We start from the raw sequence: 70,169 nt of genomic DNA, 5'->3' as shown, positions 1-70,169 counted from the left end.
CACTTGCCTGTAATGTTCTGTGCAAATTATGGACAGAGCACAACCCAAAATAACTCCAGACCATACCGAAGTTATTCTGAAAAAAACATAAAAAACTTTATCACTTCACTTAACTCTATTGACACTGAGAATATCATAGAAGAAACAAATCCAAATCTTGCTTATTCCAAACTTAGATCAATAATTCAAGATTCCTTCAATAATTGTTTTCCATTAATATCTCGTAAATGGAATGGTGGAAAAAATGAATGGTATGATAGAGAATTACATGAACTAAACAAAATGAAACAAAAGGCCTACAAAAAATTTATCTCCTCCAATAAAGATTTGAAAAAGAAGCGCTACCACCAATTAAGAAATCAATATTTTCATATGGTTAAAAGTAAAAAGAAAGCTTACTACCAAGGTCTCTTCGGTAAATACAGACATAACACCAAATCTACCTGGAAAACGATAAATCAACTGTTAGGCAAAAATAAAAACAAACCTGAAACATCAACTAACCTTAAAGTGAATGGTAAACTGATTTCGGATCCTCTACATATTGCAAATCATCTAAACGAGCATTTTTCAACTGTTGCAGAAGCCTTAGTGGAAAAAATGGAGAAACCACAAAAAACATTTCAAACCTATCTGGGGGCCCCAACCAAATCGTCAATTTTTCTGTTTCCAACCTGTCCTAGTGAAATAGACTCAATCATTAAACAAATGAAGAATAAACTTAGTTGTGGGCTTGATAATATACCTTCGCTTATAATTAAATACTGTACCCCTAATGTTTTATTTTGTCTATCTCATATATTTAACTTGTGTTTAAAAACAGGTAACTATATTGATGAATTTAAAATGTCCAAAATTATTCCAGTTCACAAAAAAGGTGACATGACTTTAGCAAACAACTACCGGCCGATAAGCCTCCTTCCAAATTTTTCCAAGATATTTGAAAGAATAATATATAATAGAGTGTATTCATTTCTAAACATTCAAAACTTTTTCTGCAAGAGTCAATTTGGTTTTAGAAAAGGACATGCAACTCATCATGCTGCATCCCTTTTAATATCACAGATAACTGATGCTTTTAATAACAAACAGAAGGCCTTAGGTATTTTTCTGGACTTATGTAAGGCATTTGATACCATAAATCACAAAATCCTGATTCAGAAGTTAGAACACTATGGTATTAGAGGTGTGGCTAATCACTTATTCAAAAACTATCTTTCTGGTCGTAAACAACTGGTAGATTTTACCAAACAACTTTCATTTAAACGTGCTGTAAATCATGGGGTACCACAAGGGAGTATTCTTGGTCCTTTGCTATTTATAATATACATAAATGATCTTCCAAATTGTCTAAATAGTGGTCAGGCTATTATGTTTGCGGATGACACAACCCTTTTGTTCTCTCACCCATGTACTAAATACCTCTACGATATGGCTAATCTCGAATTACTTGAAGTTAGCCACTGGTTATTAGCAAATAGGCTTTCGCTTAACACCTCAAAAACAAAAAGTATCCTTTTCAAGCCCACACATCAAATTCAAGATTTTATTTTTGAAGTAAAATTAAATAATACCCAAATAGAAAATGTCAGCTCTATTAAATTTCTGGGTCTGACCATAAACCAAAACCTGTCATGGAAAGACCACATGATTTCAATTTTGCAAAAGATTAGAAAAATATTTTACATATGTGTAAAGATAAAACCTTTTTTGTCCCAAGAAGCTTTACGAACAATTTATGAAACGTTAGTAAAAAGCCAGGTATTATACTGTATAACTTGCTGGTGCCATGGTCATAAAACTATATTGGCAAAAATCCAAAAAATTTGTGATAAATTTTTGTGTCTTACTTTTGGAGTTAGCCATATAGGACTACCTCAGGCAATGTTAAAACATCGTATACTATCTGTTGATCAACTTTTAAAACTGGAATGTGTTACTTTTGTTCACAACTGGGAAGCAGGTAAACTTCCTGAAGCTTTCAAAACATTTTTTCTTCCTACTAGTAATTTAACCAGTATAACAACCAGACAAAAACAGTTTGGTTATCTTAAACCTTTTTGTGGCAGTAGTGTTGCCCAGCAATCTATTAAGTTCTCAGGTCCATTACATTGGACAAACCTTAATATCAAGAAAGTACCACGGTCTAAAAGTGCTTTCACATGTTACATAAAGTCACTCTTAATAGAAAATCAGAATACTTGTTTTGATCTTTGTGGAACACCCCAATTAGACCTCAAATGGTTCTAATGCAGTTTGGCACAAACCTTCACCCAGTAATTTAGTGTTTCCAGTTCAATACTGGAAAAACAAACCCACTACATACATATTTACAAACATTGGACAACTATTTTTGGAGTGCGGATGATGCATCATGCGTCATCTCATACAATGATTGTAGGAAATACCTAAACCTTCATATGCTTTATGTGTCTAATCAACATTGGTTTATATCGATAAATAATAATATTAGTAATACATGGTCGCTAACCCCCCCTTGTGCGTTCTTTAGTTTCGTTCCTTTTTCAGTGTTTTTATTTCTAATTGTGCTCTTTTCGGCGCGCCCTTTTCTTTTTGAACCAACAACATGGGAAATTAATTGATTCAGTGTTTGACTTTAAAATTCATATTAAATATTTATTAACTACGCTTATTGGTATTGTCTTGATTTGTGCTGTTTTTGTTTTTTATGACCCAATCAATTTGGGTAGGTTTCTTTTTTGGTTGTCGTTGTTTAAGTACCTTTAATTATTCACCCGGCTGGAATCCACCCATGTTGTCAAACCAAGTCGCGTTGCTGTTAGCGCCCCTCGTTTCTTCAACGAGATTCCAACCTCTCAGGCCCGCTTTTTTACCAGGTACAGCTGCTGCGTTTTTTTACCGTTGCCCTCCACCTGTTAGTATCATTTTAGCGTATTTTCAACCGCTAGGTTTTCGCAGCTGTGTCCTGTGTTTGTCGTGCCATTGTATCGTCATAACTTACTATGCTTGTCGCGTTCAAGTGCACGTGAACAAAATAAAATACGATACGATACGATACGATACGATACTAAATAAGTTCAAATCAAAGTAGAATTGAGAATCGACTGTCTCCATTGCTAAACAATTGCCTTTATTGAATGAATTCTATCAAACAATGTAATTGTTCGCGCACAATCGTAATGTTTTTGTCCTGTTTGTGATGACACATGCTGTCTTAGGATAATTGTTATGCGCAATTTTGCATTACTAGCTGAAATCCTGCAATCAACTTTCGTTTGTGTGAAATACACATTTAGTCCTAAGGACCGCGAGCCCTCGAAATAATGGCGAAGGGACCGTTTTGAAAAAAATATGAAAAAGTTTGGGAACCACTGCTCTAGAAGCATTTTAATATCAAACAATTATGTTAACCAAACAGTGCCAATTATAATTTACATGATCTAAACATGTGAGCCAACTGAACATTTATTCTGCCCAAGGCTTTGTCTAGTATTAGTACGTTTATAATGTCTCTTCCTGATTCTCTTGCTATGATCTGCACTTACCCTATGTTATCTTGTATTAAAAAAGGGATGTGTATAGAACAAATCATCTATTGCGCCATACCATAGAACCTATTCGTTAATCATTTATTTATGCGCAAGAAATATCGGCATCGTTGAGGTTCTTTGTTTGAATTGCACCACCGCTTTGAAACAAAACATGTTATGGTAGGTCTTGGCCAGAAATGGAAGATACCAAGTTGCACAGATTAGTCCTTTTGCAATTTTATCAGTATTATTTTCAACACTATTTGAACCGGTGCGTGATAATGATTCAATGAAAGTTGACAATATTTTTTGCGGTAATGAATTTTTTCTCTACTTTTTTCTCATTTGGAAAGATAGTTAATAATTAAAGTCTGATTGTAATTTTAGCATTACACCCGTTTTTTAACGCCATTCAATTTACTTCCCCAAATATTATAAATTCGTCCGGTGGGCGGCGCCACAGCTGAAATATATGTGAAAATAGCGGTTCAATGAGTTACAGTCCAAAATCTGCCACAGGATTGCTGTGCACAAATGTATTGCTAGACTTAAAAGCAGCTCGGACGGTTGGAATTACTTGATTCCCATAAGAATAGGAATGGAAACCTTTATACCTCAAAAACTGTTTATTTCCATCTAGGCGTCGCATAACCTAATGTGCTATCAAGTCCCTTTCGACGTGGAGTTGCCATCAACCCAGAAAAGTTACTTTCGGGTAAATCCCAATCTAATATTTTGATCATCAAATCTTTTTTTTCTGGCGTTGCTCACTGTAAATTACCTGTTTAGGATTCATTTTCAGGTGTTTATACAAAATGGATTAGAAGAGAACAAATAAATTTGTTTAAGGGCCAAAGTCTCTTTTGTGTTGATTACTATTTTTGCATTTGTAACAAGTATGTGGCGAGTGGAAAACTGTTTTCAAAATTACTCATGTGCATTAAATTTAAAATATATTCTCTGGCAGTTTAAAAGGGTTGAAAAGCACAATATCGTAATCCAGACCAAGATATTAGAGTTTTTATTAAAATCCAACCCAAAGCACATTCTTTAGACGCATTTTAATGTCAAACAATTGGGTTAAACCAACAGTGCCAATTAAATTACATGATCTAAAACATGTGCGCCAACTGAACATTTATTCTGCCTAAGGCTTTGTCTAGTATCTAGCATAGTATATTACTTTTGTAATGTCTCTCCTCAATTCTCCTGCCATGGTGTGCTGCCCTTACCATATGTAAACTTGTATTAAAAAAGTATAGAACATGTCGGTTTTCTATTGCGCCCTACCATAAAAAAGAACTATTTTGTTAATCATTTATTTACGCGCAAGAAGTATCGGCATCATTGAGGTTCTTTGTTTGAATTGTACCACCGCTTTAAACCAAAAAATGTTGTGACTTGTCTTGCCCAGAAATGGAAGATACCAAGTTGCCCAGATAAGTCGTTTTTGTAATTTTATCAGTATTATTTTCAACACTATTTAAACTGGTGCGTGATAATAATTCAATGAAAGTTGACAATATTTTTTGCGGCAATGAAATGTTTTCTCTACTTGACAGCCTGTAGCTCTTTTACATCATCTGTACAGAGAGTTGATGACAAAAATCTGAATGTGCGTATTACTGAAGCTTTTCGTCGATTATAGCACTAAGTTACATCTGATTTTTAGCGCCATTAGATTTACCTCCCCAAATATTCGAAAAATTGTCCGGCGGGTGGCGCCACAGCTGAAATATATGTAAAAATAGCGATTTAATGACTTACATTCCAAATCTGCTACAGGATTGCTGCGCACGAATAAATTGTTAGTCTCAAAAGCAGTTTGGACGATTGGAATTACTTGAAATAGGAATGGATTTCCATCTAGGCCTCGCATAACCTCGTGCGCTATCAAGCCCCTTTCCGACGTGGAGTTGCCATCAACCTTGGAAAGTTACATTTTGGTAAATCCCAATCTAATATTTTGATCATCAAATCTAGTTTATTTTTGGCGTTGCGCACAGTAAATTACATGTTTAGGATTCATTTTTAGGTGTCTCTACAAAACGGATTGAAAAAAAAACACAAATAAATTTGTTTAAAGGCTAAAGTCTCTTTTGTGTTGCTTGTTAAGTCAGCTTTTTGTTTTTATTTTTTTCCAATCAATTTTTTAAAAAACCTCTGTCATATGTTTTTTTAAACGACTGTTAACACAAATGCCGACAGATAGCTGCTTGACAAAAAAAGATGTCGAGTAACTAAGGCAGGGGTGTGCAACCTGCGGCCACTCATTAAAGCTTGTACTGGCAAACGAGTCCAATTGTTACATATTTTTGAGTTGATTAATGCGCCTGATGCTAATTTTCTGCGATCTGGCAAAATGTGGCTAGAATCAAATACGAATTATACTTGTAGTTAAGCATATTTGGTAAGAAACAAAGCAAAATCACTTTGTGTGATGAACATGTGCGGCCCTCGATCCAATTTTGACATTTATAATTGGCCCTACAGTGACAAAGGCTGCCCACCTCTGAACTAAAGCTTTCCATTTTATTTATTTTTTGTTTTCACTCTTGCCACCTACAGGAAATGGGCGTTATTGTTTCTTTTTTCCAGTATTAGCACAAACATGTTTGCCAATACAAAAAAATACATTAGAACAAAAACTTTTGCCGGCCAGTATATGCAAGAGAAGTTTGCACGGTTGTTTTTTAATGTTACAGTAACGGCTGCTTAACAATATAAGTAAAGAAAGAAGTGCGAAAACACCAAACGTAGGATTTTTTGATATACAGTGTTGAAACTAATTATGCTTAAGAAAACCAACTTTTTTTCTTTTTTGGCGAGTAAAAATTGAACTCATAAAGTGATTTCTCGAACCCTTAGCCTTTAGTTTCGAAAAAACTACAACAAATATTTTAAACTACGACTTCTCCAGATAGAAAAATATCTTGATTCTAATTGGGCCTGATTCAGCAACCAAAAATACCTAAAAATACCTTCAGCAACCAAAAATACCTTAAAGTTTACATTGTTTCGTTTAAAACTGCCGAAGTTTTTTTATTCAAGGGAAATATTGTACTTCTACTTGTTCAGCAGCTGTTCGGTGCATTAACAACATTTTACGTTATCTGCAGATGCAAAGTACTGAACAATTCGTTCAAAAAGAATAGATCGTATTTACCACTGTTTATATCTTTAAACACTTTATGCTTTAATGCCGGGAAAAAAAAAACAATGCACATTTCCTTTACAGATTTTGCATCAGTGGAAACTTTATTTTCGAACGGAAATAAAAAAATAAAGGAAACATATCGAGAAAAAAGATTTGCATTTCTTTAATATATACAGAGCTCCATAAATTATGTGATACAAACCTTTAGAAAGGGTTGTGATCGATCTAATCCTAAAAAGGGATATCCGGGATTAAAGACTTACACTAAAATACCAAAATTCTCATAGTAAAATTAGTCGTACTGACTAAATGTCGTACTAAAATTTAATCTATGGCCATTTCTTGTTTATGATAACAAATCAAGCTGGCGAACATTTGGGTTAAAGTAAAGCTACTAAAGTTGTTAAAACTAAGAGAAAAAGAGCGCAAAGTGAAAATATAGATTATTCTAATAGACCAGGGCTAGAATGTTTCTATCACGCCGTCTATTAAAATAAGGACGAATCGTAGAAACAAGAATGGTTTAGTAGAGGAAATCTATAATTTGTAAAGATAACCAACAAAAGATTAAATTTAACAGGTCCGACACCTTTTCGAAAAATACGTACTTGTCAGATGGGAAAGGTTCTTCCTGTCATATGGAAGTATATGATCCTTAGCCCTCAAGTGGAGACCAGTGCTGTTGAAGCAACTTGAAGCAAATCGTCTCATGCAACTCAGCAACGACTTAGTCGGTTTATTTAAAGCAAGCCGACGTTAGTGTGGATATGTTAGTCGCCCTGCTTGACCTCAAACATGCGGCAGATGCACATTTTTTGCTAACGTGCCTTACACGTGCTCGAGAAATTTTGTTCAAAACCTATCTTTGCCGAATAACGGATTTCGTGTGACTTTTATGAAACAATACATTAGTGTTTCTTATCATGTAGCAAAAAAGTCTTCGTCGAAAATCGTTGGTTAAAATTTTTTGTGAACCGATTTTTCTTTTTCTTTTTGCTTTTTTTTTTGCTTTTTTTTTTGCTTTTTTGCTTTATCTGGATGTCAGACAGCAACTCCTCTGTACTGCAAAAAAATGTAAATAATGAATTTGGCAAGGTTGACCAATGGATGCGGGCGAATAAATTGTCATTAAACTACAAAAAAACAAAGTTTATGATATTTACCAAAACCAAACACATTCTTCATTCCGCTTTCAAAATAACATACGGACATGACTCCATTGCAGAGGTGCAAGCAGTGAAATACCTTGGTGTGTTTTTTGACAAGAATTTAAATTTCAAACCCCACATACAATATCTTCGCAAAAAAATTAGTCGCAGTGCTGGCATACTTGCAAAGCTACGACATCTCATGCAATTTCCAACCCTCCGAGCTATATACCATTCATTGGTACACCCATACCTCCTGCATGGATTAATAGCTTGGGGCTTTGCTAATCAAACTACTTTGCAGCCATTAATATCCCTTCAGAATAGGATTTTAAAAATCATTACTCATAGCCCATATCGGACATCACCAGCTCCCCTGTTCAAAAAAAACAAACATTGTAAAGCTGAAAGATATACACTTCACAGAGGTAGTTAAATTTGTGTTTCTTTTTAAAAGCATGGCATTACCTGAAACTTTTCACCAATTTTTAACACCAATCCAGCACATTCACCAACACAACACCAGACTGGCATCAAGAGGTCAATACTTTTTGCACCGCGTTTCGACCAAACGAGCACAAAATACCATATTCTTTGCCAGTTCTAAAATGTGGGACATTCTGCCAGAAAACATTAAACATGTGGGCTTACACACTTTTAAAAAGAAAGTAAAACAGTTTCTTGTTAGCAGATATGCTCCATTTTAAAAAAAAAATGGTTCCATCATTACATGCTGCCCCCGCCCACGTGCTGTTGTAAACATGCCTTACGTTGTTTTTGCATTGATTAACTGTGCCCAATCACACAATCAACCTACGCACTGCTGCTGGCCTTCTTTTCTTGTCGCTAATTTGCCCTCCAGCTAGTTGTTCGATCGTGCGCACACAACGATTCGTTCAAAAATATCCTTGCATTTTCGCTTATTGTATAATTGTGTTGTTACTGCGTTTCTGCTTCTTCTTCTTTTACGTACTGAATTACATTGCAAACATTGTATTGTATTATTACTGTTTGTTTTTTTACCGTCCTACTGCATTACCTTGTAATTTTGCCCCAGCAATCACTTTTCCAGGTGACTGCTAACTGCTAATTGCCGATCTTCGTTTTTTTATCGTTATTCCAAATAGACGATAATGGGTCAATGACTTGGCGGCCAATGATTGGCCTTTTGTTGACCTGTCACGTAGTTACTTGTTGTGCAATTTTCTTTGTTACTGTTACACGAAATCGTGACAAATAAACCATTGAATTGAATTGAATTGAATTTATTTTTTGCTTTTGTTTTTTGCTATTTTTTATTGTTTTTGCTTGGAATAAAATAAATTTATCTCCAATCTTTTACGAAGCTAAAAATTTGCGTCAAATAAATTACTTCGCTAAGTAGCTAGTTGTTGAACTTTACCTAATGCGAACAGTGCTTTTAAACCCCTGTTTAAGTCATTGTCTATTATTGTCCATTATGTATATGTTCCTTATATGTTCTCTATACCTGGCAATTTCGTAGACATTTTGTGTATTGGCCAGTCAATCAAACTTTCAAGCGCAAATGGGCTGTTCGAAAACGATTCGGGTTCGGGTCGGGCTTCAGGCTTATACTTTCTGGTTTGGGCTTAAAAACTTACAACTCTACATCAAATTTCAAAACTGTCTTGTAATTGATTTCTCTTTTCTAGATTTTGTATTTTTGTGCACTTTTTACATTTTATTTTATTTCGAGTACTACATTACATACGCTTTGTTTTTATGTTCACACAGCGCGCGAGATCGATGAATTTTACTTGTAAGATTTGTACAATATTCACGTGTTCGGTCAACTGTCCTAGCTTGGTCTTCGGGGTGATTGTGGTGCAATGTTGTTGCTGTCACAGTCGGTTTGTACCGTTGTGTCATTGCCGAAAGTAACTTGTGTGAAATTTGTGACATTCACCGAAAAGCAATCTGCACTTTTTTTGCGACAATATGCGTTGTATGTAAATAAAGTTTTATGTTAATTATGTAATTGTAAATGACTGTTTGGGATGAAAGCATTAGATACATATATGTATTATATATTCCTATAACAAAATGAGGATAAAATTTCCATCACACCTATTTAAATATGTCAATTGACAGATACTCAAAAAGCAGCGCAAGCAAGACACTTAAGAGTTATCGGAACATCTGAACAAAAAAGTAAAACAAAAACAGACATGTACACAAATGATAGAAACTAAATTGATATAAAAGTTCGATTCACACGGAGTAAACAAATAATGACGTCACGGGTTGCTGGCGTCATGGTCGTCATCTTTGTTCCCGCCAATATCAAAATGTGATATGATCGCTGACATCATACCTTCCATTGACCTTGAACGGTTGTCAAGGGCTACTATTTTTTCTTCTAAGGACTCGGTTTTTCCACCCAGGAATCCCACTTTCTCTTTAAGAAAGTCAACCTGATCTTCAAGTTTGTCGCGCTCGTTCTGGAAAAAATATAGAAAAATGAAAAAAAATGTGGAGTCCACAAAACTCGATAATACATTAAGAAGGAATTCCAAGATATAATAAAGCATTTGTATTTGACTTTGCTTTTCCAAACATTTTTTTCACCTTTTCGGGGTTAAGAGCTTCTTTGATGGTTACGTCATTCAAATTTTTCTCCGAATGCCACCAATGTATAAAAGCCGGCATTTTGCGGTAAAAATTGGGGTAATATAGTCGATATTCCTGTAAAACCAGGCGTCGAATAAACAGGGGCAATGAGTACTGGACATCCAGAGTTAGTTTTACCTACAAAACACATTTTCAAGGTAAATCTTTGTAGTAAATACATGTCACATTCGGGTAGATGCACATACTGATGTCATTCGGGTAGATGCACATACTGATGAAAATTAGAAGAAGAATCATACTTATATTTTTCTCTACCTTGCCTTTGCATCGGTGGAGTTAGCAGCAGTACTGACGAAGTATTACTAGCTTGTGGAAAGTGTAATCTTATGTTAACACATCACTTACCTGCATTGCCAAACCTTCAAGTTCTGCATTTTCTTGTACACCTTGGATGTCATCGACCGCAAGACCGACCTGTAAATATAAAAAGGTCAATGAATCGGTCCCAGAAATTGAATAATCGCATGTAAAGATCGTTCCCCTAGGAATTATATAATCAAAAGCACTAACTTAAAGAGGTGAGTTCTACATTATTGTGTATATGGCCGCCGGCAGAAAATGTTCCAAGGAAAATTTTTTGAAACATACATAGCTTCAAACGTAACGTGAACCGGTGTTCACTTAGTTTCGTTATTACCCGTAAAGTTTGCACCCTTGTTCTTCTAGTAACCTTATTTATCTATTAGTGTATGTGTTTTTATGTTTCATATTGCTTGTTTGTTTTTTTGAACAATTTGCTAAGATATATTTATTTTCACGGTTTTACTTTCACCTATTGTAGTTCCGCTTTAGTGTTACATTTTCACCCATTTTCACTTAATACTTCAAATGCCATTACGTGTCCGTTCCCATAATGGTGTATTTGTTGGAACTTGACCAGGAGTTTTATGCCAAAGCTTTTACCAGTAAGTTCATAAGAATGATGCTCATAATAATGACGAAGACCACGAAAAGGATGTAAGACACAGGTCGGTAGTTCACCTGTGAAATACAAATGTAAAGTTGTAAATGATGAAAGAAATAACCATAAGCTTGGGCCTGGCGTACTGTGATTTAAGCTTGACAAAGGACGACTTTTGCTAACTTACAGATGAAACACTTATTGTGTGACTGTCTGCTCCAGTCTCAATCGCCTCAGCTTCTGCCACAAAAATGTCTTCAAATCCAAGGTCACCGGTCATCATGAGTGAAGTTTTGATCAACGCGTTCCACCATTCTCGAAAAGCATACTATGTCACAACACAAACAAGCGCACAATAAAGAGACAGTAAACACTAAGCAGAGATTTATCTACTCAAGACACGGACCAGAAGAGTATCTCGACAAAATTACGAATGATGTTAAATAAAACGTTGACATTTCACTACTCTGGCATTTCGAAAAACAAACAATTATCATCATGAGTAAAATCGCGCATTTACGTACTGGAGAAAAGGCCAGTCAATTCCATGTTTTTCGGAATGTTGTGCAACAAAATGTCTAGGTTTCATTATACAGTACAACATGTTTTTTTTAGTCAATGTAATTTTGTTTTTAATTAAACTAAACTGGAACGATGTGCAAAATGGCATGCGATTCACCTGGTTTTGCAGCAAACAATGAAAACTGAACGCAAAGCCCAATATGAACAGAAGGAAGACGACAAAAAATTTCGTAAATGTTTGAAGAACTTCGGTAAACATTAGAACATAAATACCAAATGTGGGCAAGTTTCGTATGAACATGATCAAAACCATCCACGATAGTAAAATGCTGACTGCTCCAACCTGCCACTGCCAATCCTATCAGCAACAAAAGTTTAAAGAAAAACGTCTAATTTGCAGGGATAAGTTGCCCACCTCTCGTACACCTAAGTAGTTTGGTCCAGCTGAACTTGTGTCTGAATAAACAGTAAGAATCGCCAAAACGTAAAGTGAAACTTCGAGAAGGTTTGTGAAGTTTTGGAAATAAGTAATCCTTTGTGAGTAAACCTGATATAACTGGAAAACAAGTTTACATTTTGTTGTTGTTTTTTGAAAGAGGCAATCACCAGGGCATACGGATGAACTTGTCACCTCTTTTAATAAACTAATTGCTGAAAGGACAATGACAAAATATTTGGCAACAATTCCAAATGAGTTGTAGTCATAACAAGGTCCAAATGTCGGTTGCGCTTCAGTGATTATTGCGACGCAAGATGATGTCACGTTGCCCGAATCTGTGTGGAAATAATCTGTTTTTGATAATTTGGATCGCGTTTACTCAGAGTGTAAAAAACTATAGTGTTAAAATTCCCAGCAGCCCATCAACTGACCCAAGATATTACTAGTTCAAGTTTTTATAATTATCTGAATAAAGTTATGCGTCAACGCAACTTTGTGTGTGTCGGGACATGAACTTACCAATAGAATATGGAGGAGGCATCGTCAACATGTACATGTTAAAAAATATCATGAACATCAAGTAGAGCGACAAATTGAGACAATACACAAGCCTCACAAACTTTTTCCACTTGTGGTTCAACAAGCTAACAACCAGTGGGTGGCGTAAGAGATTCTTTCGTTTTGTTTCAACCTGTGTAGAGAAATTACCAGGCATGTCTTACTTATTATAAGATCAATAAGGAGCAGTAGGTCATAACTAGTGCATTAAATTCTACTTACCATAATGTTTAAAGGATGGTTTCTCTTGAGAAAGTTTACATCATCAGAATATGGAACTGCTTCTTTGTCGTTCTCATCTTCCTATCAAAAAACCATATTTTTGCCAGTTACTAGTAAATTCACTTTCGTACACACTGAGTATTAAAAAGACACAAATTTGAGCCGCACAGAAGAACTTTTGCCAGAACAACTCCCCAATGGTGGGACTCGGCATCTTCGTTGGTGTAGGGGCTTACAATCACTAAGATCAAGTCTAATCCAGTACCCAAACGGCTATGCGCCATCCTGAGTACCCGTCTCTCACAAACTGCCTTACTAACTATGATGCTTCACAAAACCCGATCACATCTAAGTTCTTGAGACGTAAAAATCATACGACAATATATATATATATATAATTTAAAATGTTGCTGTGAATTTGGTGAAAAAATTAAACTATAACCTTGTCAGCTTCATTTTCCCCGGTCCAACTCGTACTGAAGAATTCATCATCCAAAAATTGATAATCAAATGAAAGCTGCAGATCAACAGATTCAAGGGACAAACCAGAAAAGAATAAACACAAGCAAAAACTTTCGGTGACACACAATTAAAATTTTAAAATGTTGAAAATAAGACTGAAATATTTGGTCTTACCTGGTGATACCTATCATCAACAGGAATATCGTTAATTTTAATGCTTTTTGCAAAAACTTCTTCAGCAATCATCGGCATCTTTCTGATCAACTTTCTCAATGGGGTGTCATTAAACTCATCATCAACTGTTAAAAATACTTCTTTGCAGACAAAGTATGTTTGCCCAGATACATTAATGGAAACACAGATGTTACAAAATATTAGCCAATGGTGTTTTTAAAAGCAAGGGTTTTAGCATGTACAATGGCATTGTTTGCCAACCTGGAACGTTACTGAGAAAAATGGAGAAATTACTTCCCTGTATATACCCACGAAAACGTTGACCTACAATTAGTTTCATCTTTGCTGCTTCTGTTTCTTAAAGCTTTTTGCTTTTCTTTCTCTATTATCAGCCGAGCACAAGATTCATTTCTAAACTCAATCGCAAAATCCAACGCATTCCATCTGTTGCCCATCGAACGAAGAGATAAATCAGCTTTCCATCTGTTTAAAAAAACGTAGGCTTGTGCAATAACTGTTTGTTTTAAAGTCATTGGACAAAGACAAAAAGTTTTTGTCTAATCCAATAGATACGGTCAATTTCTTCTTCAGTCACCAGTTGTGTCTAAAGAAAGTTGTGCAATTACTTGTAGCCCTTCGTTGAGTAATTATGCATTTTTTGTAAAAATAATATATTTTAGTTATTGGATGTGTGAACCACTAATAGCTACATGGTTCTTATTTTTCCCTATGACATGTCGAATTTTCCACCTGTTGATAAGCCTTCAGTTTATTAATGTTTGTTTTTTTCTACATAAAATACCAACCATGCCGTACCCTGCATTTTGAAAACTTATTTTGAGCCTTAAGTTTGTACCACACTCACTGTAGAAGAACTTGAACTATCTCAGGGTGACCAGACTCACAAGCTAAATGAAGTGGGGTTGCATCAAATCGTTCCTTCGCATCGACATTAGCTCCCGAATCCAACATTACCTGCAGAACATGATCAATGCAAATTATTCAACACCAATTAGGTTTCTCAAATTTCTTGTGTCTGATAATATGTTATCAGTATCGGACAAATCTTTGATAAGGTTTTGTGAGTGTTTTAGTAAGGTTTTCGTTGTAAACCTCCTCAGCAACAGCTATACTTGTCTTTACAGTCATTTAATACAAAAACATATATTTGTTCTTAAGTGTGTTTTCAAACCTCTAAAATTGCAAAAAAGAAATTATAACATAAAATTGAACAATATTTATCATTATAGCAGTATATGCGTTTGCTCACAACTGTAATACAGTGCTATGCAAATTGGAACCAGTGGCTTACTTCCAAAAGTTTTTTCAAAAAATTGATGTCTTTATTCTCTCGGAATGACCAACCAATCAGATAGTGGAGAGCAGATCTGTCATATTCATCTCGAACGTTAATATCTGTTACAAACAAATAAATTCTAAAAGAATAATCCACAACAGAAATGTTACAAATCACGCCATCCAAGTTGCAAACCCTAGTAAAATGATCATGGGAATCATTTTCAATTCTGTTACCATTGTTGCATTTTTTAAAATTAGGCTAGTCCAATTAATTTATTTTTTATCATACTTGAATCAATAGTTGGGTAAATTATCTGAAAAACATTAAACATATTGTTTCAGAAAATAGTCTATTTTATCGGTTTTCAATCTCTTAGAGTTTTTTCACCGATTAAGTCGGGATTTAATTTGTAACTGAGGAAATGGCGATAAGTTCTCACCTTCTACTTTCTCCACAATTAATTTGAACATATCAATATCTTTGTGAGCTGCCGCGTAGTACAGAAAACTTAGGCCACCCTTGTCATGATTGCAGAATTGCTCGTTAACAAGTAACATATCAAACTTTTCTAAAGTCGTTTCTGCAGCACCGACAGACTGACAAAAGTGTTTAATACGTTTGATAACCTAAACATGCAAAGAAAATTTAGATAATTACAATCTGTATTACGGGCAAAAGAGACTTACACTACCAGCAAACACCCAGCCTAAAACACAAGAGTCAACTAAGTCTTGAATACTCTGTAATGACATTACTAAAGAACTTGCACTATGTCAAACAACGAAATAATGCTGGGTTTAAATTTGGGGCATATTGCCCTAAATACAAAACCAGCAACAATTTGCATCAACGAAAATTACGAAACAAGCAATTGCGCAGTTATAATTATGTATAATTTTGAAAGTGCATTTTTTCTGCGGCTAAACCCTTGTTACACCCGATCCGTCTAATTTTAAGCGCTTAAAACTGTCGAATTCTGGAGAATCCCGGGCCTTTATGCTGTTGTATTATATTCCGTGTTATGGATTCTGCGCTTTAAGCGACATGGTATGCTATGGATATTACGAACAGCCTAGGGGGTTACCCTATGAGCTGTTTTTGTCGGTTGTGGCTGTTTGTTGACAAATTAAATCAGCTGAACTGAACCTTACCTTGCGGTAGAAAGTTGGAATTTAGAACACTGGCTTCAATTTATGGAGTTTTTTTTATGGAGTTTCCTAAAAATTGGTGGTAAGTTTAACTTATTTAAGTATTTTGTGAAAAATAGCAAACCATTTTAATATAGGAGAGACATATCACATATTTGTCTGACCTGAGGACATTAATTGGGTTCACACACAGGCAGTAGATTTTGACTGAAGCAGCATAGTTTTAGGAGTTTGTCAGCCTTGAAAGTGACAAGCATCGGTGCCCCTGCAGGGTTCTCGTGTGTATTTGATTTGGACAAAAACATCAAGGTGTTGGGATTTTTTACTCACATAGGCAAAACGTCCCTTGAATATAATCAATGCAGCTACACAGATGGTATATTTTTTAATAAAGAAAGGTCCTAATTGTTTCAGAAAAAATCCAACCCGGACAAATCTGGAAATGTTTGGGCTGGTGGTGAAAATTTGAATGTTGAAACCTGTACAGGACAAATGACAGAGAGTCAGATTTGCTGAACCACAGATGATTGTGTGAGTAAACAGTTGATGTAAAGAACTTAAGGCAGATTAATATAGCATTCATGACTTTGATATTTGGTATAGAAGTGTTTTACACACCTTAGAAACTATTACCTAAAAGACTGAGGTAGCATGCTAGTTTTAATGACTGATTTCATTTGGTTTCCTTCAGCACTTATATTAATGACTGGTAAAAGCACTAAAATTGTTTGAAAATATATACTGTATGTTTTGTTTAGTTAGTGGTGAGTTGAAACTTATTATTATATTGTGCAATCGCAGTTGAAGCTATGGGTGAATCCTCCAAAGCACCATACAGACTCATCTTATGGTTTGCCACTTGGGTGTCATTTGACAACAATTGCAGTGTTGGATTTCCCGACTAAAAACAATTTAAAGCATGCTTTTCGTGTTTAAAATAGGGGAATGACACAAAGGCTATAGACCAGTGGTTCCCAAACTGGGGTCCGCAGTCCTTTAGGGGTCCGTGAGGCAATTTTTGTGGGGCCGCAAAGCGGTTGAAGTAATTCTATAATCTCATTTGGCGTCAGTTTGTGCCACTAAATAAGTTTAAATCAAGATAGAATTGAGAATCGATTCTCTCCATTGCTAAACAATAGCCTTTATTGAATGACAACTATAAAAAATGCCATTGTGCGCGCACAATTGTAATGTTTTTGTCCTGTTTGTGATGTCACATGCCTTCTTTGGATGATTGTTATGTGCAATTTTTCTCAACTAGCTAAAATCCTGCAATCAACTTTTGTTTTTATGAAATACACATTTTGGCTTAAGGACCGCGAGTCCACGAAATAATGGCAAAGGGATCGTTTTAAAAAAATTATGAAAAAGTTGGGACCCACTGCTATAGACTAAAGAGTAGACCAGGTGGATATGTATACAAGGAGTACAAAATAGCCTGCATTGTTTAATATAAATAACTGTGTTTGTTTAAGTTAATATTGCACCATTGCTACTGAGATAAGCTCTACTTTTAAAGTTAGATCAGATATCTTCAATTGTTAACAACATTTTTGGTGCAAAATTCTGCAGATAGTTGAGTTTGCAGCTCCACTATTTTTATATGATGATCATTACATAGCAGTACTGTCATGTAATCAGTTGATGGTAGCATAAAAAGCCGTTTTAGCAACTAACAATTTGGTTATCAAGTAAAGATTGTGAAAAAAAACAGTTGCATTTTCTTAACCCCAAAATTTCAAAACTAGATTGTATGGTGTTTACCGTATTTGCTTGATTGTAAGCCGCGGCTTATATTGTTTTTTAGCTGCCGTTAGTGCGGCTTATAATCGAGGGCGGCTTACAATCGGGGGCGGCTTATATTTTAATTTTTTACCGAAATTATTTCTACACTCCAACATTTCAAATAATTTGAGGTTCAAAACATGTATGTGTGTACAGATTATACGTTCTGTCGGGTACAGTCATCAACGTAACTAACAGATATGGGCAAATAGTCATACCATATACCAACAGAAAGATGTATTAATAAACAATAGTGTAAAAAAATTCAGGGTGCGGCTTACATTCGAGGGCGGCTTACATTATTTTTTAACACCTCAACATGCGGCTTACAATCGAGGGCGGCTTATAAACGAGGGCGGCTTACAATCGAGCAAATACGGTAATTATTTCATTAAATTTGTGTTTTATTACAGGGCAAGGCAAGAAGATTTTACCCTTAAAATCTGGAAAAGTTAGATGCAAGGAAAGGATATGTGTACTATTTGAAACTTTAACCTTTACATGGCTATAGATTGCATGCAATCTACTTTCTGTATTTCACATACAACACATTACCCAAGATATGACCAAAGGTTCAACATAATAAGCAAATCTATCTATTCCAATTGTTGTGTGATATTTAGATTGATATGTGTGTCCCAGTCTAGTTGTTAATTTGTGTTGCTTTTTGTTCTTATTTTAATGCAAATTGTATTGTTGTTGTTGTTTTTGTTACACTGCATTTTTAGTGTACATTTTTTATCCACATTTGATACTGAGTAAAAATCCATAAGCACTTCCAAATGTTGAATCAGAATTATTTCACTGGGTGTGAGGTATTTTACTGCATTATTACTGAGATACAGTTGTGGCGCTTTTCATTCTGAGTTTATTCAAAAGGTACAAAGTTAAGCTGCACGGAATTGGATCAATGGCTTGAATAAAGAATGTATAATCCGTGTTTCATTTCTATTGACTTTTTGAGGAAAGTTTACTCCAGAAAAACAACAGGCGCAATGGGTTACCCTGGTAGAAATAGTAAATTTATAGTCAAGAGATAGGGGACAATTCAGGGAACGTAAACTTGCTTAAAAAGAAAGCATATCAACGTCCTGTTGTTTCAGCTTTTGTTAAAAAACTTAATCACGTCACGATCCTTGACCCGTTAGTTTGAAACTTTGTGTTGTAAACAAGCTTTATTGCGTCACTGTCTATTGTTTCATATCAATTAGAAAACAATGACTATTCTTTAGTGCTAAACGATACAGGGATTTACCTATTTCAGGTTTTTTTCACATACCTTGGAAGAAATTGAGCATATGAAAGTTGCGTGTCCAATCCAATACAACTAATTCAACATTAAGTTTCGCTTATCCTATAAAAAGCAAAAAATACAGTTTATAGTTTGTTTTTGTCTTGGGTAGCTTACGACGATGTAGCAGTTTCTTGAGTATCACATGACTACCGGTCGCTAAAAGATTAAACTAACCTTTGGTCTTCAAATCTCACTTAACAAATGCCGACATGTTCAAAGAAACATAAAATAGTTTATAGGCTGTCTAAAACTTTTTGTATGATACTGGCGTTCGTGCTCCAAGTCGTAAAATATAATGGCCTGGGAAAACTAGCAATATCAGTCACAAGGGAAAGGCTCGTTTGCAAACCGTTTGGCCTATGAAAACCGACTGATTTTATCTCAAGCCGTTTGTGTTTAATGGCTGACAGTCTTAATCACTGTGCGACATTATTGTATCGGGTGGCGGTCATGCCCTTCGCGGCAAGATGATGTGCGCGTCTTATTTTCGTTTTGCTCATGGCAACAAGCTGAAACTTTGCAAGCTGCTACAGTTTACAATTCCACGTTGGCCTGTGAAAATCGTTTGCGTTTGCCTTAAACCGTTTGTCATCTGGAGCCTGTAGTGTATAGGCTACATTGGTCGACCGCGCAGAAAATATTTTTAAAGCGGTCGTGCCCTGCGTTCGCTTATGATGCACGCCTCTCATTTCCGATTTTATTATCAGATTTAAACGATATTTTGTAAACCTTTACTGGATGTATTTTAGAGTTGACCTGTGAAAACCGTTTGTGTTTATCTTAAACCGTTTAAAATCTGGAGCTAGAATAGTCTACATTGGTCGACCGCGCAAAAAAAATCATTAAGCGTTTATGCCCTGCGTTCGCTTATGATGCACGCCCCTCATTTTCAAGGTTATGATTAGATTTAAAAGATATTTTGTATGCCTTTGCTGGGTTTATTTTAGAGTGGACCTGTGAAAACCGTTTGCGTTTACCTTAAATTGTTTGTCATCTGAAGTCTGCATAGCCTACATTGATCGACCGCGCAAAAAAATCATTTTTAAAGCGATCATGCCCTGCGTTCGCTTATGATACACGCCTCTCATTTTCAATGTTATGATTAGATTCAAACGATATTTTGTATGCCTTTACTGGATGTATTTTAGAGTTGACCTGTGAAAACCGTTTGTGTTTATCTTAAACCGTTTAAAATCTGGAGCTAGTATAGTCTACATTGGTCGACCGCGCAAAAAAAATCATTATTAAAGCGGTTATGCCCTGCGTTCGCTTATGATGCACGCCTCTCATTTTCAATGTTATGACCAGATTCGAACGATATTCTGTATGCCTTTGCTGGGTTTATTTTAGAGTTGACCTGTGAAAACCGTTTGCGTTTACCTTAAACCGTTTGTCATCTGGAATCTGTATAGGCTACATTGGTCGACCGCGCAAACAAGTCATTTTTAAAGCGGTCATGCCCTGCGTTCGCTTATGATACACGTCTCTCATTTTCGAGGTTTTGCTTAGATCTAAACGATATTTTGTATGCCTTTACTGGATGTATTTTGAAGTTGACCTGTGAATACCGTTTGTGTTTATCTTAAACCGTTTAAAATCTGGAGCTAGTATAGTCTACATTGGTCGACCGCGCAAAAAATCATTATTAAAGCGGATATGCCCTGCGTTGGCTTATGATGCACGCCTGTCTGTTCACTTAAAGATCCTTGTTCAGTATGCACTATTGGTAGGCTAAATGCAGGTTTTTACCTGACCAATCAACTAAATGCTGTGAATCTAATTAATTATTCTCTTTACATTTATTTCTGGTTTCATATAACTATAGGGCTCAACTTGAAAATGTTGTAGTGTGGGAATTGGGTTTATGAGGTGCTACATTTTTTCCATTAAAAAAGTGCTGTCCTCACTGTGCATTTGGTGTTTCATCATTTTCATTAGTACAATCTTTAACGTGTCTTAGACCACTAATGGCTTGAGGTATATGCAAACCGTTTTCAAACGTCAACCCCAAAATACATTCAGTAAACGCTTGCAAAATATTGTTAAAATCTGATCATACCATCGAAAATGAGAACCGTACATCATATATCACATGGCATGGCATAACCGCTTTAAAAATGTTTTTTTTTTGCGCGCTCGACCCAGATAGACTATACAGGCGCCAGATGACAAACGGATTAAGGTAAACGCAAACGATTTTCACAGTGCAACGTGGAATTGTAAACTGTAGCAGCTTGCAAAGTTTCAGCATGTTGCCATGAGCAAAACGAAAATAAGACGCGCACATCATCTTGCCGCGAAGGGCATGACCGCCACACCATACAACAATGTCGCACAGTGATTAAGACTGTCAGCCATTAAACACAAACGGCTTGAGACAAAATCATCAGGTTTCCATAGGCCAAACGGTTTGCAAACGAGCCTTTTGAATAGTCCCTTGTGACTGATATTGCTAGTTTTCCCAGGCTATTATATTTTACGACCTGGAGCACGAACGCCAGTATCACACAAAAAGTTTTAGACAACCTTTAAACTATTTTATGTTTCTTTGAACATGTCGGCATTTGTTAAGTGAGATTTGAAGACCAAAGGTTTGTTTAATCTTTCAGCGATCTTATGCATACCGGTAGTCATGTGATACTCAAGAAACTGCTACATCGTCGTAAGCTACCGAAGACAAAAACAAACTATAAATTGTATGTTTTTGCTTTTTATAAGATAAGCGCAACTTAATGTTGAGTTAGTTGTATTGGACACACAACTTTCGTATTCTCAATTTCTTCCAAGGTATGTGAAAAAAAACCTGAAATAGGTAAATCACTGTATCGTTTAGCACTAAAGAATAGTCATTGTTTTCTAATTGATATGAAACAATAGATAGTGACGCAATAAAGCTTGTTTACAACACAAAGTTTTAAACTAAAGGGTCAAGGATCGTGACGTGATTAAGTTTTTTAACAAAAGCTGAAACAACAGGACGTTGATATGTTTTCTTTTTAAACAAGTTTACGCTCCCTGAATTGTCCCCTATCTCTTGACTATAAATTTACTATTTCTACCAGGGTAACCCATTGCGCCTGTTGTTTTTCTGGAGTAAACTTTCCTCAAAAAGTCAATAGAAATGAAACACGAATTATACATTCTTTATTCAAGCCATTGATCCAATTCCGCGCAGCTTAACTTTGTACCTTTTGAATAAACTCAGAATGAAAAGCGCCACAACTGTATCTAAGTAATAATGCAATAAAATACCTCATACCCAGTGAAATAATTCTGGTTCAACATTTGGAAGTGCTTATGGATTTTTACTCAGTATCAAATGTGGACAAAAAATGTACACTAAAAACGAAAAACAGTGTAACAAAAACAAAAAAAAAACAGTGTACACTAAAAACAGTGTAACAAAAACAACAATACATTTGCATTAAAATAAGAACAAAAAGCAACACAAATTAACAACTAGAGTGGGACATATAACTTATATCAAACTAAATATCACACAACAATTGGAATAGATAGATTTGCTTATTATGTTGAACCTTTGGTCATATCTTGGGTAATGTGCTGTATGTGAAATACAGAAAGTAGATTGCATGCAATCTATAGCCGTGTAAAGGTTAAAGTTTCAAATAGTACACATATCCTTCCCTTGCATCTAACTTTTCCAGATTTTAAGGGTAAAATCTTCTTGCCTTGCCCTGTAATAAAACACAAATTTAATGAAATAATTAAACACCATACAATCTAGTTTTGAAACTTTGGGGTTAATTAAATGCAATTGTTTTTTTTTTACAATCTTAACTTGATAACCAAATTGTTAGTTGCTAAAAAGGCTTTTTATGTTACCATCAACTGATTACATGACAGTACTGCTATGTAATGGTATTCATATAAAAATAGTGGAGCTGCAAACTAAACTATCTGCACAATTTTGCACCAAAAATGTTGTTAACATTTGAAGATATCTGATCTAACTTTGAAAGTAGATCTTATATCAGTATCAATGGTGCAATATTAACTTAAACAAACACAGTTATTTATATTAAACAATGCAGGCTATTTTGTACTCATTGTACACATATCTACCTGGTCTACTCTTCAGTCCATAGCCTTTGTGTCATTTGCTTCTTTCAAACCCAAAAAGCATGCTTTAAATTGTTTTTAGTTGGGAAATCCAACACTGCAATTGTTGTCAAATGACACCCAAGTGGCAAACCATAAGATGAGTTTGTATGGTGTTTTGGAGGATTCACCCATAGCTTCAACTGCAATTGCACAATATAATAATAAGTTTCAACTCACTACTAACTAAACAAAACATACAGTATATATTTTCAAACAATTTTAGTGCTTTTACCAGTCATTAATATAAGTGCTGAAGGAAACCAAATGAAATCAGTCATTAAAACTAGCCATGCTACCTCAGTCTTTTAGGTAATAGTTTCTAAGGTGTGTAAAACACTTCTATACCAAATATCAAAGTCATGAATGCTATATTAATCTGCCTTAAGTTCTTTACAGCAACTGTTTACTCACACAATCATCTGTGGTTCACCAAAACTGACTCTCTGTCATTTGTCCTGTACAGGTTTCAACATTCAAATTTTCACCACCAGCCCAAACATTTCCAGATTTGTCCGGGTTGGATTTTTTCTGAAACAATTAGGACCTTTCTTTAATAAAAAATATACCACCTGTGTAGCTGCATTGATTATAATTAATGGAAGTTTTGCCTATGTGAGGTAAAACTTCGAACACCTTAATGTTTTTGTCCAAATCAAATACACACGAGAACCCTGCAGGGGCACAGATGCTTGTCACTTTCAAGGCTGACAAACTCCTAAAACTATGCTGCCTCAGTCAAAATCTACTGTCTGTGTGTGAACCCAGTTAATGTCCTGAGGTCAGACAAATATGTGATGGGCCTATGTCTCTCCTATATTAAAATGGTTTGCTATTTTTTTACAAAATACTTAAATAAGTTAAACTTACCACCAATTTTTAGGAAAAAACTCCATAAATTGAAGCCAGTGTTCTAAATTCCAACTTTCTACAGCAATGTAAGTTTCAGTTCAGCTGATTTAATTTGTCAACAAACAGCCACAACCGACGAAAACAACACATAGGGTAACCCCCTAAGCTGTTCGTAATATCCATAGCATACCATGTCGCTTAAAGCGCAGAATCCATAACACGGAATATAATACGACAGCATAAAGACCCGGGATTCTCCAGAATTCGACAGTTTTAAGCGCCTGAAAGTAGACGGATCGGGTGCTTGTTACGACTTACCTGATATTTTTTGACCCTTTGGCGTTTGAACTAATACCAACACATATACAATTTTTATGTGTACACGTACACAATCAGCTCAATACATGTATCGTCAAGTTTACTACAGTATAACAATACTTACACGAATTGATGCATCAAGCATTAGTTCCATGCATTCAACATAACCATCACGTGATGCATAGTAAAGAGGTGTACAACCTTCTGCATCCTTGATATTAACGAGAGCCCCTTTGTCCAATAACCACTTCAAAATGTTGATGTTTGGGGCACCTAGCCTCGGAAGCCAATGATCATATACCACAAGGTTCAAGGCAGTTTGACCTTTATTGTTCTGAATGTTGACATCTGTAAACAATAACACTTCAGTATCGAAGCGTTATATTTTTGTTTTCTTTTTTAATCATCGACACAGAAAGTGTGTTTTTCTTTTTTCTTGGTTCGAACTTACAACCCCATAAATTGCAACATCTTCTCACCGGCTCCTTGCTCTAAAAGAAATTCGCACATCTCAAGTTCTTTAAATCGAGCCGCCGACAGCAAGGGTGTATATCCATCATCATTTTGCTTGTTTAGAAGTTCTTTAACGAGCGAGACATCAAGTAGGCTGATAACTGATCGCATCATTTCTACGTCTCCACTCCATGCTATCTATGAAAAAAAGAGGTCAATCCAATAAAGCACCAACAGTGCAAAATATTCCACCGATAAAGGTTTATGTCATAGGGGGCAACACAGGACTTGTCATCTGCTATACAAGGGGTTCTTAACCAGGGGTACATGTACCCCTTGGTGGTACGAAACACCAAAGCAGGGGCTACGACATGCAGTGTGAAATTAAACGCTTTTTAGGCATATTTGTGAAGAATGCGTAACAAGTTACTTTGTTATATATCTAGAAGGGTTAGTTTTGTACTACTTACAATAATGTTTTCATTCATGCATTCAACACCCAAGTTAGAAATACACTGAGTTTAATTCCTATTGCTACAACTTTATTTACTTCCGTGGGCCATTGCAGACAAGGGTACGAGAAAATTTTATGAAAGCTCAAAGGGTACGAGCGCAAAAAAGGTTAAGAAACACTGTGCTATACTGTTGTAACGACAGACAAATGTGGATTTATCACAAAGGTGTTATACATATAGACTCCTCAATCTCAAAGCTTTTTCTATTAGTGATGCACCGAAGACCGAAGCCCAGAGTTAATAGTCGATTCGGGCTTCATTCGGTTCTGGTTTTACATCCTGTGACCGTATTATTTTAGGCGCAATTACCCAGCCAAACTGCTAGTCGCTGGTCTAACCTAATGCCAAACAGCCGTAAAACTTAATTAAGCCATTGTCGCTTATTGTCCATGTGGTATGTATTCCTTTTATAGTCTGTAAAGCAGTCATTTTGTTGGCTTCCATGTATGTCAATAATACTTTCGGACCTAAACTTGTTTATCAAAAACGATTCGGGTATGCACCGGACTACAAGGTTGTACTATCGGTTCGGCATGGGTTCCAGCAAGAATTTCGGGCCGGCTGAACTCTGCCAAACCCGTCTTTAATAAGGATCGGACCAAACCGAACATTTGGCCAGAAGGCCGAATCGCGCCAAACCCAAACCATATCCCCTTTAATGGATACCTAGCTTTTCGGGTCAGGTTCAAACTTCAGTCGTGAACAGCTTTGCATCATTTTGACCCATTGTTCGACCTAATTCGTTTTCTTTAATAAAAAGTGAGTTCACATCGAGTTTCCTATTTGTACGTTTGAGTGCGTTCCCAAATTGTCCTCTTCCAACTTTGTTTAAAACTACGTGAAAAGTTTTTTGAATGAAGTATCACCGTAAAACTCACTTCATTGAGGTCAGCAATATCAGCATCCGTAGCACTGGACGTTGCGTCAATAGATCTAAAACAGATATCAATAAGCAAAGCACATGTTAGAAAAATATACAAGTAAAAACAACGCACAAATTTCTAGAATTTAACTTTAGTCAAAACCAGGTGAAAGTAGGAAAAAAACACATGCTTTATTGCTAAGCTTCACAGGTTTACCCACCTACTGGGCGAAAGTGAAATTTCGTCAAGCGATATTTTTTCAGCTTTACCTTGAACCTAAAAATATATTCGTATTACAACAAACACGGTTACTTTCAAGTTCAATTTTACAAGTTAGAACACACAAGTTTCTGAAAGGTTCTGAGAGAAAATATGCCATAAGCACATTGTGATGAGGCCGTGTGTTTGGAAGTATGTTGTTAACACAGATGAGCACAAGCAAGTTCGTTAGTTACTTCAATCGAATTTTCGTTTACTGAAAATCCTAGTGTTCTATAATTTCTGGTTTGTTATATTGCCTCGTATGGTGCATTATAACTGTGCTTTTAACATCCAAATAGCTTGGGCTTAACAGAAAGAAACTCACATGGCTGCAACTATGTGGTTCTTCATTAGTTTCCATTTCAACAACCATACTTTCAACATCTTCTTGTTTTGCACTACAGTTATTCATGGTTTTCCAAACACTTACGTCTATGACGGCTAAACACAAATGAACACAATCAGAGGTCCGGGATTAAACACAAACATGTTTACAGTGTATGTCTTGTGTATCGTATCCCTCTTCAAAACATCAGCAACTGTAATGTTTTTCCTAATCGCACCTGCGTGCATGAATGACTCACCCAGGAAGCGTACTGATGAACACAATATACATCTTAGCAGTGCATCAAGCGACCGTATGTTTGTGTTGTATACTCTTACATGCAGTTTGCTCTGTTAGCAACGAAACTATTTAATACCTAGCACTGCAAAAACGACGATTGGGCACAAACGTGATGCATTATAGGGTAATATACAAACCCTAGATCGGCGGTAACCGCATTGTGATCGAACTTTACTGCTATCAAACTCTTTATAATTGCGAAAACACACAACTGTAAGAGGTGCACAACTTTATGTAAGAGGTGCACAACTTGATGGCGAACAAAAATTTGTGCAGCGGCATACCTACTGGCGATGAAATGATAGTCACTTTGCTGTTTTTAGAAATTGGTATTAAGTGACTTATTTGGTCAAATATGCTGCATGCCTTTACGATGAGTTGCCAAGTAGACGTAAGGTATCTTTGCAAGTCTTTTATTTTAGCCCGTATAAGTGAAATAACACTTTGGTTTGTGGCCGACCATAGCCATAACGTTGTGCTCAGAATGTGGAAGAGATTTCTGTATTTCCTGGTACACAAGTAAGTGTAATGTCATAGCAGACTACAAGAATCAGCCTGTGTAACTGGGTGGTGACCGACGGATCTGTCTACACTTATCAGAAAACTGACGATGCCCAAATAGGCGAAATTAATATTTCTGTTTTTCAAAAATAAAACATTACACTGACGCTGATCGTCTGCTGCTCTTTTTGAGTACATTTTGTATATATCCTGGTACACAAGTGACCGATTAAAACTTTCCCCTGAAGGCAAACAACGTCCTGCATACTTAGCGTGGTTATATCTGTTTTGTGGTGTCAGTAACCAAACCCAAACAGCAAAAATACAACCAAATTGCTATGAATAATGATAAATGTTATACAAACATTGCAGCCCCGCTCAAATAATCCTAGATATATGTTTTTTTTAAGTACACCAGAGACGCAAATTATAAAACACACACCTACAAGTTATGTTACTAACTTAACAGTGTATTCGTACACTGTAACTTCAAATTTCTAATTGCTCGTGTATATTTGCATGTCTTCTACGCTATTGAAAGCAGAGACGAAGACCAAACTATATGCTGGGTTACAGATGTGTGCATCATTTACGCCTAACACATTTTGAGCAAATCGAAAGGTCGAATCGCATTGATTGGGTGTCATGCCAGCCTGTGGGCCATTAATGGTCAAAACTGGTTTGGTAAACTTATTGGTCACATGTGTCTCAATGTCGGTGTTTGCCTTGAATACCTGGGTTTTTAACAATCACATTTCGAGAGATCTAAAGCAGTGGTTCTCAAACTTTTATATTGTCGGGGCCAAATGGTAATATTTTAAGTGTGTAGGGAGCCGCAAAAAAACGAAAGCTTGAGAAAATCACTAAAGATTACTACCTTGAAAGCTAAAATAGCAATGTTTGGTGATTTTCTGAAGTTTGATGCGAGCCGCAAAATAAGTAGTTGGGAGCCGCATGCGGCCCCGAAAACCGAGTTTGAGAACCACTGATCTAAAGTCTATACTTCATGGCCCTAATTTTAAATACCCGATTTGTCTTCAAATCAAATATGACAAAGCAGTAGTTTCTATCATCAGCATTGTATCAATTGTACGTATATGTAACATTCTGCAATTTACTTCATTTTTCATGCACTTTTGTACATTCTCTCTTTACTACAACATTTAATTCTAGCTTCGTTTCCTTCCCCACATACATTGATTTTTCGTTTCTCATTATCTTCCTACAGATTTTTTCCAGTGTGCTTTTCTTGTTATCATTTTTATTGTTTGTTTGTTTGTTTTGTCGATCATAAAAAGAGAAAAATACTGCCGCAGGATTTTACTTGTTCAGATCTGCCAACTGGGACGAGAACAGTCACCCCCTTCCACTTCCGCACCGAACAACATTTGAGATCTCCGTCATCGATATTACAAAAGCTATGACCGCAGAGGAGATGAGCGACAGCCACTTTTGGACCAACGTTCATCGCTATTAATGAATATCCTCGGGACACCCCGGCCTGTTGGCGGGATTACAGGAAACGTTCTGAGGAACCGCGCTGGTGTTTCCGTTTAGGCGGGTTTCATTTGGCAAGCAGAAACTGCGGTTTCAAACACCGTTCTATGCAATCGGCTGTGACCCGCCAGGTTCTTGAGCCGGTTGCGATCCTGCGAAAGCACACAACCAGAACACTTCAAGCATCATTCAAATAACGGGACACTTGACTCGATAACCAATGTTTTTTTCGGTGTCCTTGCTGCTTTTATTAAACTGTTCATCAATTACAATTGGATAAAGTGACAATGCAAATTAAATTTTGACCTGGCTTGACTATTTCGTTTGATGTTGACATATCGTGCGTAGCTGATATTGTAAAATAGTCCTGTTTATCTAGAGGCATTCCTAGCTTGGTCATCTGAATGATTGTGATGAAGTAATATTGCTGTGTCATAGTAAAGTTGTACATTTGTGCCATTGTCGAACTGCATTATAATGTCATAAAATTTTGTAACATTCAAAGTCACACACTGTTTATAATTTTGTGTTTACGACGCTTTGCATTGCGTATTAATAAAGCTTTATGATAGTTTTCTAATTACAAAAACAACTTTTGCGATTAAAGGGTCGGATACGATTACACAGGGAAAACATCCTTATACTATTCGACAGATACTGAACAGCGTAAAGTAAACCGATGTACATAAACTTACGAGTTGTTTAAACATCCGAACAAAAAAAAAAAAAACAGACTTGTACACATATTATAGGTCAACCGTTTTTAAATCGAAACTAAGAGATTTGTTTTGCCTCAGTTTTAAAAACTAACCACTTTCGTAACAATATTGGGGAAATATACAGTAAATAATAAATCAAATTGAACTAATATTACAGTTCAAGTCAAAGCATGGAGTAATCAAATCACGTCACGACTTGCTGACGTCATTGTTGTCATTTTTGTTGCCACCGATATCAAAATGTGATATGATTGTTGACATCATACTTTCCGTTGACCTTGACCGGTTGTCAAGGGATACCTTTAAGGACTCGACTTTTTCATCCAGAAATCCCACTTTCTCTTTAAGGGAGAGAACCTGCTCTTCAAGCTTGTCGCGCTCGTTCTGGAAAATTTAAACAAGACGAAAAACTGAACAAAAATAATGAGGAGTCACCAAAACTCGTCAATACATTAAAAATGAGTTCCAATATATAATAAAGTATTTGTATTTAGCTTCACTTTTCAAAAAGGGGTTTGTAACCTTTTCAGGGTTAAGAGCTTCTTTGATGGTTAAGTGATTCAAATTTTTCTCCGAATGCCACCAATGTATAAAAGCCGGCTTTTTGCGGTAATAATTGGGAAAATATTGTCGATTCTGCTGTAAAACCCGGCGTCGAATAAACAAGGGCAATGAGTACTGGACATCCAGAGTTAGTTTTACCTGCAAAACACATTGTCAAGGCAAATCACAGTTATGAATACATGATACATTCGGGTAGATACACATACTGATGTAAAAATTAGAAGAAGAATCATCCTTATCATTTTTCTTACGTTACGCAGCAGTTCCGATGAAGTATTAATAGCCTGTGGAAAGTGCAACCTTATGTTAATACATCACTTACCTGCATTGCCAAACCTTCAAGTTCTGCATTTTCTTGTACACCTTGGATGTCGTCGACTGCAAGACCGACCTGTAAAGACAAAAAGTTTATTGTATCGGTCCCAGGAATTAACAAATTGCACGCAAAGATCGTTTCCTCCAAATTGAATAATCAAAAGCACTGACTGAAAGAGGTGAATTGTTGCGTATATGGCCGCCGGCAGAAAATGTTGCAAGGGGAAAGTTCTGAAAACATGGATAGCTTCAAATGTAACGTGAACCGGTGTTCACTTAGTTTCGTTATTACCCGTTAAGTTCGCACTTTTATTCCACGCTTATTTAGTATCTAATTGTTGCACCTGTTTTTCATAGTAACCTTATTTATCTATTAATACATGTGTTTGTATGTTTCATAACGTTAGTTCGTTTTCTTGAATAATTTGCTTGGATATATTTATTTTCACGTTTTTCTTTCACTTCTTGTAGCTCCGCTTTGGTTTTCTCGTGTTATATTTTCACACATTTTCACGAACCACTTCTCTCTTGGCCCCGGCAAAGTGTGCGGGATTTTTGGTGCCATTGCGCTGCCGTTGTGTTGTAATGTATTGTATTGTATCCTGACGTCACGTGATTTAACAGCAGATGTTTGTTTATTAATAATATATTTTGTTTGACCAGTAGTGAAGTCACCAGTAGTGTAACTTGGTTTTAGCGATAAGCCGTTAGTGCAGGGACTTGGACCGTTTTACGAGTTAGGCACGTAGCCTCGATTATCAAAATACAATCGGGATAGTTGGGAAGGTTTCGCGTTAAAGATCTCGCTCCCAAAAAACTTTCTCTAAAATTCGGGGTTACCAAAATAATTCCGTAACGCCAATACTTATATTGATGGAACACCACATCAAGTTACTGCGTACACAAATTGTATCTAGTACAACTGCGTTGTATTAAATCTGAAACAATATTTAATGTAAAAACGTCGCCCTATTCAATAAAAAGATACAACTTGTTTTTTTGACTGGCTCGAACCCAGGGCACTCCTGGGGATAATTTCCGATCAAAGTTTTTTTTTATGTCAAACTTTGCCGAATGGTCTGTCGAGCCTGACCCATATACGGACATAAGAAAAGATACAATTTGTATGTTCGATAAGCAACTAAACGGCAAGTGCCCTTACGCGTCTGTTCCTATAATAGTGTATTTATTAGTAACTGTACAGGAGTTTTATGCCAAAGCATTTACCAGTAAGTTCATCAGAATGATGCTCATAATAATGACGAAGATCACAAAAAGGATGTAAGACACAGGTCGGTAGTTTACCTGTGGAATGCAAAATTAAAGTTGTAAATGATGAAAGAAATAACCATAAGTCTGAAACATGGGCGACCTTTGCTAACTTACTCTGGAAACACTTATTGTGTGACTGTCTGCTCCAGTCTCAATCGCCTCAGCTTCCGCCACAAAAATATCTTCAAATCCAAGGTCCCCGGTCATCATGAGTGAAGTCTTGATCAACGCGTTCCACCATTCCCGAAACGCATACTATGTCACAAACACAAAAAAGCACACAATAAGGATGCAATAAACCCTGAACAGAGATTTATGTACACAAGATAAGGATTTGAAGAGTATCTTAACATTATTACGAAAGAAATTGAATAGAATGTTGATATTTCACTACTCCGGCATTTCGAAAAACAAACAATTGTCATCATGAGTAAAATAGCGCATTTACATATTGGGGAATAGGCCGGTCAATTCCATGTTTTCGGAATGTTGTGCAATAAAATATCTACGTTTCATTCTACAACATGTTTTTTAGTCATTGTAATTTTGTTTTTAATTAAACTGAACTGAAACAATGTGCAAAAATGGCATGCAACTCACTTGGTTTTGCAGCAAACAATGAAAACTAAACGCAAAGCCCAGTATGAAGAGAAGGAAGACGACAAAAAATTTCGTAAATGTTTGAAGAACTTCGGTAAACATTAGAACATAAATACCAAATGTTGGCAAGTTTCGTATAAACATGATCAAAACCATCCACGATAGTAAAATGCTGACTGCTCCAACCTGCCACTGCCAATTCTGTAAGCAACAAAGGACTCAAAAAACGTCTAGTTTGCAGATATAAGTTACCCACCTCTCTGACACCTAAGTAGTTTGGCCCAGCTGAACTTGTGTCTGAATAAACAGTGAGAATCGCAAGAACGTAAAGCGAAACTTCGAGAAGGTTTGTGAAGTGTTGAAAATAAGTAATCCCTTGTGAGTAAACCTGGTATAACTGGAAAAGTTTTTTGTTTATAGATATATAATCAATGGGTTATTATAGGTTCAAGATTCTAAACAAGTGAATAGGGCACATTCACACTATAAATCCTAATTGAAGAAAACCTCTGCTCCGTTTTTTAGCGCAAAATATGATTTCTGTTTAACACGATTGTGAATTTGAACAGTGGATAGTTGATTTTATTGTTGTGACATGTATATGTAAGGTTGTCCATAGATTATTTTTTCACCTCTTTTAATAAACTAATTGCTGCGAGGACAATGACAAAATATTTGGCAACAATTCCAAATGAGTTGTAGTCATAACAACGTCCAAATGTCGGTTGCGCTTCAGTGATTATTGCCACGCATGATGATGTCACGTTGCCCGAATCTGTGTGGAAATTAGCTGTTGTTAGTAATTTGGATCTGGTTTATTGTCAGAGTGCAAAAAAACTATAGTTAGTTAAAGTTCCCAACAGCCTAGCAACTGCTCCAAGATATTACTAGTTCAACTTTGTGTGTATCGAGACATGAACTTACCAATAGAATATGGGGGAGGCATCGTCAACATGTACATGTTAAAAAATACCATGAACATCAAGTAGAGCGACAAATTGATACAATACACAAGCCTCACAAACTTTTTCCACTTGTAATTTAACATACTAAGAACCAGTGGGTGGCGCAAGAGATTCTTTCGCTTTGCTTCAACCTGTGTAGAGAAATTACCATGTGTGTCTTACATAACTATAATAAAGAAAATCTTTAGGCCATAAATAGTGCATCAAATTATACTTACCATAATATTTAATGGATGGTTTCTCTTGAGAAAGTTTAAATCATCAGAGTATGGAACTGCAGCTTTGTCTTTTACATTTTCCTGTTAAAACATTATTTTTGGGGATGTGCTTCCTATACTTGTTACTACTAAATTCACTTTTGTACACACTGAGTATTAAAAAGATACAAAATTAATGCACCACAGAAGAAGTTAGTTAACCAGAATAGTTAAGGGTCAACTAGTGAAAATTAAAATAGTAAAAAAATATGGGTTTAAATAAAATGTTGCTGTGAATTTGGTTGGTAAAAATAAAACGAGAACCTTGTCAGCTTTATTGTTCCCGGGCCAACTCGTACTGAAAAATTCATCATCCAAAAATTCGTAATCAAACCTAAGCTGTAGATCAAGACATTAAGGGACAAACCAGAAAGGAATAAACACAAGCAGTAACTTTCGGTGACATACAATTAAAATTTACCTGATGTAATCTATCGTCAACAGGAATATCGTTAATTTTAATGCTTTTTGCAAAAACTCCTTCAGCAATTACCGGCATCTTTCTGATCAACCTTCTCATTGGAGTGTCATTAAATTCACCATCAACTGTCACCAAATACTTGAAATAATTGCAGAGAAAGGAGCACATTAATAAGAACACAGCTGTTACAAAATATGAATTAAGTGTTCCGACATGTACAATGGTACAGTTTGCATACCTGGGAAGTTAGTAAAAACGATTGAGAAAATTTAATAGTTTCATAAACTAACATAATGAAAAATTATACATTTTTCTTTTCTTCTGTCTGTTAATTCATGTAATAAATCGTTGACCTACAATTAATTTCATCTTTGCTGCTACTGTTTCTTAAAGCTTTTTGCCTTTCTTTCTCTATTATCAGACAAGCACACGATTCATTCCTAAACTCAATCGCAATATCCAACGCATTCCATCTGTTGCCCATCGAACAAAGAGTTACATCAGCTTTCCATCTGTTAAAAACAAACATGGACTTGCGCAATACAATGACTGTTTGCTTTAAAGTCATTGAGCAGAACAAAAAGTTTTGGTTAAACTCGTTTATACAGTCAATTTCTTCTTGTGTCACCGGTTTGTGGCTAAAAAAGTTATTTTAGTCATTTGATGTGTGAACCACCTATATCTGATGTGTGAACCACCACCTTTCCTCCTAGGACATGTCAAATTTACCGTCTGTTGGGAAGCCATCAGTTCATTAATGTTTGTTAACAATTTTTCCCACATGAAATACCAATGATCCTGTACCATATATTTTAAAAACTTATTTTAAGACTTGAATTTGTACTACACTCACTGTAGAAGAACTTGAACTATCTCAGGGTGACCAGACTCACAAGCTAAATGCAGTGGAGTTGCGCCATATAGTTCTTTCGCATCGACATTAGCTCCCGAATCTAACATAACCTGCAGAACATGGTCAATGCAAATAATACATCACACATATGTGTCCCAAGGTTCTTGTGTCTGAAAATTTGTTATCAGTATCGGACAAATCTTTGAAAAAGTTTTTGTGAGTGTTTTGGTAAGGTTTACAGTTGTAAACTTTTCCTCAGAAACAGCAACACTTGTCTCTACTTTCATTTGATACAAACCACATATTTCTAAACATATTTGTCCGATAATGCATTTACTATTCGTAAGTGTGTTTTTAAACCACCAAAAGATGCAAAAAAGCAATTATAACAAAATGTAACATACAAGTATAACAAAAAATTGAACAATATTTTCATTGCAGCCGTTTATGCGTTTGCTTACTACGGTGCTATGCCAATTGGAACCAGTTACTCACTTCCAAAAATTTTTTTACAAAACTGATGTCTTTGTTCTCTCGGAATGTCCAACCAATTAGATAGTGGAGAGCAGATCTGTTTTTTTCATCACGAACGTTAATATCTGTTACAAACAAACAAATTCTAACTACATTATGTACAACAGAAATGTTACAAATCACGACATACAAATTGCAAATCCTTAATATTAAAAAAATATTCCTGGGATTCATTTCCAATTATGTTATCATTAATGCATTTTTTAATATTAATCCTAGTCGTGTGGCCGTTTTAGATACTGAAGATGCTTGCGCATGAGCGAAAAACATTTGTTCTTTATACCAAAGCTAACTGATTTTAGTCTTGAAACAAACGTTTTTAAAATTGCAAATCCAAATTGCGGTATAATCTATCCAAATATTACCCCAAGTAGAATGAGATTTACAACGCAACTGAAAACGGATTAAGATTAATTTAAATTAACATTAAATTTTTTTATCAGACAAGTATTAATATTTGAGTAAATAATCTGAAAAACAAATCGGTTTTTAATCTACTTGCTTCCAGATTACTTATCATCAATATTTTTGCACCGATTAAGTCGGGATTAAAATTGAAACCTATGAAATGGCGACAAGTTCTCACCTTCTACTTTCTCTACAATTAGTTTGAAAATCTCAATATCTTTGTGTGCTGCCGCGTAGTACAGGAAGGTTAGGCCACTCTTGTCATGCTTGCGGAATTGTTCGTTAACAAGCAACATATCAAACTTGTCGAAAGTTGTTTCTGCAGCACCGGCGGGCTGATAAAGTATTATAATGCGTTCGATCAGCGGAATATGCAAAGAAAATGTATATTTACAATCTATATCCTGTAAAAAAGTGTTGCGGGCTAAAGGGACTTACACTATACCAGTCAGCACTCAACTTTAAACACAAAATTAACCACAGGTCTTGAATACTCGTTAATGAACATTTGCAAAGAATTCGCTTTGTTGAACATAGAAATATCGCTATGTTCAAAAATATTGCCATAAATATTAAACCAGTAACAATTTACATCAACAAAAATTACGAAACAAGCACTTGCGCATGCTTTGAAGATCATTGAAAGGCTTTTTTTGCGGTCAAACCCTTACTACGACCAACCTGGTATTTCTAGGCCTTGGTATTTGAACTAAAACCAATATTTCTACAGTTTCGTACACATACAAATTCAGTTCAAAAAATCTATCGTCAAGTGTGCTACAATATAACAATACTTACACGAATTGATGCATCAAGCAATAGTTCCATGCATTGAACATAACCATCACGTGATGCATAGTAAAGTGGTGTACAACCTACTGCATCTTTGATATTAACAAGAGCACCGTTGTCCAACAACCATTTCAAAGTTTTGATGTCTGGTACATCTACCCTCGGAAATAATCCATCATTCACCACAAGGTTAAGGGCCGTTTGGCCTTCCTCATTCTGAATGTTGACATCTGTAAACGATAATTTTACAATAATAAAGTGTTTTATTTTGTTTTTCATTCTTACTCCCCGTCACAGAAACTGTTTTTTTGTCTTGATTTGAACTTAAACCCCCCATAAAATGCAATATCTTCTCACCCGCTCCTTGATCTACGAGAAATTTGCACATCTCAAGTTCTTCATATCGACCCGCCGACAGCAAGGGTGTATCCCCATCATCATTTTGCTTGTTCATAAGTTCTTCAACGAGCGAGACATCAAGTCGGCTAATTGCTGATCGCATCAATTCTACGTTTCCACTCCATGCTATCTGTACAAAGAATAAGTCAATCCAATAATGCAGCAAAAGTGCAAAATAATCCACCAATATAAAGGTTTATGCCATAAGGGGCAAACCAGCTGGTTCTAGGACTTGTCATTTGTTATACTGTTGTAACGACAGACAAATGTGGAATCACAAAGATATTATACATATAAAATTCCTCCATCTCAAAGCTATTTCTAATTGTGATGCACCGAATTCCAGAGTTATAAGTCGATTCGGGCTAATTCGGGCCTTATTTTACATCATATGACCGTATTATTTTAAACGTAATTACCCTGACAAAAAGCTTGACGCTGGTCTTGCCTAATGTCAAACAGCCGTAAAACTTGGTTAAGCGATTGTCGGTTATTGTCCATGTTGTATGTCTTCTTTTTATATTCTGTACAGCAGTCATTTTGAAGGCTTTCGTGTATGCCAATCATACTTTCGCGCCTAAACGGGTTTACCAAAACGATTCGGGTATGGGTCAGACTTCAGGGTTGTACTATCGGTTTGGGTTGGGTTCCAGCTAGAATTTCTGGCCTGCTGAATTCTGCCAAATTCGCCTTCAAAGGGATCGGACCAAAAACAAACATTCGGTCAGAGAGCAGAATCGGGCCAAACATAAAACCCCCTTTAATGGATATAGCTTTTCGGGTCGGGTTCTAACTTTACTCGTGCATAGCTTAACATCATTTGTCGGACAATTTAACCAATTGTTCGGCCTAATTCGTTTTCTTAATTAAAAAGTGAGTTCCGATTTGTACGTTTGCGTGCGTGCCCAAATTTTATTCTTACAACTCTGTTTTAAACAACGTGAAAGTTCTTTGAAAAGTGCACAATGTAAAACTTACTTCATTAAGGTCAGCAATATCGTCATCCTTAACACTGGATGTTGTGTCAATAGATCTAAAAGAGATATGAATAAGCAAACCACATGTGAGAAAAAAATACATGTAAAAACGACGCACGAATTTCTAGAATTTAACTTTAGTCAACACCAGGTGGAAATAGGAAAACAACACATCTATATGTTTACCATATCTAAGTTTGTTTTGCTTTATTGCTAAGCTTCACAGATTTACTCACCTACCGGGCGAAGGTGAAATCTCGTCAAGCGATATCTCTTCAGCTTTACCTTGAGCCTAAAAATATATTTGTATTACGACAAACACAGTTACTTTCAAGCAGGGAGTCGAACCGGAACTGAACCCGAACCCGCGAACCGGTTTGAACGGTTAATTTCTTTAAATCCGAACCGAACCCGAACCGCCTATTACGATTTCCTAAAAACCCGAAACGGAGTTGAACCCCATATTTTGTTTGGCGTTGGACCCGAACCGGAACCGAACCAGTAAAAAATGCAGTCTGTTTTATATTTGGTGATTTTTTCTTCAAAACAGCGTACTAAAGAATACACAAAATAACACTTACAGGGCGTGTCAAAAATAACAGTGCACGGACAAAAATTGGATTTTGCTAAGGCCAAGCAGATGATGGGTAGGATTAAATTGAAACGAATAAAAATTTAAACCGGTTTAAAAACCGCAAACCGGTTCGGACCGAATAATTTGCCCGAACTGGAACAAAATCCGAAGCCAAAAACTTACATTTTTAAAAACCTAAACCGAACCCGAACCCTTAAAAACAAAAACAAGTGAACCCGAACCGAACCTGTACCCATATGCCATCGGTTCGACTCCCTGCTTTCAAGTTCATTTTCACAAGTTAGAACACACAAGTTTCTGAAGGATTCTGAGAGAAAATATGCCATAAGGATTACTACAATGTGATGACTCTGATGAGGCATTGTAGTTGGAAGTATTTTGTTAACACAGATGAGCACGAGCAAATTCGTTAGTTACTTCAATCGAATTTTCGTTTGCGGAAATACCCTCGTGTTGTATAATTTCTGTCATATCATATGCCTCATATGGTACATTATAACTATTCATTTAACATCCAAATGGCTTGGGCTTAACAGAAAGTAACTCACATGGCTGAAACTATGTGGCTCTTCATTAGTTTCCATTTGAACAACCATACTTTCAACATCTTCTTGTCTTGTCTTGCCGTTATTCATGGTTTTCCAAACACTTAGTTCTACGGCGGCTAAACACAAATGAACACAATCAGAGGGCTGGGATTAAACACAAACATGTTTACAGTGTATGTCGTGTGCTTCGTATCCCTAATCAAAACAACAACAACGGTAATGCTTTTCCTAATCGCACCTGCGCCTGCGTGCATGAATGACTCACCGAGGAAGCGTACTGATAAACATAATGCTCGTACATCTTAGCAGAGCATCACGCGACCGTCTGTTCATGTTTTTTGTGTGCGGTTTGCTCTTTAGCAACGATACTATTTAATACCTAGCACTGCGTAAACGACAATTGGGTACAAACGCAATGCATTATAGGGCAATACACAAACCATAAATGGGCGGAAATCACACTCTCTTAACGTTACTGCTAACAAACTCTTTATAATTGCAAAAACACACAACTGTAAGCAGTGCTGGATTAAGCGTCTGCTGGCCTGTAGGCACATTCTATATGTGGCCCGAAAATCAGGATTACCAACTAAAAAAATAGAATTATCAGTGTTGCCAAATCATTGTCACAAATAACGTTGGTTTAAAGTGCAGTGGCCTGGATTTTTGCCTGGCCTTTAGGCACGTGCCTACTTTGCCTAATGGATAATTCGGCACTGACTGTAAGAGGTGCACAACTTGCAGTCATATGGTGATGGCGAACACTAATTGGTGCAGCAGAATACCTTAGAAACTGGTATAAAGTGACTTATTTGGTCAAACAAGCTTAATTAACATTACTTGCTAAGTAGACGTAGGGTATCTTTGCAAGTCTTGTATTTTAGGCCGTATAATTAAATAAGACTTTGGTTTGTGGCCGACCATAGCCAAAACGTTGTGCTCATAATGTGGGAGATGTTGCTGTATTTCCTGGTGCACACGTGACTGATTTAAACTTTCCCATGAAGGCAAACAGCGTCCTGCACACGTGGCGTGGTATGTCTGTTTTGTGGTGTTAGTAACCAAACTCAACAACAAAATACCACCAGATTGCAATGAATTATGTTTAAAAACCATTCTTGTTAAAGTGTAGCGTTGGTTTGCAATCTTAACCTGTGCTGTAAACACAACCTAATCCAAACATTGCAGCCCCGTTCAAATAAACACCAACATTATCCTGAATATATGTGGATTTTTTTCAGTGCACCAGAGACCCAAATTATAAACAAGTTGTGTTACTAACTTAACAGTGTATTAATACACTGTAACTTTAAATTTCTAATTGCTCGTGTATGTTTGCATGTCTTTTAGGCTATATAAACCAGAAACGAAGACCAAACTATATGAACTGCTGGATAACAGAGGTATGCATCATTTAAGTCCAACACATATTTAGCAAGTCAAAAGAATTCGATTGGGTGTTATGCCAGCCTGTGAGCCAAATACAAATCTTGCTGGCCAAAACCGATTCGGAAAACCTATTTGTCACGTGTGTCTCAATGTTTGCCTTGAACACCTGGACTTTTAACAATCACATTTGCAGAGATCTAAAATCTAGACTTCATGGCCCTAATTTCAAATACGTGATTTGTCTTTGAATTAAGTGATAAATCAGAAGTTTCTATCACCAGCATTATATTAATTGTATGAGCAGATAACATTGTACAATTTACTTTATTTTTTATGCACTTTTTGTACATTCATTTTACGGGTTCGTTTTAATATTGACGTATCGTGCGTAGCTGATATTGTACAACAGTCCTGTTAGAGGCATTCCTAGCTTGGTCATCGGGATGATCGTGATGAAGTAATATACTTGTGTCATAGTGAAGTTGTACAGTTGTGCCATTGTCGAATTAGATTATAATGTAATAAAGTTTGTAAGATTCATAGTCACACACTGCTCACAATTTTGTTTTCACGATAATTTGCATCGTATATTAATAAAGCTTTATGATAATTTTTAAATTACAAAATCATCTTTTCTGATAAAAGTTACGGATACGATTATAGGGAAAACATCGTTATACTTTTTGACAGATACTGAACATTTAGCTTAAAGTAAACCAATATACATACGAGTTATCTAAACATCCGAATAAAAAACTGAAAAAGACTTGTACACAAATGATAGGCAAACCATTTTCAAATCAAAACGGATTTGTTTTGCCTTAGTTACACAAAAACTAACCACTTGCGTAACAATATTTGGAAAATATACAGTAAATCATAAATCAAATTGAACTAATATTATAATTCAAATTAGGCATGGAGTAAACAAACACGTCACGAGTTGCTGACGTCATTGTTGTCATTTTTGTTCCCACCGACATCCAAATGTGACATGATCGCTGAAATCATACTTTCCGTTGACCTTGAACGGTTGTCAAGTGATACCATTAAGGACTCGACTTTTTCATCCAGAGATCCCACTTTCTCTTTAAGGGAGACAACCTGATCTTCAATCTTGTCGCGCTCGTTCTGGAAAATGCAAACAATACGAAAAACTGAACAAAATAAATACATTAAAAATGAGTCCAAACATACAATAAAGCATTTTTATTTCGTTTCACTTTTCAAAAAAGTGGTTTGTAACCTTTTCAGGGTTAAGAGCTTCTTTGATGGTTAAGTGATTCAAATTTTTCTCCGAATGCCACCAATGTATAAAAGTCGGCTTTTTGCGGTAATAATTGGGAAAATATTGTCGATTCTGCTGTAAAACCCGGCGTCGAATAAACAGAGGCAATGAGTACTGGACATCCAGAGTTAGTTTTGCCTGCAAAACACATTGTCAAGGCACACAACAGTTATGAATACATGTCGCATTCGGGTAGATGCACATACTGATGTAACAATTAGAAGAAGAATTATCCGTGTCATCCTTTTACCTTACCTTTGCAACGATACAGTTTGCAGAAGTATTACTAGCTTGTGGAAAGTGTAACCTTATGTCAACACATCACTTACCTGCATTGCCAAACCTTCAAGTTCTGCATTTTCTTGTACACCTTGAATGTCATCGACTGCAAGACCGACCTGTAATGACAAAAGCTCAATGTATCGGTCCCAGAAATTGAGTAATCGCACGTAACGATCGTTCCCCTAGGAATTAAATAATCAAAAGCAACTTGAAGAGGTGAGTTCTATATTATTGCGTATATAGGCCGCGGGCAGAAAATGTGGCAAGGGGGAAATTTTGAAACATACATAGCTTCAAATGTAACGTGAACCGGTGTTTAATTAGTTTCGTTATTGACCTTTAAGTTCGCACTTTTATTCTCACGCTTATTTGATATCTAATTGTTGCAACTGTTTTTCCAGTAACCTTATTTTCTATTAATATATGTGTATTTATGTTTCATAATGTTAGTTTGTTTTCTTGAATAATTTGCTTGGATATATTTATTTTCACGTTTTTCTTTCACTTCTTGTAGCTCCGCTTTGGTTTTCTCGTGTTATATTTTCACACATTTTCACGAACCACTTCTCTCTTGGCCCCGGCAAAGTGTGGGGGGTTTTTGGTGCCATTGTGCTGCCGTTGTGTTGTAATGTATTGTATTGTATCCTGACGTCACGTGATTTAACAGCATATGTTTATTTATTAATAATATATTTTATTTGACCAGTAGTGAAGTCACCAGTAGTGTAACTTGGTTTTAGCGATAAGCCGTTAGTGCAGGGACTTGGACCGTTTTACGAGTTAGGCAGGTAGCCTCAATTATCAAAATACAATCGGGACAGTTGAGAAGGTTTCGCGTTAAAGATCTTGCTCCCAAATAACTTTCTCTAAAATTCGGGGTTACCAAAATAATTCCGTAACGCCAATACTTATATTGATGGAATACCACATCAAGTTACTGCGTACACAAATTGTATCTAGTACAACTGCGTTGTATTAAATCTGAAACAATATTTAATGTAAAAACGTCGCCCTATTCAATAAAAAGATACAACTTGTTTTTTTTGACTGGCTCGAACCCAGGGCACTCCCGGGGATAATTTCCGATCAAATTTTTTTGTTTATGTCAAACTTTGCCGAATGGTCTGACCCATATACGGACATAAGAAAAGATACAATTTGTATGTTCGATAAGCAACTAAACGGCAAGTGCCCTTACGCGTCTGTTCCTATAATAGTGTATTTGTTAGTAACTGTACAGGAGTTTTATGCCAAAGCATTTACCAGTAAGTTCATCAGAATGATGCTCATAATAATGACGAAGATCACAAAAAGGATGTAAGACACAGGTCGGTAGTTTACCTGTGGAATGCAAAATTAAAGTTGTAAATGATGAAAGAAATAACCATAAGTCTGAAACATGGGCGACCTTTGTTAACTTACTCTGGAAACACTTATTGTGTGACTGTCTGCTCCAGTCTCAATCGCCTCAGCTTCCGCCACAAAAATATCTTCAAATCCAAGGTCCCCGGTCATCATGAGTGAAGTCTTGATCAACGCGTTCCACCATTCCCGAAACGCATACTATGTCACAAACACAAAAAAGCACACAATAAGGATGCAATAAACCCTGAACAGAGATTTATGTACACAAGATAAGGATTTGAAGAGTATCTTAACATTATTACGAAAGAAATTGAATAGAATGTTGATATTTCACTACTCCGGCATTTCGAAAAACAAACAATTGTCATCATGAGTAAAATAGCGCATTTACATATTGGGGAATAGGCCGGTCAATTCCATGTTTTCGGAATGTTGTGCAATAAAATATCTACGTTTCATTCTACAACATGTTTTTTAGTCATTGTAATTTTGTTTTTAATTAAACTGAACTGAAACAATGTGCAAAAATGGCATGCAACTCACTTGGTTTTGCAGCAAACAATGAAAACTAAACGCAAAGCCCAGTATGAAGAGAAGGAAGACGACAAAAAATTTCGTAAATGTTTGAAGAACTTCGGTAAACATTAGAACATAAATACCAAATGTTGGCAAGTTTCGTATAAACATGATCAAAACCATCCACGATAGTAAAATGCTGACTGCTCCAACCTGCCACTGCCAATCCTGTAAGCAACAAAGGACTCAAAAAACGTCTAGTTTGCAGATATAAGTTACCCACCTCTCTGACACCTAAGTAGTTTGGCCCAGCTGAACTTGTGTCTGAATAAACAGTGAGAATCGCAAGAACGTAAAGCGAAACTTCGAGAAGGTTTGTGAAGTGTTGAAAATAAATAATCCTTTGTGAGTAAACCTGGTATAACTGGAAAAGTTTTTTGTTTATAGATATATAATCAATGGGTTATTATAGGTTCAAGATTCTAAACAAGTGAATAGGGCACATTCACACTATAAATCCTAATTGAAGAAAACCTCTGGTCCGTTTTTTAGCGCAAAATATGATTTCTGTTTAACACGATTGTGAATTTGAACAGTGGATAGTTGATTTTATTGTTGTGACATGTATATGTAAGGTTGTCCATAGATTATTTTTTCACCTCTTTTAATAAACTAATTGCTGCGAGGACAATGACAAAATATTTGGCAACAATTCCAAATGAGTTGTAGTCATAACAACGTCCAAATGTCGGTTGCGCTTCAGTGATTATTGCCACGCATGATGATGTCACGTTGCCCGAATCTGTGTGGAAATTAGCTGTTGTTAGTAATTTGGATCTGGTTTATTGTCAGAGTGCAAAAAAACTATAGTTAGTTAAAGTTCCCGACAGCCCAGCAACTGCTCCAAGATATTACTAGTTCAACTTTGTGTGTATCGAGACATGAACTTACCAATAGAATATGGGGGAGGCATCGTCAACATGTACATGTTAAAAAATACCATGAACATCAAGTAGAGCGACAAATTGATACACTACACAAGCCTCACAAACTTTTTCCACTTGTAATTTAACATACTAAGAACCAGTGGGTGGCGCAAGAGATTCTTTCGCTTTGCTTCAACCTGTGTAGAGAAATTACCATGTGTGTCTTACATAACTATAATAAAGAAAATCTTTAGGCCATAAATAGTGCATCAAATTATACTTACCATAATATTTAATGGATGGTTTCTCTTGAGAAAGTTTAAATCATCAGAGTATGGAACTGCAGCTTTGTCTTTTACATTTTCCTGTTAAAACATTATTTTTGGGGATGTGCTTCCTATACTTGTTACTACTAAATTTACTTTTGTACACACTGAGTATTAAAAAGATACAAAATTAATGCACCACAGAAGAAGTTAGTTAACCAGAATAGTTGAGGGTCAACTAGTGAAAATTAAAATAGTAAATATAAAAAAAAAAAATATGGGTTTAAATAAAATGTTGCTGTGAATTTGGTTGGTAAAAATAAAACGAGAACCTTGTCAGCTTTATTGTTCCCGGGCCAACTCGTACTGAAAAATTCATCATCCAAATATTCGTAATCAAACCTAAGCTGTAGATCAAGACATTTAAGGGACAAACCAGAAAGGAATAAACACAAGCAGTAACTTTAGGTGACATACAATTAAAATTTACCTGATGTAATCTATCGTCAACAGGAATATCGTTAATTTTAATGCTTTTTGCAAAAACTCCTTCAGCAATTACCGGCATCTTTCTGATCAACCTTCTCATTGGAGTGTCATTAAATTCACCATCAACTGTCAACAAATACTTGAAATAATTGCAGAGAAAGGAGCACATTAATAAGAACACAGCTGTTACAAAATATGAATTAAGTGTTCCGACATGTACAATGGTACAGTTTGCATACCTGGGAAGTTAGTAAAAACGATTGAGAAAATTTAATAGTTTCATAAACTAACATAATGAAAAATTATACATTTTTCTTTTCTTCTGTCTGTTAATTCATGTAATAAATCGTTGGCCTACAATTAATTTCATCTTTGCTGCTACTGTTTCTTAAAGCTTTTTGCCTTTCTTTCTCTATTATCAGACAAGCACACGATTCATTCCTAAACTCAATCGCAATATCCAACGCATTCCATCTGTTGCCCATCGAACAAAGAGTTACATCAGCTTTCCATCTGTTAAAAACAAACATGGACTTGCGCAATACAATGACTGTTTGCTTTAAAGTCATTGAGCAGAACAAAAAGTTTTGGTTAAACTCGTTTATACAGTCAATTTCTTCTTGTGTCACCGGTTTGTGGCTAAAAAAGTTATTTGTACTACACTCACTGTAGAAGAACTTGAACTATCTCAGGGTGACCAGACTCACAAGCTAAATGGAGTGGAGTTGCGCCATATAGTTCTTTCGCATCGACATTAGCTCCCGAATCTAACATAACCTGCAGAACATGGTCAATGCAAATAATACATCACACATATGTGTCCCAAGGTTCTTGTGTCTGAAAATTTGTTATCAGTATCGGACAAATCTTTGAAAAAGTTTTTGTGAGTGTTTTGGTAAGGTTTACAGTTGTAAACTTTTCCTCAGAAACAGCAACACTTGTCTCTACTTTCATTTGATACAAACCACATATTTCTAAACATATTTGTCCGATAATGCATTTACTATTCGTAAGTGTGTTTTTAAACCACCAAAAGATGCAAAAAAGCAATTATAACAAAATGTAACATACAAGTATAACAAAAAATTGAACAATATTTTCATTGCAGCCGTTTATGCGTTTGCGTACTACGGTGCTATGCCAATTGGAACCAGTTACTCACTTCCAAAATTTTTTTTACAAAACTGATGTCTTTGTTCTCTCGGAATGTCCAACCAATTAGATAGTGGAGAGCAGATCTGTTTTTTTCATCACGAACGTTAATATCTGTTACAAACAAACAAATTCTAACTACATTATGTACAACAGAAATGTTACAAATCACGACATACAAATTGCAAATCCTTAATATTAAAAAAATATTCCTGGGATTCATTTCCAATTATGTTATCATTAATGCATTTTTTAATATTAATCCTAGTCGTGTGGCCGTTTTAGATACTGAAGATGCTTGCGCATGAGCGAAAAACATTTGTTCTTTATACCAAAGCTAACTGATTTTAGTCTTGAAACAAACGTTTTTAAACTTGCAAATCCAAATTGCGGTATAATCTATCCAAATATTACCCCAAGTAGAATGAGATTTACAACGCAACTGAAAACGGATTAAGATTAATTTAAATTAACATTAAATTTTTTTATCAGACAAGTATTAATATTTGAGTAAATAATCTGAAAAACAAATCGGTTTTTAATCTACTTGCTTCCAGATTACTTATCATCAATATTTTTGCACCGATTAAGTCGGGATTAAAATTGAAACCTATGAAATGGCGACAAGTTCTCACCTTCTACTTTCTCTACAATTAGTTTGAAAATCTCAATATCTTTGTGTGCTGCCGCGTAGTACAGGAAGGTTAGGCCACTCTTGTCATGCTTGCGGAATTGTTCGTTAACAAGCAACATATCAAACTTGTCGAAAGTTGTTTCTGCAGCACCGGCGGGCTGATAAAGTATTATAATGCGTTCGATCAGCGGAATATGCAAAGAAAATGTATATTTACAATCTATATCCTGTAAAAAAGTGTTGCGGGCTAAAGGGACTTACACTATACCAGTCAGCACTCAACTTTAAACACAAAATTAACCACAGGTCTTGAATACTCGTTAATGAACATTTGCAAAGAATTCGCTTTGTTGAACATAGAAATATCGCTATGTTCAAAAATATTGCCATAAATATTAAACCAGTAACAATTTACATCAACAAAAATTACGAAACAAGCACTTGCGCATGCTTTGAAGATCATTGAAAGGCTTTTTTTGCGGTCAAACCCTTACTACGACCAACCTGGTATTTCTAGGCCTTGGTATTTGAACTAAAACCAATATTTCTACAGTTTCGTACACATACAAATTCAGTTCAAAAAATCTATCGTCAAGTTTGCTACAATATAACAATACTTACACGAATTGATGCATCAAGCAATAGTTCCATGCATTGAACATAACCATCACGTGATGCATAGTAAAGTGGTGTACAACCTACTGCATCTTTGATATTAACAAGAGCACCGTTGTCCAACAACCATTTCAAAGTTTTGATGTCTGGTACATCTACCCTCGGAAATAATCCATCATTCACCACAAGGTTAAGGGCCGTTTGGCCTTCCTCATTCTGAATGTTGACATCTGTAAACGATAATTTTACAATAATAAAGTGTTTTATTTTGTTTTTCATTCTTACTCCCCGTCACAGAAACTGTTTTTTTGTCTTGATTTGAACTTAAACCCCCCATAAAATGCAATATCTTCTCACCCGCTCCTTGATCTACGAGAAATTTGCACATCTCAAGTTCTTCATATCGACCCGCCGACAGCAAGGGTGTATCCCCATCATCATTTTGCTTGTTCATAAGTTCTTCAACGAGCGAGACATCAAGTCGGCTAATTGCTGATCGCATCAATTCTACGTTTCCACTCCATGCTATCTGTACAAAGAATAAGTCAATCCAATAATGCAGCAAAAGTGCAAAATAATCCACCAATATAAAGGTTTATGCCATAAGGGGCAAACCAGCTGGTTCTAGGACTTGTCATTTGTTATACTGTTGTAACGACAGACAAATGTGGAATCACAAAGATATTATACATATAAAATTCCTCCATCTCAAAGCTATTTCTAATTGTGATGCACCGAATTCCAGAGTTATAAGTCGATTCGGGCTAATTCGGGCCTTATTTTACATCATATGACCGTATTATTTTAAACGTAATTACCCTGACAAAAAGCTTGACGCTGGTCTTGCCTAATGTCAAACAGCCGTAAAACTTGGTTAAGCGATTGTCGGTTATTGTCCATGTTGTATGTCTTCTTTTTATATTCTGTACAGCAGTCATTTTGAAGGCTTTCGTGTATGCCAATCATACTTTCGCGCCTAAACGGGTTTACCAAAACGATTCGGGTATGGGTCAGACTTCAGGGTTGTACTATCGGTTTGGGTTGGGTTCCAGCTAGAATTTCTGGCCTGCTGAATTCTGCCAAATTCGCCTTCAAAGGGATCGGACCAAAAACAAACATTCGGTCAGAGAGCAGAATCGGGCCAAACATAAAACCCCCTTTAATGGATATAGCTTTTCGGGTCGGGTTCTAACTTTACTCGTGCATAGCTTAACATCATTTGTCGGACAATTTAACCAATTGTTCGGCCTAATTCGTTTTCTTAATTAAAAAGTGAGTTCCGATTTGTACGTTTGCGTGCGTGCCCAAATTTTATTCTTACAACTCTGTTTTAAACAACGTGAAAGTTCTTTGAAAAGTGCACAATGTAAAACTTACTTCATTAAGGTCAGCAATATCGTCATCCTTAACACTGGATGTTGTGTCAATAGATCTAAAAGAGATATGAATAAGCAAACCACATGTGAGAAAAAAATACATGTAAAAACGACGCACGAATTTCTAGAATTTAACTTTAGTCAACACCAGGTGGAAATAGGAAAACAACACATCTATATGTTTACCATATCTAAGTTTGTTTTGCTTTATTGCTAAGCTTCACAGATTTACTCACCTACCGGGCGAAGGTGAAATCTCGTCAAGCGATATCTCTTCGGCTTTACCTTGAGCCTAAAAATATATTTGTATTACGACAAACACAGTTACTTTCAAGCAGGGAGTCGAACCGGAACTGAACCCGAACCCGCAAACCGGTTTGAGCGGTTAATTTCTTTAAATCCGAACCGAACCCGAACCGCCTATTACGATTTCCTAAAAACCCGAAACGGAGTTGAACCCCATATTTTGTTTGGCGTTGGACCCGAACCGGAACCGAACCAGTAAAAAATGCAGTCTGTTTTATATTTGGTGATTTTTTTCTTCAAAACAGCGTACTAAAGAATACACGAAATAACACTTACAGGGCGTGTCAAAAATAACAGTGCACGGGCAAAAATTGGATTTTGCTAAGGCCAAGCAGATGATGGGTAAATTAAAACGAATAAAAATTTAAACCGGTTTAAAAACCGCAAACCGGTTCGGACCGAATAATTTGCCCGAACTGGAACAAAACTCGAAGCCGAAAACTTACATTTTTAAATACCTAAACCGAACCCGAACCCTTAAAAACAAAAACAAGTGAACCCGAACCGAACCTGTACCCATATGCCATCGGTTCGACTCCCTGCTTTCAAGTTCATTTTCACAAGTTAGAACACACAAGTTTCTGAAGGATTCTGAGAGAAAATATGCCATAAGGATTACTACAATGTGATGACTCTGATGAGGCATTGTAGTTGGAAGTATTTTGTTAACACAGATGAGCACGAGCAAATTCGTTAGTTACTTCAATCGAATTTTCGTTTGCGGAAATACCCTCGTGTTGTATAATTTCTGTCATATCATATGCCTCATATGGTACATTATAACTATTCATTTAACATCCAAATGGCTTGGGCTTAACAGAAAGTAACTCACATGGCTGAAACTATGTGGCTCTTCATTAGTTTCCATTTGAACAACCATACTTTCAACATCTTCTTGTCTTGTACTGCAGTTATTCATGGTTTTCCAAACACTTAGTTCTATGGCGGCTAAACACAAATGAACACAATCAGAGCGCTGGGATTAAACACAAAAGTGTTTACAGTGTATGTCTTGTGCTTCGTATCCCTAATCAAAACAACAACAACGGTAATGCTTTTCCTAATCGCACCTGCGTGCATGAATGACTCACCGAGGAAGCGTACTGATAAACACAATGCTCGTACATCTTAGCAGAGCATCACGCGACCGTCTGTTCATGTTTTTTGTGTGCGGTTCGCTCTTTAGCAACGATACTATTTAATACCTAGCACTGCGTAAACGACAATTGGGTACAAACGCAATGCATTACAGGGTAATACACAAACCATAAATGAGAGGAAACCACATTCTCTTCGAACTTTTCTGCTATCAAACACTTTATAATTACGAAAACACACAACTGTAAAAGGTGCTCAACTTGCAGTCATATGGTGATGGCGCATACTAATTAGTGCAGCAGCATATCTACTTACTGAAGATGAAATGATAGCCTCTTTGCTATTTTTAGAGACTGGTATGAAGTGACTTATTTGGTCAAACAGGCTACATGACTTTAACATTACTTGCCAAGTAGACGTAGGGTATCTTTGCAAGTCTTCGCAAGGGGATCTATCCAGATACGTTAAAAATTGCTGAACTAATCCACAAATCAGGACCAGTCAATAAATGCACAAACTACAGGCCCATATCACTCTTATCCACATACAGCAAAATATTTGAACATATAATACACAGCCGACTTTATCTATACCTCGAAAAATATAAATTATTTTATGAACAACAGTTTGCATTTAGAAGAGATCACTCCCCTATCCTAGCTCTCCATGCTATACATGATGAACTTCTGTATAATGCTGATAAGGGACTCGCATCATGCTGAATCTCACTAGATATAACTAAGGCATTCGACACCACAAACCACAAAATTTTACTGTCCAAAATGCAACGTTTTTTTGCAATACTTAGTATAGCTTTAAACTTATTTGAGTCACTTTTAACCAACCGGTACCAATTCACATGGATCAATGGGGTTAGGTCAATTGTTAAATCCGTCACATGCGGAATTCCACAAGTCTCAATGTTTGGTCCTCTACTGTTTTAAATGTATATAAATGACCTCCCACTTGCGAGCAACCTGCAAACAACATTGTTTGCAGATGACACTAATCTCATTATGACTGACAGGAGTTTAAGCAATCTGCAAACCAAAGTAAACAAACTGACCCCATATATTAGCAAAACATCCTACATGCTTGTGACAAAATGTTCTTCTCGCTTCATCTCGGCAACAACAATATATCTCGTCAACCAAAAATGAAACATTTAGGTGTTATAATGGATGACAAAAATTACTTTGCGGTTCCATTGTTTAACACCAAACTGCCAATTCTCGTGAATTGTCTTGCATTTTTTGTCTTCTTCAGCTTATTTCCATTATTTTTCTCTTTTGTGCAACAAAAATCCTGTAACACTATTTCTTTAATTACGTTTTTATTTGGGAGAGGGGGGGGGGGCATCTTAACTCGAAAACCGAAAGTTTAATCGATGTCTTGTACCATCACTTTTCTGTTCAATTTAATATTTGCGTTCGCGGGTAAAAATAAACGATTGATTAACCGCTGAATGGAAAGTGTTTTAGTAGGTGGACATTGTCATAACCTTTCTCATTTTTTCTCTTTCCGATTTCTTTTTTCATCAATGTTTTTCTTCAATATTTTTGTTTCGCGTATTTGCAACCGCTACTACTTTTCGAGCCTGTGTGGCGTGTGTTTTCGTGCTGCATCACTTTGTGTTGATATAATAATAACGTCAAAATGAATCGATCACTTGCTAGTTCACATTTGCATTTTTGTTTTTCTATGATAACAATTGACACGTAGGAACGTGGCTTTTGTATATATTTGCAGTTTTTACGTTTTATTAAGGCTAAAACCTAAGACCAACACCCTCAGTATTTTTAAGCACTAGCCGCCACTGATGGGACGTCAAGGAAAAATGCAGAGTTGCTACCTTAATCATATATTTATAAATAAAGTCCTAATGCTTTGTAAAAAGTAAGAGCGTCAATGTTGAATTTCTTGCACAAAAGTCATGTCCGAATTGTATCTGGTGCCTTGAAGGCAACTAAATGTTAACATTTTCAGCACTTTATTTATATCATTTGTGCTTTAGAAAGAACGGTAAAAATGCGCATGTCCATCTGGAGTTTAGCAAGAACGGTAAAAATGCACATGTCCATCTGGAGTTTAGCAAGCATTGTTGTGGCTGCAAGAACTTTTTAACGGAAATATTGTATTTCTACTTTGTCAGGGCAAAGATTTTTAAGTATGGAGAGTTGTTACTGTTTATGGTTTTGAGCATTGTCGTGGGAGCAAGAACTATAGTTTAAAACGGAGATGGTATTTTTTTCTACTTTTTCGCTCCGTCAGGCAGCAGAAAATGTGCACATCTTTCTTGCTAACATTTGTTCAAAGCTGTCCAACAATACAATCGGAAGAGGATGTGGTTACGCGTTTCGTGGTCGTTATTGTTTCTGTACAAATCAATTTTGGCTTCTCCTCCATATGGATATGTGGATTTTTATTGTTCTCGTTTAAGCGCAAATGATATAAATACAGTGTTGAAAAATGGTTAAATTTAGTTGTGTCTGAAGTGACAATTTGGACAAGAGTTTGCGCAAAATTTAAACGTCGGCGCTCTCTATTAAAAAAATCAGGACTTCACGATGACGATGATTAAGGTAGCAATTCTGCTTTTTGCCTTGACGGCCCTTTGTCGTAAGTGTTTGTTTGTTGACGTGTGCTAACATATTTAAAGGTAATAAAAATACTTGATTTTTAGATGGTTGCGGATGTGGATGTGGATGTTGCTGCGGGTGTGGAACTCAAACATGTTCCAGCAACGCTAAATGTATGAAGTCGTTGTAGATATTTACTACGTAATTTACATTTAGTTGATATTGGTCTAACCATAAACCGACAACAGACTTAAAAAACGGAGCAACTTAGTCGTAAAACATGTAATTTGTTTTTAGGTAGTGATGTAAGTGGAAGTAAACCAGCAGGTTGGTTTTGTTTCTATTTTGAAATTTGAATCCTTTCTGTATAATTTTCGAATAATACGCTTTACAGGCTCTTGCTTGTTGGGGTTAAAGAGTGGTACCATACCGGACAAAGCTATTACTGCTTCGTCTTTCTACCAATCTTTAGACGTTCATGCTCCTCGGACTGCACGACTCGATAGTCTCGGAGGGTGGGCTGGCGGAAAAAGTAAACTCATAATTACAAAACATCGTCGTATTTAACTTTAACTCATGCTAAACTTTGGAACGAAAGATTTTTAATTGTTGTTCAAATCTTTTTCTGATTGTTTCAAAAAGAAAGACTCAACAAATTTCACCCCAATTATACTAAAAGTTGTAAAATAGCATTTGTGTATTATACCTTACCTTTGGTTTAAGAGATTCTTTTTGTTGGCAGATGAAGTGGGTCAATGGATCCAAGTAAGTTTGGAAAAGGCAACATCTATCTTCGGAGTGGTAACACAAGGACGAAATAACAAGAGTGCAGCACAATGGGTGACCCAATATAAAGTATCCTACCAAGGTCCCTATGATAGTGCCTGGATACCTGTGGAAGATGCTGCCGGAAATGTTGCGGTAAGGGTAAAATTATGTCACTCTAACCTACAGTTTTTTGCTGCCTAACTGTGCCTATTTATGCAATTTACACAACAAAGATGTCTACCACTTACATTTAAAAAAAAATTGCTTGAATTTCCAAGTCTTAAATCAATTGTTTACTACCGGTTAGATCTCTTCAAACGCGTTTGTACTTTAACCGCAGGTATTCAAGGGAAACACTGACATTGATACACACGTGACCAACAAGTTTTCGAAACCAGTTGTGGCCACCAAGATTCGTATTCTGCCCCAAGCCTGGCATAATTACATGTCGATGCGTTTCGACCTTCTGACTTGCTAAATGTGTGTTTGACGTACATAATGCATTTATGTGTTACACAAAATCATGTAGTTTCATCTTAATTATGGCTACAAATAGGTAAAAATCAGTTATTAGGACCCTAATATCTTTCATTTAAAGTGACACTGTACATATATACTGTTAAGTTCGTTGTAGGTGTGTGCTTTATTGCTTGCTCCTCTGGTGTTGTGAAATAAAACATTTGGACAGAAAAACATTTGTGTGTTTTTGACTCGACCTGGGAACTTTTCTTTAAGTATCGTTTTAATATAAGTTGTACACAACAATGGCTAAACATTGACTGGCAACAATTGTGTGTTTGGCGTAATAGACAATGTAGGCTACTAACAAAAACAGTTTAGAGTTTTAAAAAACATTCGACATTCGATGAATTTTTACGAAAATTTTACAGGTTCATCCTTAGATTTCAAACAACCCTCGGCCAAAAGTCTTTACATTGCCGTGGTCCAAAAATTTGGAACGATATTTCTACTAAAATTAGAAACCTTGGTTTACACTCCTTCAAAGCCACATTATTGCAAAACTATAAATGTTGACGGTTAAACCACTATTGTTTTCAAATGCGTGTATCCTCGCATCCCTTGTTGGTAGTTGTATGCACGACAATTCGTGTTTACTAAGTTTATGATTTTGATAGTGTGATGCATAGTTTGGATTTTTTGTCTCGTGTTTATTATTTATACATATTTCTTTCATTTTACATTTGCTTCTTGTTGTTGTCATTGTTTAATCAATACTACGTCTTTGATGTTGTGTTACTTCGCGGTTCCATTGTTCACCAAACTTCCAATTCTACTGTATATTGTACTGTATTATTGTCTTCTTCAGCTTATTTCCATTTTTTTCTTTTGTGCAACACAAATCCTGTAACTCTATTTCTTTAATTACGTTTTTTTTTTGGGGGGGGGGGGGGGCATCTTGACTCGAAAACCGGAAGGTTAATCGATGCCTCCTTACCATTACTTTTCTGTTCAATTTAATATTTGCGTTCGCGGGTAAAAATAAACGGTTGATTAATCGCTGAATGGAAAGTGTTTTAGTAGGTGGACATTGTCATAACCTTTCTCATTTTTTCTCTTTCCGATCTTCTTTTTTAATCAATGTTTTTCTTCATTATTTTTGTTTCGCGTATTTGCAACCGCTACTACTTTTCGAGCCTGTGTGGCGTGTGTTTTCTTGCTACATCACTTCGTGTTGATATAATAATAACGTCACAATGGATCGATCACTTACTAGTTCACATTTGCATTTTTGTTTTTCTATAATAACAATGACACCTAGGAACGTGACTTTTTTATATATTTGCAGTTTTTCTGGTTTATTAGAGCTAAAAACTAGGACCAGTACCCTCAGTATTTTTAAGCACTAGCCACCACTGATGGGACGTCAAGGAAAAATGCAGAGTGGCTGCCTTAATAATATATTTATAAATAAAGTCCTAATGCTTTGTAAAAAGTAAGAGCGCCAATGTTAAATTTCTTGCACAAAAGTCATGTTTGAATTGTAACTAGTGCTTTGAAGGCAACTAAATGTTAACATTTTCAGCACTTTATTTATATCACTTGTGCTTTAGCAAGACCGGTAAAAATGCACATGTTCATCTGGAGTAATGAAAAAATTGATTTGTACAGAAACAATAACGACCACCAAACGCGTAACCACATCCTCTTCTCTGATTGTATTGTTGGACAGCTTGGAACAAATGTTAGCAAGAAAGATGTGCACATTTCCTACTTAGGTTGGCGCGAAAAGATTTTAATCACAACAATTTGATCTCTGTTTGTATTACCAAGCGTTCTTTGCTGTTTCCCCTAAAAAAATTATAGAAAACAATGAATGTTTTTTGCATATGATGGGAGCAAAAACTTTTAGAGTTTTGAGGGGAAATAATGGCTCTTTTGAGTTACCTTTTTAGTCATACCGCAGTTTGTATGCATTTAGTTTACTTCTACCATGGTGTCGAATCCATTCAATTAAAGAGGAGTTTGGAAGAAGAATAACTACCACAATAACATTTCTACTATATTATTTTACACATAGACCTATCAACTCGACCATTAACATCCAGCGTGACCTAAGGTTGTCCTTAGGTCTTGGACGCAGATGTGTGATTGTATCAAGTGGGTGAACAATAAGCTGGCAAACCTACCCGTACTGATGCATTAGTCCTATTTAGTTCAAATTTGTATACCCTACCCATGTTTTCGAAAAAGTACATTTTTCACTGAATAATCTTAACTTTAACAAGGACTCAAAAATATTTATTTTTGTTCCACGTCGTTACATTGTGTTCATAGTTGGTAGTCAACGTTGTTATTGTACAGTTTGCTATAGCTATTTTTTTTTAATTTGCATCAGTGCCCGGTTTAACTTCTACGTGTTGAGCTGATAGTTACCACTGCAGTTTGAATCATTAGCAAAAAGAGTATGCAATTTCAATGCATTTTGTTGGGCATCCATAGCGTTTTTTTGTTATGCCAAGAAGTAAGGAGATAAATCGACAATTAAAACCTTTGATAAAGTTGTGTGCACACTGTAGCAATGTATAAACAAGCCATATTTCGCACATATGGCAGTCGATAAACAGTTTGATTCAAAACAATTTTGTTACAAACTATGTTTTTAAGCATTGTCGTGGAACAAGAACTCAACGGTGTCTGGAGTAATTTCGAACAGGAGTAATGCATTACATATACAGAAATGTTATCATAAAAGCCTCATTGCTGCCGACAATTTGAACCTATTAAGCGAACCCATGACTCACCAACGACCAAAAATATTTTGTTCTATAGTCCAGCGCTTCCCAACCGGTGGGCCGCGACGTTCTTTCTGGTGGGCCGCGAAGCTTTTTCAACTATTACAAAACCAATATTAAACTTAAAAAAAGTTACACAGTTCGTGAGAACGTACTTTCAAGTTTACCTATATTACTCTAAAATAGAATATTGCTTAGGCTACTATGAAAGCCGTATAAGATTTCATGTTAAACAAAGCTTTATAACACAAACAAACTACAATTGTCACGTCAAAACAATATTTAAACTGCAATTGTAGCATCACAACACTACTTGTATTAGTAACTGTAACGAAATCGAAGACACAAAACAGTCTTAACACTGAATCATTAAATGCTGCATTGCGTGTAAGCTTGTTTTCCAATAAACTCCGACTTAATTGATCTCATCATATCGAATCAGATTAACAGAAGTATTGCTTGTGCGGTTATTATTTTTTTGCGTTTTTTTCCTTGTGGTTTTGTCGCAATATGAAACAGTGGTCCGCCAAAAATTTTTTCTTTGAAAAGTGGGCCGGGAGGTGGAAAAGGTTGGGAATCACTGCTGAAAAGGTTGGGAAGCACAGTCTATATTTTTCAAATAAAGTAAGCTATTATTATAAATCATGCATGTATTCTAATAGCATTCTGATCACAGTGTATTGCCAAAGTTTATCTTTAAATGTTATCTATTTCAAACCCCAATGTAGATTAGCCCACCAAATTAAAAGAAAAATCTCTTTCTCGCACACCCTACATCTTGCTCGTTTAAATGTTGTCGATGAGCGACAAATTATTTTACAGGTTTATACACAAACTAGTGATAAGCAGAATTATCATTTACATTAAACTCTCCTGCAACTAACAACTATACAACAGGCTCAGAAACGTTACGAAACATCTATACACAACTAAGTAGTGCACAACCTGTATCCGTACACTAAACCAGTTGTACAAGTAATAAAGCACGCACCTACAAATTGTTTTACAAACTTAACAGTATATATGAACACTGTCAATTTAAATAAAAGAATATGAGGGTCCTAATTACTGATGTTTATCTATATATAGCGGTAATTAAAATAAAACTACATGATTTTGTCAAAAAGATGTATGCATTATAATTATAGCAATATTTTCGTCCACAAAACTAACATGTGCTGTTATAATCTAACGATAAAACACAACCTAATGCAAACAGTGCAGCCTCAGTCAAAACACACCAATGCTTTTCTGTTTACATGTTTTATTTCAGTGCGCGAGAGACGGAAGTAATGAAGCACAGACACCTACAAATTGTGTTACTAACTTAAGAGTGTAATTTCTTGAATATTTACATGTTTTTTAGGCTATTTACAGCAGAAACAAAGACCAAATCATATGCACTGCGGTTAACAGATGTATGCATCATTTACGTCCAACACATATTTAGCAGGTCAAGAGGTCGAAACGCATCGACATCCAATTATGCATGGCTTGGGGCAGAATACGAATCTTCATGGCCACAACTGGTTTCGAAAATTTGTTGGTCACATGTGTATCGATATCGGTGTTTCCCTTGAATACCTGCGGTGAAAGTACAATCGCGTTTAAAGAGATCTACACGCTCGTGAGCAATTGATTTGAAAACAGGTTAAAATGTAAGTGGTAGATAATTAAGCCGTGGAATCTGCATAAATGGGCATAGTTGGACAGCAACGCTTTTCAAAAATATCATTTAGTCCCACTATGCATATAACGGAGCGTGTCATGAGGGCCAGAAATGTGCAGGCCATCTTATATTGCTACATAATTTTACTCTTACCCGAACATTTCCATCATCATATTTGACAGGAATCCAGTCACTATCATAGGGACCTTGGTAGGATACTTTATAGTAGGTCACCCATTGGGCTGCACTTTTGTCATGCCGTCCTTGTGTGACCACTCCGAAGATAGATGTTGCCTTTTCCAAACTAACTTCAATCCATTGACCCGCTTCAGCTGCAAACAAACAAATCTCTTAAACTTAAGGAACTTTTATTATACTTGGGATGGAATTCATTTAGTCTTTATGAAACAATAACAAAATGGTTTGAAAAAATATATATTTTGTTTCAAAGTTTTTAAGTTGAAGATAAATACTACAATGTTTTCTAATTAAGCGTTTACCAAATTCGCTAGCCCACCCTCCTAGACTATCGAGTCTTGCGTTTTGAGGAGCAAAAGAGGCTAAGGATTTGTAGTACGACGAAGCAGTGATAGCTTTATCCGGTATGTCACCACTCTTCAACCCCAACAAGCAAGAGCCTGCAAATCATATGTGTTTTGGACAAAGAATAATATTTGAAATTGAGGCAAAACGTATTCAAAATAGGCAAAAAACAAACCTGCTGGTTTACTTTCACTCACGGCACTACCTACAAACAAATTACACGTTTCAGGAATAAGTTTCTTCGTGATTTTCAACAAAGAATGTTTCGATTTATCAAAAAGCTTAATCTACACACTATTTATAGCAGAAACGACTTCATACCTTTAGCGTTGCTTGAGCATGTTTGAGTTCCACACCCGCCGCAACAACCACATCCACAACCACAACCATCTAAAATCAAGTACATTTATAAGCTTTGAAAGTGTTACCACATGTCAATAAACAACCACTTACAAGAAAGAGCCGTCAAGGCCAAAAGCAGAATTGCAACCTTAATCATCGTCATCGTTTTGAACTACCAACACTAAATCAATATATTTATCAACAAGTCCTGATTCTTTGTTGAAAAGTTAGAGCGTCGATGTTTAAATTTTGCACAAAAGACTTGTCCGAATGGTATCTTGCTCTATAAATCCAACCAAATTATAACAGTTTTAGCACTCATTTTATATCATTTGCGATTGAGCAAGAAGTGTAAAAATGCACACATCCATCTGGAGGAAAAGAAAACATTGATTTGTACATAATAATAACGACCACCGAACGCGTAACCACATCCTCTTCTCTGATTGTATTGTTGGGCAGCTGGAAACAAATGTTAGCATTTCCTGCTTCCCTGATGAAAACTTATAAGCAACAATGAATGTATTCTACATATGGTGGGAGCAAAATTTTTAAAGTTTTGAGGGGAAATAATGGCTGTTTTGAGTTGTCTGTTTAATACTTTAATTAAACCTCAGTTTGTATGCATTTAAGCTTACCTCTGCCATGGTGTCGAATCCATTGGTTTGTAGAAGAGCTTGCATAATAAAAAACTACCATAATAACATTTCTACTATATTATTTTAGCGATAGACTTGCCAACTCGGCCATTAACATCCAGCTTGACCTAGGGACTTCGTTAGGTGTTGAACTTTTATATGCGTTGTATCAAGTGGGTGAACAATAAATTGGAAAACTTACCCGAACTGATGTATTAGTTCTGTTTAGTTCATATTTGTGTAGCCTATTCATATTTTATTGAAAATGTACATTTTTCACAGAATAATCTTAACTTTTACAAGCAAAACGTTGTTACTGTACAGTTTGCCTAAGCTATCTTTAAATTTACATCAGTGGACGGTTTAATTTTTAGTTGTTGAGCTGTTAGTTACCCCTGCAGTCTAAATCATTAGCTAAAAGTGCATGCGATTGTATTGTGTTTTGCATACATAGCTTTAATCTTGACATAAATCGACGTTTGCTATGCCAAGGTTGCACAGTGTTCAATCGACAACTAAAACCGTTTGTCTACATGTACACCCTTTAATAATGTTCTGGGCAAACTGTAGCAAACTGAAAACAAGCCATGTTTTCTGCATATGGCAGGCGTGAATCGCTTTAATTCATAACAGCTTGTTACTGTTTATGGTTTTGAGCATTATCGTGGGAGGAGGAACTACTGTTTAAAACGGAAATGATTTTTTTTTACTTGTTTTTTTTACTTTTTTTACTAGTTCTACTTTTTTCTTCAGGCAGCTGTTCTTTACGTTCGGGCCGGGTTTGGGCTCCAGCTTCGAGCCCGTTTACAACTCTGGTTCGATGCTTTAACAAAATCTCACGTTTTCTGCATATGGAGAGCACCGAACAATTCGTTCAAAAACAATAGATTATATTTACCACTGTTTATATTTTTTAGCACTCCATACATTAACGCAACAATGCACATTTCCTACATATGTTTTACAAGAGTGGAAACTTAGTTTCGAACGGAAATAATAAATTGTTTTGTATGCAGCTAAACGTATGTTAACTTCAGATAAGGGTGCAAGCAATGCTGTTTTTAAGGAAAAACATATCGAGAAAAACAATTGCATTCCATTAGTACACACAGAGCTCAATAAATTCTGTGATCCAAAACAAAAACTTGAGCAAAGATGATGTTTTAAAATGTGATTTTGATTGTAGTCTCTCCATATTTACAAATCTTCGCCCTGACAAAGTAGAAAAATAATATTTCCGTTAAAAACCAAAATTCTTGTTCCCACAACAATGCTATAAAACCATAAACAGCAACAAATTGTTTTGAATCAAACCGTTTCTCGCCCACCTAATGCAGAAAACATAGCTTATTTTCACTTTGCTACAGTTTGCACACAACATTATCAAAGTGTGTAAACAAACGGTTTTAGTTGTCCGTTAATCACTTTGCTTCCTCGCATAGCAAATGTTAATTGATGTCAAGATTAACCTTGTAGATGCCCAACAAAACTGTGAAATCGCATACTCTGTTTGCTAATGATTCAGACTGCAGTGGCAACCAACAGCTCAACACACATCAATTAAACCGTGCACTGATGCAAATTTAAAGATGCCTAAGGCAAACTGTACAATAACAATGTTGGCTACAAATTGTAAGCACAATACAACGACGTTGAAAAAATAACAAAAATTTATGAGTCAGATTATTCTGTACAAAATGTACTTTTTAAATGAAATATTTCATGGTCGAGTTGATAAATCTATGTGTAAAATAATATAGTAGAAATGTTATTATGACAGTTATTTATTATCCAAACTCGTGCATAAGTCAATGGATTCGACACCTAGGCAGAAGTAAACTTAAATGCATGTCGAGGTCCAAAAGTATGGGAAGAAGTACCACACGTCACAAAGTCGCTCGCACGCTCCTCCTATAGGAAAAAATACCGTTCGCATCTACTGATGCAATACCACCAATCTCGAACTATAACACCTCGAAGTCCAGGCTCCCAGCCCCCCTACACAATTAATTTATAGCCTTGTTTCCTTTTCTTCTCCACATACTCCGATTTTATGTTTTTATTTCCTTTCCCACAGTTTTATTCCAGTGTTGTTTTATTGTTATCGTTTTTTAATGTTTGTTTATTTTGTCTATGACCAACATTACGTAGTCACACATAAAAGAGCAAAGTACTGCCGTAGGATTTGACTTTTTCAGATCTGCCACCTGGGACGAGAACAGTCATCACCTTCTACTTCCACACCGTTGAACATCGGAGATCCCCGCCATCGATCCTACAAAACCTTGAAAGCAGAGGAGATAAGCGACGGCCACTTAGAACCAACTTCCATCGCAACGAACTGTCCTCGGGACACCCGGGTCTGCCTACGGGATCACAGGAAACGTTCCGAGGAACCGAGCTGGTGTTTCCGTTTAGGCGGGTTTCATTTGGCCAGCAGAACCCGCGGGTTCAACCACCGTCTTATGCAACCGGACGTACCCCGCCAGGTTCGTGCGGTCGGTTGCGATCCTACGGCAGAACACACCCACAATACTTCAAGCATCATTCAAATAACGGGACACTTGACTCGATAATGAATGTTTTTTTCGGTGTCCTTGCTGTTTTTATTAAAGTGTTCATCATGCAAACTGAGGTTTAACTAAACAGACAACTCAAAAAAGTCTTTATTTATTCCCTCAAAACTTTGAAAGTTTTTGCTCCCACCATATGCAGAAAACGTTACTTTCTATTAGGGGGACCAGCAAAGTATGCATGGCAATACAAACAGCGATAAAAGTGTTGTGATTCAAATCTTTTCGCGCCAACCTAAGTAGAAAATGTGCACATCTTTCTTGCTAACATTTGTTCCGAGCTGCCCAACAATACAATCAGAGAAGAGGATGTGGTTACGCGTTGGTGGTCGTTATTGTTTCGGTACAAATCAATCGTTTCTTCTCCTCCCGATGGATATGTGCATTTTTACCGTTCTTGCTTAAGCGCAAATGATATAGAATGAGTGCTGAAACTGTTATAATTTAGTTGGATTTATAGAGCAAGATACTATTCGGGCAAGTCTTTTGTGCAAAATTTACTTTTCAACAAAGAATCAGAACGTTGTGGATAAATACATTGATTTAGTGTTGGTAGCTCAAAACGATAACGATGATTAAGGTTGTAATTCTGCTTTTTGCCTTGACGGCCCTTTGTCGTAAGTGGTTGTTTATTGACATGTGGTAACACTTTCAAAGGTAAAAATGTTCTTGATTTTTAGAGGGTTGTGTTTGTGGATGTGGATGTTGCGGCGGGTGTGGAACTCAAACATGCTCCAGCGACGATAAAGGTCGTTATAGATATTTCCTACGTAATTTACTGTTAAGTTGGTATGGTCTAACCATAAACCGTCCACGTGTGCAGATTAAGCTTTTTGATAAATCGCAACATTCTTTGTTGAAAATCACGAGGAAAACTTATTCCTGAAACGTGTAATTTGTTTGTAGGTAGTGCCGCCAGTGGAAGTAAACCAGCAGGTTTGTTTTTTTTGCCGATTTTGAATACGTTTTGCCTCAATTTCAAATATTATTCTTTGTCCAAAAAACATTTGATTTGCAGGATCTTGCTTGTTGGGGTTGAAGAGTGGTGACATACCGGATAAAGCTATCACTGCTTCGTCGTACTACAAATCTTTAGCCTCTTTTGCTCCTCGAAACGCACGACTCGATAGTCTAGGAGGGTGGGCAAGCGGATTTGGTAAACTCTTAATTAGAAAACACCGTAGTATTTATCTTCAACTCAAAACTTTGAAACAAAATATTTTTTTTCAAACCATTTGGAAAAGGCAACATCTATCTTCGGAGTGGTAACACAAGGACGGCATGACAAAACTGCAGCCCAATGGGTGACCTACTATAATGTATCCTACCAAGGTCCCTATGATAGTGACTGGATTCCTGTCAAAGATTCTGATGGAGATGTAGCGGTAAGGGTAAAATTATGTAGCAATATAAGATGACCATTTCTGGCCCTCATGACGCGCTCCATTATTTGCATAGTGGGACTAAATGATATTTTTGAAAAGCGTTGCTGTCCAACTATGCCCATTTGTGCAGATTCCACGGCTTAGATATCTACCACTTACATTTCAACCTGTTTTCAAATCAATTGCTCACGAGCGTGTAGATCTCTTTAAACACGACTGTACTTTCACCGCAGGTATTCAAAGGAAACACCGACATCGATACACATGTGACCAACAAGTTTTCCAAACCAGTCGAGGCCACAAAGATTCGTATTCTGCCCCAAGCCTGGCATAATTGGATGTCGATGCGTTTCGACCTGTTGACCTGCTAAATATGTGTTCGACGTAAATGATGCATACATCTGTCACCCAGCAGTGCATATAGTTTGGTTTTGTTTCTGCTATAAATAGCCTAAAAAACATGCAAATATTCTTGAGAAATTAGGAATTTGAAGTGACAGTGTAGTAATACACTGTTAAGTTAGTAACACAACTTGTAGGTGTGTGTGCTTCATTACTTGCGTCTCTCGTGCACTGAAATAAAACATGTAAGCAGGAAAGCGTTGGTGTGTTTCAAATGGGGCTGCAATGTTTGCAGTAGGTTGTGTTTTATCGTTAGCTTATGACAGCACATGTTAGTATTGTTCACAAAATATGGCTATAATAACTATACAGCATTCCGGTAAAGCCAATATAACAAGTATTCTGCACCGTCTTATAACCGCTTGGATTGAACCAGCGCCGCAGTTTAACAAGAATTTTTATGATCATTATTCATTGCAATCGGGTCGTATTTGTGTTGTTACATTACAGACACCATAAAGCAGATTTGACACGTGATGTGTGCAAGAACGTTATCTGCTTTCGTGAAAAAAATCCATCGGACACTTGCGTCCCAGTCAATAATGCAATTATATACATATTTTACGCACAACGACGCTTATCTCACTTCTACGGCTATACAAGACCTTACGTCTTCTTGGCATGCAATGCCAAAATTATGTAAATTTTCTGACCAAATAAGTCGCTTTAAATCCGTTTCTAACTCCAGCAAAGTGGTCATATAAATTTATTACCAATGTGCATGTTTTAGTACAAGGCATGTTGTTGTATAAATTTGTATTCGTCGCCAAACACCACTGTATAAACTGAGATTATGCACCTTATAGCTATGTTTTTTGCAACTGTAAACAGTTTGGTTGCAGTAAATTTGAAAAGAATGTGGCTTTTTTTAGTTGCCCCAGACCGATTTTTGAAATGCTTTGTGGACAAATGTGCTCTCGTTAATACCAAGGATGCAGAAGGTTATACACCTCTTTACCATGCATCTCGTGATTGTTTTGTTGAATGTATGGAATTATTGCTTGATGCATCAATTCATGTAAGTATTGTTCTATTGTAGCAAACATGACGAGACATTTTTTGAGCTGAATGTGTATGTCTACGCAAACAAACTGTGGAAGTGTTGGTATTGGTTTAAACGCCATGGTCCAAAAATATTACGTTGGTCGTAATAAGGGTTTAGCCGCAGAAAATATATATCTTTCAGGAATGTTCTAGGCGTGCGCAAGTGCTTGTTACATAATTGTCGTTGATGTGAATGTCCTTTATTGGTTTTTATTTTCGGGGCAATTATTTTTGGAACCTAGCATTATTTCCCTGTTTGACACAGTGCAAGTTCTTTACTAATGTCATTACAGAGTATCCAAGACCTAGTTCATTACTGTGTTTTAGGTTGAGTTCTTGCTGGCAGTGTACGTTCCTATTACCCTTTGCATAAAGATTGTAAATATCTAAATTTTCTTTGCATGTTCCGCTTATCAAACGTAATAAACATTTTTTGTGTCTGCCGGTGCTGCTGAAACGACTTTCGACAAGTTTGATATGTTACTTGTTAACGAACAATTCTGCAAGCATGACAAAAGTGGCCTAGAAGGTGAGAACTTGTCGCCATTTCATAGGTTGCAAATTAAATCTCGAATTAATCGGTTGAAAAACATCTATGATAAGTATTCTGGAAAGCAAGTAGACTAAAAACCGATGAAAAGTATTTTACCAAAACAATGTTTTTCAGATCATGATTAACACAAATATTGATACATATCTGTCCAAACTACATTATTCGTAATTAAAATTAAACATATATCCGTCTTCAATTTGCATGGTAAATTTAATCTCATTCCACCCGGTGACATTTTTGAACAGATAGTACAGCAGCTGGAGGTACAACATGAAAAAGGTTTGTTTAACAGTTAATCAATTAGCTTTATCAATTTACGTGATGCTCTGCTAAGATGTATATTGTGTTTATCAGTAAGCTTCCTGGGTGAGTCATCCATGCACGCAGGTGCGATTAGGAAAAGCATTACAGTTGTTGTTGTTTTCAAAAGGGATGCGATACACAAAACATACATTATAAACATGTTTGTGTTTAATCCCGGACCTCTGATTGTGTTCATTTGTGTTTAGCCGCAACAGAACAAAGTGTTTGGAAAACCATGAATAACTGTAGTGCAAGACAAGAAGATGTTGAAAGTATAGTAGTTCAAATGGAAACTAATGAAGAGCCACATAGTTCGAACCATGTGAGTAAGCCCAGGCTATTCGGATGTTAAATGCACAGTTATAATGTACTATATGAGTTAATATGACAGAGCCAGAAATTATACAACATTATTTTCAGCAAAAGAAAATTCGATTGAAATAACTAACAATTAAAGTTTGCTCGTGCTCATCTGTGTTAAACAATATACTTTCAACTACGTTGCCTCATCACAAAGTGATAATCCTTATGGTATATTTTCTCACAGAACCGTTCAAAAACGCATGTGTTCTAACTTGTGAAAATAAACTTGAAAATAACCGTGTTTGTTGTAATACAAATATATTTTTAGATTCAAGGTAAAGCTGAAGAAATATCGCTTTACGAAATTTCACCTTCGCCCAGTAGGTCAGTAAACCTGTGAAGCTTAGCAATAGAGCAAAACAAACTTATATGTGGTATACTCATAGATGTGTTTTTTTTTCCTATTTTCACCTGGTGTTGAATAATTTCTTGAAATCTTTTCTTGTTAGTTTGAAACAATTCTAATCGACCGTCGTTTTTTGCATGTATACTTTTCTCCCGCGTGGTTTGCTTGTTGATATGTGTTTCAGATCTATTGGCACAACGTCCAGTGTTAAGGATGCTGATATTGCTGACCTCAATGAAGTAAGTTTTATATTGTGGTACTTCATTCAAGGAACTTTCACGTTGTTTAAAACAGGGTTGTGAGAGAAAAAATTGGGCACGCACTCAAACGTACAAATCGAAAACTCGACCTGAACTCACTTTTTAATAAGGAAAAACGAATTAGGCCGAACTATTGGTTCAATGGTCTGACAAATGATGTGAAGCTTTGAAAGTGTTACCACATGTCAATAAGCAACCACTTACGAGAAAAGGCTGTCAAGGCAAAAAGCAGAATTGCAACCTTAATCATCGTCATCGTTTTGAACTACCAACACTAAATCAATGTATTTATCAACAAGTCCTGATTCTTTGTTGAAAAGTTGGAGCGCCGATGTTTAAATTTTGCACAAAAGACGTCCGAATGGTATCTTGCTCTATAAATCCAACTAAATTATAACAGTTTTAGCACTCAGTTTATATCATTTGCGATTGAGCAAGAAGTGTAAAAATGCACATATTCATCTGGAGGAAAAGAAAACATTTATTTGTACATAATAATAACGACCACCGAACGCGTAACCACATCCTCTTCTCTGATTGTATTGTTGGGCAGCTGGAAACAAGTGTTAGCAGAAAAATGTGCACATTTCCTGCTTCCCTGATAAAAACTTATAAACAACAATGAATGTTTTCTGCATATGGTGGGAGCAAAAACTTTAAAGTTTTGAGGGGAAACAATGGCTGTTTTGAGTTGTCTGTTTAATTAAACCTCAGTTTGTATGCATTTAAGCTTAATTCTGCCATGGTGTCGAATCCATTGATTTATAGAAGAGTTTGGATAAAAAACTACCATAATAACATTTTTACTATATTATTTTAGATATAGACTTGCCAACTCGACCATTAACATCCAGCTTTACCTAGGGACGTCGTTAGGTGTTGAACTTTTATATGCGTTGCAGCAAGTGAGTGAATAAACTGGAAAACTTACCCGAACTGATGCATTAGTCCTATTTAGTTCAAATTTGTGTAGCCTATTCATATTTTATTAAAAATGCATATTTTTACAGATTAATCTTAACTATTACAAACACAACGTTGTTATTGTACAGTTTGCCTAAGCTATCTTTAAATTTGCATCAGTACCCGGGTTAATTTCTATATGTTGAGCTGTTAGTTACCCATGCAGTCAAAATCATTAGCTAAAAGTGCATGCGATTGTATTGTGTTTTGCATACATAGCTTTAATCTTGACATAAATCAACATTTTGCTATGCCAAGGTTGCACAGTGTTCAATCGACAACTAAAACCGTTTGTTTACATCCGGGGTCGGCAACCTTTTAGGCGACGCGTGCCAATTTACTTGTTATTTCCTTGTGGTAATGGCTTCGCGTGCCAACGTTTTTCTAAATATTAGTGGTTCGTGACAGCAGATAACAATAATAAAAGGAAAGCAGAGTGTTTTGTACATGTAAGGCTGAATTTTACAACAATGGCATGATAAAAACTATAAACAAGTAGTGTAACAGGTTAAAATGGCAAAACAGGCAAATCGGTTGGCGTGCCATGAAAAACCACCTCGCGTGGGTTGCCGACCCCTGGTCTACAGATTTTTAAACCTGACCTAATGTCAAATAGTCCCAAAACACTTTGTTCAAGGCCAATTGTCAATTATGTTTGTTATCTTGGTCTTTCTGAGGCTTTAATGTATAGGCCAGTCAATTAAACTTTTGGAGCTAAACGGGCTTTCAAAAACGATTTGGTTTCGGGCCGGGTTTCGGGCTTGTACTTTTAGGTTAGGGTCGGGTTTGCGCTCCAACTTCAAGCCCGTTTACAACTCTGGTTCGATGCTTTAACAACATTTCACGTTTTCTGCATATGGAGAGCACCGAACAATTTGTTCAAAAAGAATAGATCGTGTTTACCACTGTTCATATTTTTAGGCACTCCATACATTAACGCAACAATGAACATTTCCTGCATATGTTTTGCAAGAATGGAAAC

At 36.2% G+C, this 70,169-nt stretch overlaps 6 protein-coding genes, 3 long non-coding RNA genes and 2 pseudogenes across 12 annotated transcripts; 2 read left to right on the top strand and 9 right to left on the bottom strand.

Moving 5' to 3' along the window:
- Positions 1-7,702: 7,702 nt before the first annotated feature.
- LOC145224210 (uncharacterized) lies at positions 7,703-8,514 on the bottom strand. Its single transcript, XR_013859591.1, has 3 exons — positions 8,286-8,514; positions 7,833-8,193; positions 7,703-7,731 (listed from the first exon to the last, which is right to left on the bottom strand). It is a non-coding gene; the product is annotated as an uncharacterized LOC145224210 (long non-coding RNA).
- Positions 8,515-9,881: 1,367 nt separating this feature from the next.
- On the bottom strand, positions 9,882-11,899 carry LOC145224616 (transient receptor potential cation channel subfamily A member 1 homolog; annotated as a pseudogene). The gene is made up of 5 exons (XR_013859705.1): positions 11,558-11,899; positions 11,373-11,450; positions 10,815-10,883; positions 10,407-10,586; positions 9,882-10,279 (listed from the first exon to the last, which is right to left on the bottom strand). The product of XR_013859705.1 is annotated as a transient receptor potential cation channel subfamily A member 1 homolog (transcript).
- A 96-nt stretch (positions 11,900-11,995) lies between these two features.
- Positions 11,996-13,614, bottom strand: LOC145224617 (uncharacterized). The gene is made up of 5 exons (XM_080091154.1): positions 13,554-13,614; positions 13,112-13,192; positions 12,851-13,022; positions 12,308-12,448; positions 11,996-12,250 (listed from the first exon to the last, which is right to left on the bottom strand). The coding sequence occupies exons 2-5, from the start codon at positions 13,112-13,114 to the stop codon at positions 12,012-12,014; spliced, it is 555 nt and encodes a 184-aa protein (XP_079947280.1). The 5' UTR covers positions 13,115-13,192; positions 13,554-13,614; the 3' UTR covers positions 11,996-12,011.
- A 2,367-nt stretch (positions 13,615-15,981) lies between these two features.
- Positions 15,982-18,920, top strand: LOC145224618 (uncharacterized). The gene is made up of 2 exons (XR_013859706.1): positions 15,982-16,277; positions 18,394-18,920. It is a non-coding gene; the product is annotated as an uncharacterized LOC145224618 (long non-coding RNA).
- A 3,481-nt stretch (positions 18,921-22,401) lies between these two features.
- On the bottom strand, positions 22,402-24,907 carry LOC145224619 (uncharacterized). Of its 2 annotated transcripts, XR_013859708.1 has the most exons (4): positions 24,267-24,907; positions 23,811-23,927; positions 23,361-23,539; positions 22,402-22,972 (listed from the first exon to the last, which is right to left on the bottom strand). It is a non-coding gene; the product is annotated as an uncharacterized LOC145224619 (long non-coding RNA). The 2 variants fall into 2 exon arrangements; XR_013859707.1 differs by lacking the exons at positions 23,361-23,539; positions 23,811-23,927.
- Positions 24,908-30,178: 5,271 nt separating this feature from the next.
- Positions 30,179-39,587, bottom strand: LOC145222679 (transient receptor potential cation channel subfamily A member 1 homolog). Its single transcript, XM_080088857.1, has 21 exons — positions 39,501-39,587; positions 38,594-38,649; positions 38,359-38,413; positions 37,339-37,510; positions 36,988-37,211; positions 36,368-36,524; positions 35,743-35,846; positions 35,248-35,357; positions 34,752-34,906; positions 34,395-34,576; positions 34,232-34,312; positions 33,935-34,015; positions 33,676-33,847; positions 33,384-33,526; positions 33,008-33,148; positions 32,752-32,952; positions 32,266-32,406; positions 32,107-32,184; positions 30,887-30,955; positions 30,523-30,702; positions 30,179-30,384 (listed from the first exon to the last, which is right to left on the bottom strand). The coding sequence occupies exons 1-21, from the start codon at positions 39,585-39,587 to the stop codon at positions 30,190-30,192; spliced, it is 2,784 nt and encodes a 927-aa protein (XP_079944983.1). The 3' UTR covers positions 30,179-30,189.
- A 1,908-nt stretch (positions 39,588-41,495) lies between these two features.
- On the bottom strand, positions 41,496-46,198 carry LOC145224074 (transient receptor potential cation channel subfamily A member 1 homolog; annotated as a pseudogene). The gene is made up of 12 exons (XR_013859555.1): positions 46,023-46,198; positions 45,859-45,939; positions 45,551-45,631; positions 45,292-45,463; positions 45,000-45,142; positions 44,624-44,764; positions 44,368-44,568; positions 43,882-44,022; positions 43,723-43,800; positions 42,507-42,575; positions 42,136-42,315; positions 41,496-42,020 (listed from the first exon to the last, which is right to left on the bottom strand). The product of XR_013859555.1 is annotated as a transient receptor potential cation channel subfamily A member 1 homolog (transcript).
- A 152-nt stretch (positions 46,199-46,350) lies between these two features.
- On the bottom strand, positions 46,351-47,926 carry LOC145222678 (ankyrin repeat domain-containing protein 22-like). The gene is made up of 4 exons (XM_080088856.1): positions 47,809-47,926; positions 47,184-47,287; positions 46,689-46,798; positions 46,351-46,534 (listed from the first exon to the last, which is right to left on the bottom strand). Exons 1-4 carry the CDS (start codon positions 47,924-47,926, stop codon positions 46,351-46,353), a joined length of 516 nt encoding a protein of 171 aa, XP_079944982.1.
- Positions 47,927-48,407: 481 nt separating this feature from the next.
- Positions 48,408-51,023, bottom strand: LOC145222677 (uncharacterized). Its single transcript, XM_080088855.1, has 5 exons — positions 50,937-51,023; positions 50,035-50,090; positions 49,800-49,854; positions 48,780-48,951; positions 48,408-48,652 (listed from the first exon to the last, which is right to left on the bottom strand). The coding sequence occupies exons 1-5, from the start codon at positions 51,021-51,023 to the stop codon at positions 48,408-48,410; spliced, it is 615 nt and encodes a 204-aa protein (XP_079944981.1).
- Positions 51,024-53,769: 2,746 nt separating this feature from the next.
- LOC145222676 (lactadherin-like) lies at positions 53,770-55,027 on the top strand. Its single transcript, XM_080088853.1, has 6 exons — positions 53,770-53,784; positions 53,886-53,919; positions 54,079-54,108; positions 54,176-54,313; positions 54,524-54,702; positions 54,890-55,027. The coding sequence occupies exons 1-6, from the start codon at positions 53,770-53,772 to the stop codon at positions 55,025-55,027; spliced, it is 534 nt and encodes a 177-aa protein (XP_079944979.1).
- A 4,147-nt stretch (positions 55,028-59,174) lies between these two features.
- On the bottom strand, positions 59,175-61,056 carry LOC145222675 (lactadherin-like). Its single transcript, XM_080088852.1, has 6 exons — positions 60,996-61,056; positions 60,337-60,405; positions 60,191-60,220; positions 59,973-60,110; positions 59,626-59,804; positions 59,175-59,387 (listed from the first exon to the last, which is right to left on the bottom strand). Exons 1-6 carry the CDS (start codon positions 61,054-61,056, stop codon positions 59,250-59,252), a joined length of 615 nt encoding a protein of 204 aa, XP_079944978.1. The 3' UTR covers positions 59,175-59,249.
- Between the last annotated feature and the right edge of the window lie 9,113 nt (positions 61,057-70,169).

The sequence above is a fragment of the Phallusia mammillata genome, chromosome 4 (assembly GCF_965637545.1).
Source record: "Phallusia mammillata chromosome 4, kaPhaMamm4.hap1.1, whole genome shotgun sequence".
NCBI lineage: Eukaryota > Metazoa > Chordata > Ascidiacea > Phlebobranchia > Ascidiidae > Phallusia > Phallusia mammillata.
The sequence above is the reverse complement of the archived record's forward strand: the minus strand, read 5'-3'. Positions and strand labels throughout refer to the sequence as shown.

Excerpts from the sequence above, each read along its gene's own strand:
- LOC145224617 (XM_080091154.1), bottom strand. Across the intron at positions 12,449-12,850 it reads GCCTCCTCCATATTCTATTG|TTATATCAGGTTTACTCACA; the intron begins GTAAGTTCATGT and ends CTTGTTTTCCAG. Across the intron at positions 12,251-12,307 it reads ACTACTTAGGTGTACGAGAG|GATTGGCAGTGGCAGGTTGG; the intron begins GTGGGCAACTTA and ends TGTTGCTGATAG.
- LOC145222679 (XM_080088857.1), bottom strand. The coding sequence starts at position 39,587 with ATGAATAACGGCAAGACAAGACAAGAAGATGTTGAAAGTATGGTTGTT. Across the intron at positions 37,511-38,358 it reads ATATTGCTGACCTTAATGAA|ATAGCATGGAGTGGAAACGT; the intron begins GTAAGTTTTACA and ends TTCTTTGTACAG. Across the intron at positions 34,313-34,394 it reads TTGACGATAGATTACATCAG|CTTAGGTTTGATTACGAATT; the intron begins GTAAATTTTAAT and ends CTTGATCTACAG.
- LOC145222678 (XM_080088856.1), bottom strand. The coding sequence starts at position 47,926 with ATGTTGCTTGTTAACGAACAATTCCGCAAGCATGACAAGAGTGGCCTA. Across the intron at positions 46,799-47,183 it reads TTGTAAAAAAAATTTTGGAA|GTTATGTTAGATTCGGGAGC; the intron begins GTGAGTAACTGG and ends CATGTTCTGCAG. Across the intron at positions 46,535-46,688 it reads ATAGTTCAAGTTCTTCTACA|ATGGAAAGCTGATGTAACTC; the intron begins GTGAGTGTAGTA and ends TGTTTTTAACAG.
- LOC145222677 (XM_080088855.1), bottom strand. The coding sequence starts at position 51,023 with ATGAATAACTGCAGTACAAGACAAGAAGATGTTGAAAGTATGGTTGTT. Across the intron at positions 49,855-50,034 it reads ATTTCACCTTCGCCCGGTAG|ATCTATTGACACAACATCCA; the intron begins GTGAGTAAATCT and ends TATCTCTTTTAG. Across the intron at positions 48,653-48,779 it reads TCTCGTAGATCAAGGAGCGG|ATGTCAACATTCAGAATGAG; the intron begins GTGAGAAGATAT and ends TATCGTTTACAG.
- LOC145222676 (XM_080088853.1), top strand. Across the intron at positions 53,920-54,078 it reads GGATGTGGATGTTGCTGCGG|GTAGTGATGTAAGTGGAAGT; the intron begins GTGTGGAACTCA and ends ATTTGTTTTTAG. Across the intron at positions 54,314-54,523 it reads AGGGTGGGCTGGCGGAAAAA|ATGAAGTGGGTCAATGGATC; the intron begins GTAAACTCATAA and ends TTTTGTTGGCAG.
- LOC145222675 (XM_080088852.1), bottom strand. The coding sequence starts at position 61,056 with ATGGTAGTTTTTTATTATGCAAGCTCTTCTACAAACCAATGGATTCGA. Across the intron at positions 60,221-60,336 it reads ATGCTCAAGCAACGCTAAAG|GTAGTGCCGTGAGTGAAAGT; the intron begins GTATGAAGTCGT and ends ATTTGTTTGTAG. Across the intron at positions 60,111-60,190 it reads GAGTGAAAGTAAACCAGCAG|GCTCTTGCTTGTTGGGGTTG; the intron begins GTTTGTTTTTTG and ends TATGATTTGCAG.